Below are 60,948 nucleotides of genomic sequence, written 5' to 3'. Positions count from 1 at the left end.
CCGAGGCTGGATGCCCACAGCTCTAGACAGCTCCATTCTTTGACATCCAGGAAGAGGCAGCCTTGCCCAAGGACTCTGCTGGGCAGGGGTCTGGCCTCCATAGCTTTGGTAGCATTGCTCCTATGGCTTTGGGTGGCACCACTCACATGGCAATGGGCAAGAACTGGTCTGTTAAAACTGAAGTGATAGATTCCCACCTTTTGATACCAAGGAAGAAGGCTTAATGATCTCTAAATCGTCTTTGGGGTCTTCCTCCCTTGTCTTAAAGAATATCACATATCCATAGCTCAATAGCTCTACGAGCCCGTCCTATAAAGTCTAAGAAGTCTGACTGTTTTCCTTCATTCCTTCCTATCTCCTTCCCCGTTAGTTCAAATGGGCTGTTTTCCTTCTGGGTGGCAATAGTCATTATTCACACTGTTCAAAAAGTTTACATGTAGGGACTTCCCTGGTGGCGCAGTGGTTAAGTATCTGCCTGCCAATGCAGGGGACACGGGTTCGAGCTCTGGTCTGGGAAGATCCCACATGCCGCGGAGCAACTAAGCCCGTGCGCCACAACTACTGAGCCTGTGCTCCAGAGCCCATGAGCCACAACTACTGAAGCCCGCGCGCCTAGAACCCATGCTCTGCAACAAGAGAAGCCACCGCAATGAGAAGCCCACGCACCACAATGAAGAGTAGTCCCCACTCGCCGCAACTAGAGAAAGCCCGCATGCAGCAACGAAGACCTAACGCAGCCAAAAATAAATAAATACAATTAATTTATATTAAAAAAAAAGTTTATATGTAGTTCTGACACTGTATCAATTGTATTTGGAATGTAATTTGAGGCTTTTCCCAGAATATTTATTTAAACTGCCAGATGTAACTTTTTTCCTTCTAAACTTTGCCTGAAAATGTTATAATGAAAGATACTTATGTTGCACAAAGTTTGTGAATTAAAAACCAAAATGCCCATGCTATTTTGAAACAGAGGACTAAAGAAGGAGAACATACATACAAGACATCAAGATTTATAGAAAAGCAAATAGCAACCACTAAAGCCAGAGTATAATCAACAGATAAATGAATAAACACAATGTGGTATGTATTTTCCAACAATGCAATATTATTCAGCCTTAAAAAGAAATGAACTGCAGAAATTAACATAACATTGTAAATTAACTATACTTAAATTAAAAAAATTTAAAAAAAGAAATGAAATTCTGATACATATTTCAACATGGATTGAACCTTGAAGACATTATGCTAAGTCAAATAAGCCAGACATAAAAGAACAGATATTGCATAATTCTATTTACATGAGGTACATAAGACAGTCAAATTCATAAAGAAAGTAGTATGGTGATTACCAGGGGTGGGAGGAAGGGAAAATTAGGACTTACTGTTTAATGGTTACAAAGTTTTAGTTTGGGATAATGAAATGTTCTGGACATGAATAGTGGTGATGGTTGCACAAGAGTGTGAATGTACTTAATGCCACTGAATTGTACACTCAGAAATGGTTAAATGGTAAATCTTATGTTATTTATATTTTATCACAACTTTTAAAAAATGGATGGTATGGGTGCAAGGACGGACAACCAGGCCAATAGGAAAAGAAAGTGAGCACAGAAACAGACCCCCTGGGATGTTGGTATATGATATTAAACCTTAAAATCAGTGGGGAAAGAGTGGACTAGCCAATGAACAGTGCTGGACAACTGGTCCCTGATATGGTAAAAGATAAAATTCCATCCCTAGCTCATCACACATGAATTAAATTACAGTTGAATCACACTATCAAACTATGAAAGGCCAAATTTAAAGATTTCAGAAAAAAAATATAGATGGTGATATCTGTGAGACATGGGTAAAAAAAGATTTCTTGAACATAGTGTACAAAGCTGTATTAGCTTCCTCGGGCTGCTGAACCAAAGTGCCAAAGACTGGGTGGCTTTCAACAACAGAAATTTATTCTCTCACAGTTCTTGAGGCCAGGAGTCCAAAGTCAAGGTGTCAGTAGATTTCTGAGGCTCTGGGTAGAATCTTTTCTTGTCTCCTGAGCTTCTGACGAAGGCCGTCAATCCTTGGAGCTCCTTGCTTGCAACTCCCTCACTCCAATCTCTGCCTCTGTTGCCACATGGAGTTCTCCCTGTGGGTCTCTGTTTCTGTTTCCAAATTTCCTTCTTTAAATAATGAGGACACCAGTCACATTATACAATATTAAGGACCCAGCATATTCCACTATGACCTCATCTTTACTAATTATATCTGCAACAAACTTCTTTCCAAATAAGGTCACATTCTGTGGTACTGGGGAGGAGGACTTCTACATATCTTTTGTGGGGACACAATTCAACTTATAACAAAAGCATTAACTATAAAGGAAAGGACTGATATATTTTAATCACATTATATAAAAAGTGAGCAGTTTCTTTCTTTCTCCTGTAAGACATGTCAGATAAAGGATACCATGAAAAAGAGATTAGAAGTCCTTTTCCCCATCATTAGTAATCTTGCTACTATAAAACAGAAGTACGAGATACACAAAAACTACATATTTTAACATGTCATTTTTATTGAAAAAGAAACACATTTTAAAATTTTAGTATAAAAATATAGAGTCATAATTAATTCTTGCCCATCCCTAAGTTACGTTATCAAACAGTTCTTTTTTTTTTCCCACTTTCCCAGTTCTCCTGCTCACAAGGGGCCAAATTCCCGATTTCTGATTAGCTTATCATTCATTTTAGAGTCTTTTATCAAAAATATCTTCAGTGCTTTCGGTCAGCCTGACTTTTGGGAGTGAAAAGCACATGCCATTCAGAAATATCGGGATGGCCAAAAAGTTCGTTAGAGTGTTTACATACGATTACGTAAAAACCCAAACGAACTTTTTGGCCAACCGAAAATAGTTCCTTGTTCACTAAACATAACTTTAATTTGTTTAGTGAAATGATACGGTTTCGAATGGAATTTTCTTATTTCCAAGAGTACGAGGGTACAGGACAACTCCCACAAGGCCCCACACTGCACCAACTCCCCTGGCACACTGCATACCCTGACCGTGACCTTTCAGTGTTCTGGTATCTTCGCAAGAGTAGACGGTTAAGGCAGAAGATGTTAATTGCTACACAAATGTTTGTAAACTGAGAACCTTCTAGATTTCTGCTAGCAAGCTGATATCAGGTAGAGTCCCAGAAGGTCTTTTGTCAGTTTCTCTTTCTTGGAATAAGTTGGTCACTTTTCAGAGATACCAAAAAAGCTTGTGTTGTAGAATCTTGTGATTGAGGCTGCTCTGCTCAGGCTGCCTTATTTTGTCAGCTCTTTTGCAGTCTTTTCACAGTATATCACTCTGAAAAGTGAAAGGTCTCTCTGGGGGCACTGTTTTTTCTTTGCAGATCATTTAGCCAATTAAAAAGGCCCCGAAAAAACTGGCTTCTTGGTCCATGTCAATCAATTGCTCATTAGTTACAGAGACAAAAATTCGATCATTTTCCTTAAGCTCAAATATTCCACCTTGATAGATGGAATAGAGTCCATATTCTGAATCTTTAGACCAACAACTATTTCTAGCACTTTTCATCAGCAGTATGGGGTCAGGATAGCCTGTGCATTTGTAAATATATTGTACCATTTGTTTGTTTTTCTTTCTGTTCTCTTCTGTTGAAACTGTTCCCAAAACCGCCTCAGTTTCCTGAAATCGAAAGTATGTTTGGGAATAGATGTAATAAAACCCTGTTTGGTGGATAACCAGCTCTCCATTCCTCAAGTGCAAATTATTCAAGAATGAATGTCCTTTTCTTGACGACTCCCAGGAATTTATTTTCTGGCCCAAAGCTTTTTCATTCTTGGAGCCTGGGATGAAGTTTAGAGAAAAATAAAGTTAGCTTGTAGCAAAACAAGAAGTTTCCCAATAGCTGTGGCTAGCCAATGCTTTGGTTGGGATTGTAAAGAATTTTAATCTATTATAAAACTTCTTGCTCCTTCAATCTTCCAAGGATTCTAAATTCTAGTCATATAGAAATCTGGAGGCTCCCTTATCACTGTGATCTGTTGGAAGTCCCTTACTTTTTTGTATCTCATCTACTCTGAATAGTATCATGGGAATGGTTCACTAAGATGGCAATCTTTACTCCTGCGAAGAATTTCTGTCCAGAGCCCCTGCCTCCTTTCCTGTGCTGGTGAGCTCAGATCAACAATGTAGAAGGAAACCAAAAGAAACATATCTATTTCCTCAAGCTTAGAGCTCATAAATTCCTGCTATTCTTTTAGGTCTTTTTGGATTCCTCCTTGGTCTTTCTCTAACCCAGTGTCAAAAGCACCATCCAAGCAGAAGGCATTTCTAGTCCAATAAGACAGGGTACAAGGTTTGGCAAAAAGAGCCCAGATTTAAAGATCTTTGGACCTTTAAATCCCGAAGACTCTGAATGAAGGTGGGCCTTACTAAGATATGATATTCTTTTAAACTTTGGGCTCATCTCCATGATTGATGCAAAATTGAGTTTTTCAAGAGTTGAAAACAACTATCATATTAATTGATGAATAGTAAACAGGAATAGTGAAATAACGATCTCACTCATAGGCAGAACATGTCAACGATTTACAAAACATGAGTTCAGGAATACCATGAAGGCAACTGCCCAGAAAAAAACAAACAAAAACCAACCAACCAACAAAAAAACCCAACAACCTTTTCATTCATTAACTGATGCCTGAAATTTCTTTAACCTGGGACAAAACTTTTTACAATAATAAAAGCACTACTTATTGAGTACTTGCAATGCAACAGCATTTTGCATTAATCTTCACTGTTTTATGAGTTAAAGATTATCTCTACTTTGTATATGAAGAAAATGAAGCTTGATTGTATTAAGTAATTTGCTCAAAACAAAGAACTAGGTAAGGAGTAGCTGGGATTCCAATGTGGGTATTTAGATTGCAAGACCCATGCACTAACCACAGCAGTATATGGACACCTGTTCTACAGTTAATAATTAGGCTTAACCTATTTGGTTAAACCATATGAAATTGACATTTCTGTAAGTGCAAAGTGGTCAAATATTGGCCAACTTTTTATGGTTCAACCTAATACAAATGCCACTGGGAGGGCTTGGTGACTCATGGGGAAAGTAGATGACTGATTTAGAACCTTTGAAGAGGAGAAAGATTTGATGAAAGAGAGAGAAATTACTTTAAAAAAATAAAGAAGAAGAAAAACAAAAATGGGGGCATGGGAAACTCAAAGTTCTCCCACTTCCACTTCAGAATTTTCTTGAAGCCAGTTATGCCAGGGCAGTAACTAAGCTATTCATCTTGTAATCTTGCTTCTGAAAAGAGTCAATCTGAGACTTGATTACTACTGAGCATTTTGTAGATAGCCATATAAACATTTCCGATACAAGTTAAAAGAATAAATTATTTGGAACAAATTCTTCCATTCCCTTCTTTTAAACCATATATTCATTGTTTCTCTTACTTAGAGCTGAGAATGTGCTTCTCCGATTGGTCCCAGTTATGTGAGCAGCTACCCTCCGAGGACCTTTTTCTCTTTCTAGGTGAGGAATATTTTGTTGCTTTTCTAAAAGAGAAATGACAAAGAATCATCAGCACTTGTCAAACATGTCTCAGATACATTGCTGTTCACAGCTCTTATCAATCAAGCATTGTAGGCACACTGGGCTCCCAAAGTTGATTATATGGGTTTTCATAAAACCAATTTACATTTTAGTATTATAATCAGTCTACTTCCGCCTATGTTGAATTTGAAAAGTACTTTGGATGGGAAGGATAAGCAGTAACTTGGGCTAAAATTTATTGACATCTCAGGGGCAAGGTTCAACTAGAATATAACAAAGTGAAGATTCTGACCCTTTTCCTAAACTACAATAATAACAACAAAACTGTGGACTTATAATATCCCTGCTGAGGCATTTAAAGTGCACTAATAACCAGGTACTGGCAAATTTCCACTTTGAGTTATATATAGAAACAGAGTGATACCAATTTTTATCATCTCAATTATTTTTTCCTCCCTGCTAGATACTACCTACTCTAAAGGAGTAGCAGTGAAAACAATTGTCCAGAGCTGCTACAAACTGGTATCCAACAGTCATTTCCCTCACCACCCCAAGGGAATATGAAATGACATAATGGTCATGATAACCAGTATATGAGCATAAAAATCATTGATTCACTAGATCATAATAAATAACTTTTATTGACCACCATCCGAAGTGCTTTGGAGCAGATGGAAAGACTACAAATTCAACAAACTACTCTTTTAAAAAATCAGCTCAAACTTCCCAGGATGTTTACGCTGGTTGTTGAGATAAATTATACATTTTCATCAAGCAAATACGTCCAGGGACAAGGCAGTGCTCCACAGGGACTTCAAAGATGAATCACTGATTACACTGACTGAGCCCTCAAGGGACTTGCAGTTTTTAGGGAAGACACAAATTAGAAAGTGAAAATTAACCTATAAGAAATAGAAATGAAGGGTGATGGTTGTTCAGGGGAGGGAAAGATTCCTATCTGTTGGAGAGCTGAGGTAAGGGGAGGGTTTGGACTAAGGCCCTTTCATTCACTTACTCCAGCAAACCAAAGTGCCCATCACATCTATGCCTGACACTCTTCTAGGAAGTTGGAGAAAGAACTATAAACAAATGAATGCAAGAAAGCATTTGAGGGGCAGGACAGTTCTCTGAAATGGGTGGGGCTGGGGAGGCTTGGGACCCACAGCAATGGGAAAAGGGCATTCCCAGAGATCTAGAATAGTGTCCCCAAGGCAGGATGCACAAAGCATTCCTGGGACACAGGCGTCAGAGGAGTTCAGTTTCAGGCTTGAATGAGGATTTAAACTATAGAGGATTTGAATGTTAGACTAAGAGATTTGAAGTTTTACAGACATGGGAAGACTCTGGAAGGTTTTGATCAGGGAAGCAAAAAGATATGTGTTGTGCTTTAGGCTAAACTACCTCATAGTAAGGTTTGATGGGTAGAAGGTGAGAGGGCTGGAGATTGGCGAGTTAGCAGACGGCTGTAATTGATCAGGTCTGAGAGCAGGAAGCTTTAATCTAGGCTAGTAGTAGAAGAAACTGAAAGGAGGTGATAAAATTTCATAGGTGAGGAAGGAATGCTAACGAGTCTCTCCATCTATTTGGTGTTGTTACTTATTCAGGATAGGTGGGTGTGTGCACGATACTGAAGACCAAACACAGCACGGGGAAGTACAGTCAATTACATGTTAGTCTCAGAATGCTCAGTTTTCAAGGTTGATGTGTCCATTTACTTTTAACCACCACTGATAAATAATTCATAATGCCTTAACTGCCCCTAGACCGTAACACTTTATTTTAAAATATTCAGTAATGGAATCCAGTTACAAATATCTTGCATTTGAGGTCATTGCAAGGATATGGGAAAGCCTAACTTTAAAAGCAAATTCTGAAGAGAGGACATTTCCTACTGGCTATAGCAAACAGCTCCTGGAAAAGAAGTCTGTGAATATGTATATTTGGGTGTCATGGATACATCCTGGTATACTGAGGAGTATATGATTTCTATGCCCCACTGGGATGAATAAAAAAGAATATTTTTCTTCCAACACTGAAAATAGTACATGCATCTACGGTAGACCATGGATCTGGTGTTCCTCATTAGAAGAGAAGTAGTGTTCAACATTCCTACTACTGCTTTTGCCTTCGGGGAAATGACCAGAAAGAATGCTTAGACCCTGGGACCAGGTCTTGCCTTCGTATTTAATAAAGCCCATTTAATAAAGGATGGTGGGGATTGTCAAGTGATGAGGAAGCTTATTGTAATGGAAAAGGATAGCTGAAAATTAGGAAGACATCATTAATAAAATATCTATTAAAAAACTGATTCTTCTCTGCCAGGCTGGTGTACCCCAGGACTGTAAGTCTCTGGTACACGTATGCAGGCTGGTATGATTATTAACAGGGGAAAATGGGGCTATGGTGAGCCAAATGCAAAGCAGCGGTAAATTTAATTCATCAGTTGTATTTACTTATGTATTGATTTAAAAAATATGTATTAAGAACTTTCTGTGTGGAGAGGGATGGTGGCACAACAATGTGAATGTACTAACAGCCACCAAATTGTGCGCTTCAAAATGGTTAGTTGTATGTTATGTGAATTTCATCTCAGTCAAAATACACACACACACATGCACATGAACACACACACCGAAGGTGGTGCAGGTAAGGACCTGGGGGATAAGAGAGAATCTACTAGGCTTGAGGTGTACAGTTAAGTCTAGGAATAGAGAGGTGCGAGAAAGAGGCATGTTTTCTGTCTTTGTGGATCTTTAATCTAGTAGGGAATCAGACAGAACACAGAGAATATTTATATATTTTCCTTTGATTTATATATATATCAATCAAAGGAAATGAACAAGATAAGTGTGATAGAAAAAATAGGATGTGGGTGAACTTACTTAGAAAGTTGGTCAGGGAAGTTCCCTCTGAGAGGTGATGAGTAGGTGATGAGGATGGAGGGTGAGAAGGATGTGGTTACGTGAAAATCCAGAAATGGAAGAAGCCAGTTGGAGGACTAGAGAAACTGGCCTGGGCAATAACAATGAAGGCGGTTGTGGGTCCAGAGCAGGCTGGTGACCATCAGCGGAGAGAGCCAAGGTGTGGGGACTGCAGGATGAGGATTTCGGGTGGGTAGACGGATTGTTGGGAAAGAGATGATGGAGCAGGAGGCTTTGCATAAAGAAAGGCTTAGAGCCTAGGGGTGGTCAGAAGCAGAGAAGATGGGTAACTTTGGAGCCCTTTTTTTCCAGCTATGCTCCAGAAAGTTACCCACATTAGAAGGTAAAAATAAAGAATCGAAGAAGTTGAGGTGAAAGGAAAATCCACGTTGGAAGAATAAAATTCAGATGAAACGAAGTTCAGACCATAGGTGGGTCACAGATTTGCTTCTGAGCTTTCTAGCTGCCAATGCAAAGAGGGAAATAGAATCAAGCAGCTTGAGACACTGAGCAGTGGTCAGAGGTGGGATGTGTGGATGGGAGCAGAGAGAAAGAGTATGGAGAGCTATTCACCCTATCACAAGGTTGACAGTAGAAAATTAAAATAACAACAAAAAGAATACTACCTGGAATTGAAGGAATGGTTTCCTCATAGGTTCTCAAAATGATCTGCAAATAGTATTGAATAAAGCTTGTTAATTTCCCTAAACATTTAGACTGACTATAGAATGTCTGTGGCTCTTCTTGCTGATGTCTAACAGAAAATTTCCACCTAAGATATCAACCTAGGCATCTTTAAGTTGTCCAAGCGTAGAGTGTGTGGGGCAGGGTGGGAGCTGGGATGAATATGGAGGCAGCTGTCCCTACTGTTGATGGAAGGATGGTCCTCTGTCTGGGAGACTTGTGTTTCTGGATGAAGTCTTTGAAAGGCCACACCTGGAGCAGACAGGAGCAAGGAGTCATCCTTCTCCAAGTTAGGTCAGCCTAATGTTCCCCAGGTCTCCCTGTGGCTGACGGATGCGGTGGCCATGTCACCGCACTTTCTGAGTGTGTGTGTCTGATGCATGCGTGTGTATAAGTGCATTGTCTGTGTGTGTCTGCATGTATGCGTGTGTATAAGTGCATTGTCTGTGTGTGTCTGCATGCATGCATGTGTATAAGTGCATTGTCTGTGTGTGTCTGCATGTATGCGTGTATATAGTGCATTGTCTGTGTATGTCTGCATGCATGCAAGTGTATAGGTGCATTGTCTGTGTCTGCATGTATGTGTGTGTACAGTGCATTGTGTGTGTAGCTGCATGCATGCGTGTATAAAGGCACTGTGTCAGAGTCCAGGAGCTTTAAATTATCGGACATACCCAAGACTCAAGGTGTAAGGCACACTCCCTCTGTCTCACGGTGCCCACAGACGTGTGCAGCCCATCCAGTGGTGACCTGGTAGCACCATGTCACTCTCTCATTTCTGAGAATGTGGCTGAGACATTCTCAACATAAAGATATTTTACCAAATTCCCATATCTTACTAAACACTTCATATCACTTTCTTTGTGCTAACCAGTGGGGAAAACCAGTAATAAAGAACGAAATCTAGGGCTTCCCTGGTGGCGCAGTGGTTGAGAATCTGCCTGCCAATGCAGGGGACACGGGTTCGAGCCCTGGTCTGGGAAGATCCCACATGCCGCGGAGCAACTGGGCCCGTGAGCCACAATTACTGAGCCTGCGCGTCTGGAGCCTGTGCTCCGCAACAAGAGAGGCTGCGATAGTGAGAGGCCCGCGCACCGCGATGAAGAGTGGCCCCCGCTTGCCGCAACTAGAGAGAAAGTCCTCGCAAAGAAACGAAGACCCAACACAGCCAAAAATAAATAAATAAATTAATTAATTAATTAATTAATTAAAAAAAAAAAAAAAAAAAGAACGAAATCTAGCCTTTCTGTTAAATGAGCCGACCCTGACGTGACTCACCCATGGCTTTAAATGCCTCTCCACTCAGTTCTGTCACCCCTGGGGGCTTTGCCCATCCTTGCCCACCTTTCCCATCACTTGTTAATTACACAACTGTCAGAAACTCCCTTCCTCTGTACTCCCGCTCCAAATCAGAAGCCCTCTTCTTTTTCCTCTGTCAAAAGCTCTGACCCCGGATAATGGGGGGCTGCCTGTAGGGCAATGGGCACTGGTATGTGGGAAGGGAAGCAAGGGGTGGGCTCAGCACATTAGCTCTCTCACTCTTATTCTGGGCCAGAAAGGAAGGAAGGAAGGAAAAAGGAGGAGGAGGAAAGGGAAAAGGGTAAGTCCTACAGTGTGGTCCTTAACACGGTGTCACCAAGAAAAAAAAAAAAGATTATAGTACAGTCAGATGGCCTGGATTCAAATCTGTTCATTAGCAGCCCTGGGAAACTTTACTCAAGTTACTTAACTGATACGAACTACTTTAATTTCTTCATCTATTTTCTTTTTAAAAAGAAGATAATAATGATTCCTTCCTCACAGAGCTGTTTGAGGATTAAGGGAGATAATATACATAATGGGCATAGGATATTTATGGGAAATTGTCTGTTCACTTCACGGTGCCTGGAAAAATGGGGAACTCTTTTCCCCTCCTACACTCTCATCCACCGCTGTGTGCCCTCTCTTCTCTAGTCAGTGGCAGGATGTGAGAATGGGAGGGAGGGGGGAAGAGCAGGAAAGGGACCTGTAAAACCCACCCATACGGCTTCTCTCATCTCCCCACTCCCAGGCCCAGCATCCAGCACCCCCTCCTCGGTCTCCAGATTTCTACTCTAGTTCTGAGTTTCTCTCATCTGCCACCAGTGGGTTTGCCACCCTCCCTCTAATCCTAGGAACCGTGGGGTCCCATTCCTCAGGTTCCTCAGGACACTCCCCCAACGCTGGGTCTTTCCTGGTGTTTTTCACTTGGGGCAATGGAGTCCCAGCTGCTGCAGGACAGCTTGTGCGCGGCAGGTGTCCTGCCCACGATTCCAGGGCAGCCGTGGAGTAGATGTGTTTCTAGGACAACCAGGTGGACGTCTGATTTCATTTCTCATAGAAATAGCATCACAGGTGATGCTGGGCTTTACCGCGAGGACTGCTTAGGGTTATAAATCAGAGCCTAACCACCGACGTAACACTGTTTCTATGGAAGGGCACACTGAGTACCAGACAATAGACTTACAATCTTTTCTTTAAAACACATCCTCCTCCTACCCTGGGAATGTCCCCAGTAATTTTTTTAAACAATGAAGTTTACAATTTTCATGTTTGTGTTCACAGCTGGCCTTTCCGCATACGCAGAAGGTAAATGTTATTAATGCCATCTTACAAATAAGGAAGCAGCCTGAGAGAAGAAACTATATTTGACATGTCCTGTCACTGAAAGTATAATTAAGTAATCATATTTAGTGAAATAAACTGTTAGCTAACATAAAGTTTCTGCTGGAGATCCTATTTAAGCAACTTTCACAAACAGAAAATAATATTTTGTAACGTGTCATTTATTAACTATGAATTGAGATATCATCACCTTCAATTTCTCAAAGTATCTCTTTCTTTCCTCTTCCTTTCCTCTTTCTTCATCTCTATATGCATACAAAAATAAATAAAGACTTAATTCCAGAGAACGACAATGTGGCGACACAAGGGTTCGTAAGCAAAAGAAAACAAAAACCAAAGAAAAAAACAACAGAGAACAACAATGTGGGAAGAATATAAAACACCATTATTTGGTTTCTTTTGTCTTCTGAATAAAAAAAGAAATCACACACATCCTTTATTGTTGTGTGACCTTGAACACATGGCTCTGTCCGTGCCTCAGTTTCCACAAGGTGAGATAAAAAGTTTAGACTAGATGTAGGAGCTCTCTGGAGGAGAGGAATAAACTCTAGACCAGGAGTCGATCAGGACCCACTGTTTGTGCTGTCCCATCTTTTCCTAGTTCAGTGAATTTGGGGACAATCACTTAAACACTCTGTTTCCTCCCTTACAAAATAAGGACTCTAGACTTGATCTAAAATATTCCTTCTCCTCTGACCTTCTATGCCTGCTGGTAAAGGGACCCCGTGGTTCACTTACCTTTCTAACAAACTGACGGAGTTGCCACTTTACATGCCAGCAGGGGTTGATCATACTCTCGTCATCACTGGCATCCCAAGAACTGTCATCGTCCTTTAAGAAGCAGGCTATGCCACTTTTGGAGTACTTGTCCTGCATCTGGGTTGAGATGAATGTAACACAATATTATGCACAAGTGCTTTTTCTTTTTGTTCATTCACAAGTTAGAACAACAGAAGCTGATGACAGGTTCAGAGAAGTCTTAGCACCTTGGAAAAGCTCATTGCCTGAAGTAAGAGTAAGCATGTTGTCCTTTGTCCTTTGAATAAAGGTAAGCAGTTGGTTGTGGTGGAAAGGAAACAGGCATGGGCCAGGCATCCAGGGTCACAATGCCCTTTGCTGCCCCTGCCCTTGAGCAGTCCTATGTCCCTCAACAAATTGCTTCTACTCTTCGACATCTCTTCTTCATCCGCATTTTGAGCTGGGTCACTGTGGTGATCTTTGAGGTTCCTTCCAGCTCTGACATAGTGTGATTCCCATCCTACAGCTAGAAAGCCACCAGGTACAAAGTAGGCAGTGGAGTTTGTTTACATTCCAGGATCCTAAATAAAAAATTAGCCAAAGCCTTTAGGGTGCAGGTAATATTCTGTTTCTTGATCTGAGCTTTGATTGTCTTAGTAGATTCTAGTTATTGTTGGATTTCTACTCCTCTGGATGGCAGAATCCAGACTACATTGCCACTAGACGTTTGAATGTCCACACCAGCTAGGGATCTACCTGCAGAGACTCGAAACACCATTTGAAGGTTTGCTCCCTTCTTCTGATTGAGGGTAAACCTTTACAATGGCTAGATCATTGCCAACAAAGTCTGTGCTTGATGTTACACACACACACACACACACACACCCCAAACCATCCAGAGCACTCCAGAATGACAACTGATTAATCTTACGAAGAAAAACAGGATGTTCATGCAAGGTCAGATTTTTTTTCTTTTTCCTGTTTTCATTTTTAACAACTGGGATTCAGGAGATGTTATTTCTCTGTACAAATCCATTGAATTGCCTTTCTCTGGGGAAATAAATGGGAAAATAGCCATTTTAATCTGTTAGTTGAACTTAGGGGACTTCAAAGGTTGAAGGAAAGATCAAACTTAACGATGATCTGCTCTCTCCTATAGAAAGATGATCTCATTCCAAATCAAAATAACTTAAATATTTACGAGAGCTTTCAGCCAGAATCATGCAGGTCTGTACTGTCGGCCATGTGTTCCTTGGACATTTGATCAGGTCTCTCAAGCATAAAAGTGACAAACCTGAGTTAATTAATTCCTTCCCCACACTCTGGCATAGAACATTCATTTACTTTTAAGTAAATGTTTATTTTCTTTCTTCCTTTTTAAAATGCCAAGAGTAAAACATTCGCCTAGTAGATGTAGTGGGGGTGACAGCTGGGACCACCTGAGTTATGACTGGCGATGAAATTAGACACCATTCCTTTGATCCTACCCACCTCCATGTTCTTCTACTGTAGACATTAATTTTCATCTGCAATTTATGTGAGCTTAAAAAGCCTTTCCAAGGAAGGAACTCAATTTAGAAATAGAAGAGCATGTCTAGCAAACTGAGGGGAGGATCAGGGAAGAAGAGCTGGATTCACCAACAAGGCCTAAGGGTAGTTCCAGGAAGAACAGTTTTATTAGCCATGGCCCAGCCCAGCAGGACTGAGTATGCCTTGGCCAGGCGTTGACTTGATGAAACTGAATAAACAGGCTTAACTAATTTCCGTAACCTGTTGGGACAAAACAATGTGCATGACACAGAAGGGAGGGAGCAACTTGTCATCTTACTTCACAGCAGTTGGAAGCTGTCTCAGCATGAAAGGGCTGAGTGTCCGGGAGGCTGAGGCTAGGGGCAGGACAGGGCAGAGTTGAGAGGTGCTGGGATCAGGCAGTCAGGGTAGCTGACAGCCCCTGTGAAGTCAAGTGGAGTTTGAGAGAGTTGAAGAGAGCAGGGGCCAGCCCAGGTCACGACCAACTGCTGGCCTCTGGAGACCCTCTGGAGATTTTCCAGAAACACTTTCAGGAGGTGGGGAGGGAGAACCTTGAAAACTAAGGTCCTAAGTAGATGTGGGAGGGAGTCGGACAAGCTAGTGAGACTCCACTGTTAACCCAGATTGAACGAAGCCTAAAGATGCTGAGGATACACAGGCAGCCTGGAAAATATAGAAAATTATAGAATACTTTTCTAAAAGTAAAACAAATAAAACCCTCTGATCCACCCTCATTCCACCTTCTAGTTAACCTTTGGATGATCTCTTTTTTTACAGGGTTGAGATCAGACTGGGTGTGGGCAATTTTGCAGGTGGTTGTTTTCTCTTAAGACTGTACAAAAATGCCATGCTCTTTAGATCTGTATGAAAATCATATGGCTAGCATAGATATTTTTACAACATTAGCTGTAGAAAATTGATAAAATATAGAAAAATTAAAAAGAAGCACCCATAATTCTACCCTCTAAAGATCTCAACTTATTTCTCCTTCTAGATATTTTTATGCTTATATTGGGTTGGCCAAAAAGTTCATTTGGGGTTTTCAACGGCAAACCCTGAACGAAATTTTTGGCCAACCCATATTGACTTCTGAACAACAGAAAGCCCCCAGCCACCCTGCATCCCACCCCCACATGTTTCATATTTAGTAGTTTCCTCTACGGACCTGGGCCAACACAGGTAACTGACACATGGGCAAGGTGGTGCTATGGTTATTCCAAGAATGATTAATGATGATTAATATGATGTCACTCTCCCCCTTTCCTTTTCACATCCTTTCACACTTTGAGGTTGAATTTCCTACAGCACTTCTCGGGCTGGGGCTGTTCTCTTGGTAACCACATCTGGGTGTTGGGGGCAGGGGGACGAGTGTGCTATTTTTATCTGGACACCTTTAGAAGGAGAGAGGTGGTTATTGCCCTTGGGTCTGAGAAGTGGATTCCACTCAACTGCTGCTGTTGCCGTCACAAACAGTGTGACTGTCTGGGCCAGGGCCAACCAGTCCTTGGCAGGGCTTGAAGTCAGCAGGGAGGAGTCCTTTGCTAGCTGGCTGGCTCAGAGACTTCAAGGTGGCAGCACTGACCCTCTCTGCTGCCCAGACATTAGTCCCTGACAATCAGTTTCTGCAAACCACAAATAGCATAAAGGATCATTTATGGACATCAGCGGATAAGGGTCTCCTTCTCCTTTGTCTTCCCCATCTATAATGCCACAGCAATAGGTAGTCCCCTTGTCATAAAACTTTCTCAGAGACATAGACTTTAGAGGCTAAGCCCATATTTATTGTTCATGCTCACAGGTCTACAGGCTTAATTGTGAGGGTCCAATCCAACATCCCTCAGCCCGGCTCAACCCACGCTCCCTATAATCCTTGCCCACTGTATCTTCTGCAAATTTTTGCTTGCCAAAGTGAAACCTGTGATCTGATTTAGGAAATTAATACTTGTGTTGAATATGCTTTTCCAAACTCTACACAGTCACCCAAAGAGATTCAGATTCATTTTCCCTTGTATAAATTCCTAATGAAGAGGGTGACAAACTCCAAGAGACTTCTCAATGCTGATTACAATGGTTACCATTTACTGAGTCCCTATTTAATGCCTGGGTTCAAAATTGGGCTTCACCTTTTACCTAACTTCCCTGAGTCTTAGTTTGTTCATCTATAAAATGGGATAATTATATTTACTTTATAGAATTGTTATGAGGATTAAATAGGGCAGTATTTTGAAAGTTTCTGGAACAGTTTTTGCTCAATATCTCTTAATTCTCTTCTTTCTGATACTATTAATATATTCTTCTGCATGTCTATACAGAAGTGTGAACATATAAACATGCAATCAGGAAAAATGTGTGCAAGTGGGGAGATGTTAAGCTTTGAAATTTCCATTTTTATAGAATTCAAAGGAACTTGATCATATACACAGACAATTGCATAACTCAGATCAGTAAAGAACGAATTGATTCAGTCTTAAAATGAGGCCAACTTGTAATGTTAGCAAATTTAGGGAACCTCTTGTATATGGAGACACAGACTCACTATTTATACTGCAAAGTTAACAAAACTTAGGACATGCTGGCTCCAAACTGGGAAACACAGCAGCATTCCAGTCTCTCGGGCAGACATAGAACTAAAAGGCATGATTATAATCACGTTGATTTTTTTTCTTACAAATACAAGCTCTTTGAAATTGTCCTATAACAAAGCTGACTTTACTGGCCATCGAATGGTAGTGATCATTTGTATAGTTACTTGTTGACTCTTGTTTTCTTCACTTCATTTCCAAAGGAAATTCCCAACCAGTTGAGAGCCAAGTTTATACTCCACAGGATGTACAAACTGCATTTATTTCCTTAACAGATAAACACTATTTTATATTTGTCCAAGACCCTTAGCCTTGCATTTCCTGCCCAGCTGACAGATTTGATGTTGCATTGCCACCATGCAGCAGGGTGCTGTTCAGCACAAGGGGGAGATAGGTTAACCCTACTGACACCCTGCTGTGATGGGAGGAGCATTCCCCATGAGCAGAGCTGGGTCCAGCTCTGCTTCCAAATTTCTGCCTGAGCTCGGATAAGTCATTTCTCTGGCAGTCTCTGGTCTCATCTATACAATGAGGGGTGTCCAAACTTCCTTCCAGCTCAAAGTTCCCTACTATACAATATACAATTAGTCAAAATATACACAGAAACTCCTATACTGTTGGTGGGAATGTAAATTGATATAGCCACTATGGAGAACAGTATGGATGTTCCTTAAAAAATTGAAAATAGAGCTACCATATGATCCAGCAATCCCACTCCTGGGCATATATCTGGAGAAAACCATAATTTGAAAGGATACATGCACCCCAATGTTCATTGCAGCACTATTTACAATAGCCAGGACATGCAAGCAACCTAAATGTCCATCGATGGAGGAACAGATAAAGAAGATGTGGTACTGTATACAATGGAATATTACTCAGCCATAAAAACTAACAAAATAACGCCATTTGCAGTGACATGGATGGACCTAGAGATTGTCTTACTGAGTGAAGTAAGTCAGACAGAGAAAGACAAATATCATATGATATTGCTTATATGTACAATCTAAAGAAATGGTACAAATGAACCTATTTACAAAACAGAAGTTGAGTCACAGATGTAGAAAACAAGTCGGGGGGAGTGGGGGGGAGGGATAAATTGGGAGACTGGGATTGACATATACACACTACTGTATATAAAATAGATAACTAATAAGAACCTGCTGAATAGCACAGGGAACTCTATTCTATACTCTATAATGACCTATATGGGAATAGAAATCTAAAAAAGAGTGGATAGAGACTTCCCTGGTGGTCCACTGATTAAGACTTTGCCTTCCAATGCAGGGGGTGAGGGTTCAATCCCTGGTCAGGGGGCTAAGATCCCACATGCCTTGTGGCCAAAAAACCAAAACATAAAACAGAAGCAATATTGTAACAAGTTCAATAAAGACTTTAAAAATGGTCCATATCAAAAAAATCTTTTAAAAAAAATAAAAATTAAAAACAATTTTAAGAGTGGATATCATTCTATTTGAGTAGAACCAGTTTTGCTATCTTTTAAAGAGTCATTAAAGAAAGATTTGTGAACCCTAAAAAAAAAAAAAGAGTGGATATATGTCTATGTGTAACTGACTCACTTTGCCATACAGCAGAAACGAACACAACATTGTAAATCAACTATGCTCCAATAAAAAAAATTAAATTAAAAAAAATATATACACAGAAAGCCAAAAGCTGGGGTTGGCTTATTTTCAGTAATTTTGCATTCAAAATCCACTGGAATTAGCCACATTTGGAACACAAAAGAGCATTATTACAAGTGGTTTAGAGCCTGGCTTTGGGTTAAGCCTCAACTCTGCCCTACTCCCTGTGTCCTGGCAGTACAGTGGTGAAGGTTGGTTATTCTTTCAACAAGTGTTTAATGAACACCTACTAGGTGGGAGCTCTGTGCCAGCAGCTAGAGGTGTCACAGAAAGCAAAAGCAGACACAGTCCTGCCCTGATGCAGCTCCTCTCACTCCCAAGAATTTGAGCCAAGAACTATAAAGCATTAAGCAGAAAGCACTCAATGAACGGCAGCTGTTAATATTATAACATTCTGTTGAAGACAAAACTACCTCAGGAGTTTTGCTGCCCGCATCTGCTAGTAACTGGTGGAGCCAGTTCTGTAACTGCACTTTGTGCACATCGTCCCTTCAATTCACTTTTGCAAAGTCCTCAGTAATGATGTGCATTCGCAGTTAGGGTCCCCAGGCAGAGAAAGAGAGGATTCTCTTCCTCTGTAAAGTCTTCCCAGAGGAGCCAATAAAGGCAGTTAACCGGAGGGTTGCCAAGAGCCTCTGTCAGAGAGCGTGTGCATTGTACTGACCTGCTTCAGCTCGTTGGTGAAGTACACGTAAGTCACGGCCACACAGAGGGCCTGCAGGAGCACCGTGAAGATGAGGATCAGTGCGCAGGTCTGCCCAGGGCTGGGGCCCCCTGGAGCCTGCATCAGGGCCATGGTCCTGTCAGAGTCTAACTGCCACAGAGTGAACGAGGCAGCAGCTTATGGTTGGCGTGAGAGGAGAAGTGGGTGGGGCGTGGAGTCTGAGTTTTGCTTACTGGAAAAAAGAATCAAAATGAAACTGAAACTTAAGACAAACAGGGAAAACAAAACATATGAGGGTTATACAACTGCAAGCCTAGGAATCCCAAACCACTAGAAGCTAGCAAGAGGCAAGGAGGGTCCAAACTACAGGCTTCAGGGAGTGCAAGGCCCTGCCGACTCCTTGGTTTTTGACTGCTAGCCTCCAGAACTGCAAGACAACACATTTCTATTTGTGCTGCTTCATTGTGGCAGCCCTAGGAAATGAATACAGCTTCTATATGATTAGAAAGGTGAAAAAAATCTAAGTGTTGCAATCACAATAGCTACAATCCATTAATCAAAATAAGATCTTGGGGACCTGCCTGGTGGCACAGTGGTTAAGAATCCACCTGCCAATGCAGGGGACACGGGTTCGATCCCTGATCCGGGAAGATCCCACATGCTGTGGAGCAACTAAGCCTGTGCGCCACAACTACTGAGCCTGTGCTCTGGAGCCCGCAAGGCGCAACTACTGAGACCGCGTGCCTAGAGCCCGTGCTCCGCAACAAGAGAAGCCACCGCAATGAGAAGCCCACGCACTGCAACGAAGAGTAGCCCCTGCTCACCACAACTAGAGAAAGCCTGCAACCAGCAACAAAGACCCAACGCAGCCAAACATAAATAAATAAATAAATAAATTTATTTAAAAAAAAAAAGGCTGAGATCTCCATTTAAAAAAATAAAATCGCTTTGAAATGGCCACTGTCAACAAGGTCATCAGCTCATCAGAAGTGAGTCCATGTTTCTATGAACTGTCCCATTCATTCACTATCTAGGCTAGAGGGCTATCTAGGTCACCAGGTTTTACAAGTATGTGTCTTTCCATCATTTTCTAATTGAACAGTCTTCATGTTCTTAGTTTACGTCTTATTTGTTCTGACTAGGTAGTTATTGGGCTGCACCCCACAGGTCTGCAAGCCTCGTAGTTGCCCAGCCTCCAAACTGAAGAAAGAGGCTGGATACAGCAACAAGGACATCAGTGGTTTATTGGACAGGGGATCCTACACGTGTGAAGCAAAAGGTCCTGGAGTGACATCCCACCATGTGCAGCAGACGGCTGGCAGGACATGACAGGAGACTTTGCTACTCAGGGGAGAAGGAGGCTATCATTTATGGGGGAGGGGGAATTGATGTCAGGTGGGCTCATCAGTTGCCAGGGAAACCAGGGGCTTGGGCAGGGGGCAAGCACGCAGGCAGTTACTGATGAAGCCCAGTAATTAAGAGGATTGGATAGTCATATGAGTGAAGCAAGGCCTGGTCGAGCAGGGGATGGGCGGAGAGCAAGAGAACAGCCATCTTGAGTGGCCTGACCGTACCCTCCACCCCTACAGACCCTGCACCACCCTTACAATCTTGGTCCACCTCTCTTCCATGATACCCCTGGGGTCAGGTACAGAGAGGGCACTGCAACCAAATATCACAAACGCGATACAGGCAATAGCAGCTAAGGAGTATCAGGAGTAAGTCAGGCCCTTATCAGATTAATTTTTCATGAAAGTCCAGAGGACAACAATGGCATATTGCTATAGACCCAGCACTCAGACTCCAGCGAGGCCACCACTGTCACCCAGTTCATGAACAGATTCCCTCCACTCAGATTAGGGACAAAATGTGAGATATTCGTAACAGGCACAGTGCGGGGAAGATCACGACCATTAAACAAAATACAAGCAGTAACAGCATCCTGAGATGGTGCCATGCCTGCCTGTGGCTCCTGTCCTGGGGGGCAGTACCATCCCACCTCTCTACCCTCAGTCCCTACAGCCAGTGCCGAGTCCTGGAGGGGCCCACGGGGTGAATACGCTGGTGCCTTCCTTCAGTCAGGGCCTGGATTAATTACCTCAGTGGTCTAAGGTGGGGCCGGGCAGGAGACAGGTGAGATCTGTAAATCCCTTTCTAATCCTATTCCCCACGAGGCAGCAAACCCAAACCCCCGGGGACTTACCTGCCAGTCTCAGGGCCAGTTGTATAATGTGTTCCCTGGGGGTAGATGCCGTGGCCAGGGCGAAAGCGACTTATCGTCCTGGCCGATAGCTGGCAACACCCCTTGGTGGTCAACAGCTGAACTCGGATGTCGCGGCCTCGCGGCCTCTGGGTTCACGTGGCGTGGGCACTGGGCCCATGGCTCCTGGGGTGTGTCCGCACGTCGAGAGCGGGTTTCCCGTCTCACCTGTTGCTGACGCAGCTCACTCATCCTCTGCATTAGCCCGGCAGCAGTGGGCCTGTACGGCACGTGGAAATGCCAGCACGTTTCATCTGCATCGGCCCTTTCCTGAACTTCACGGCCAGTAACGTGGGTTCCTTGGTCACTATCGACGTCCGTGGGTCCCGTAGGTCACACACACAGCTGTTCTAGACCCCGAAGAGTGGTGTTTCGCATTGCTCCCTGACTCGGGTAGGCCTTTTGGTATCGCCCTCCGCCTGTTGTGCGGCATTGTAGACACATGTCGCTGCTGTTCCATCACACTGTATCAGGGCTCTGCCTCCTTCCTCAGGTGGGACCAGAAGCCCAAGGGCACCCTTATGATTACGCCGTTGCCACGGGCCCAGCCAGACCCTCCGGGTAACTGGCCACCCCAGTTCCCAATCCTGTCCCTCAGTTAACATCCCTAAAGCCTGTGCCTGTAGTCGTTGGGCGGGGGTGGCTCGGGGGTATGCTGGCATTTTGTAGATAACCCAGGTCCTTGTGTTCTGTCTGCATTCACCCGCCATCCCCGTGCAGTTAGATGAGCCACGAGCGCGGGGCTGCTACTTTTAAGGTGGAAAGAGACGCTGAGGTTAACAGGATACCGTCACTGTAATGGAAGAGAAAGACATCTGTCGTGGTAGACAGCTGCCACAGGGCCTCACAGGCTGGTGGGCTGCCACCCCAGGATCACGTCTGCAATTTTCTGTCCCCTGTCCTCATTTCTTCACATCTCTGCACTCACGAGAGTTTCCTTGGCCTCCTGGCTGGCTCATCCGTTGCTGGGCTGCACCCTGCAGGCCTCAAAGCCTGGTAGTTGTCCAGCCTTGAGACCAAAGAAAGAACCAGGCGACAGTGATAGAGACAACAACAGTTTATTGGACAGGGGATCTTACGTGTCTGAAGCAAAAAGTCCTGGAGCGACATCCCCTCTGTGTACAGCCGACAGCAGGCAGGTCATGGCAATATTCTCTGCTACTGATGGGGAGAAAAAAGCTACCATTTATAGGGGAATTGATGTCAGATGGGCTCCTCAGTTACCTGGGACTAATTAAGCCCTATAATTAAGAGGATTGGGTAGTCATGTGAGTGAAGCAGGGCCTGGTGGAACAGGGGATGGACAGAGAGCGAGAGAACAGCCATCTTGAATGGCCTGACCATACAGTAGTACATATACATAGTAATGGGATACAAAGTATTTCACCCTCACCTGTCCATGAATCATCCTGTTCTCCACTCCAAAGACAACCATTACGAACAGTTTTTTATGTATGTTTCCACTGATTCCATGCATTTATAAAAATATTATGTGTATATATATATATATATCATGTATATGATAGATGTAAATGGTAGCATACTCTATATATCAGTGGTCCCCAACCTTTTTGGCACCAGGGATCAGTTTAGTGGAAGACAATTTTTCCACAGACCGGGGGCAGGTGGGGGGATGGTTTTGGGATGATTCAAACACATTGCATTTATTGTGTGCTTTATTTCTATTATTATTACATTGTAATATATAATGAAGTAATTATACAACTCACCATAATGCTGACGGGAGGTGGAGCTCAGGTGATAATGTGACCGAAGGGGACCGGCTGTAAATACAGATGAAGCTTTGCTCACTCGCCCGCTGCTTACCTCCTGCTGTGTGGCCCGGTTCCTAACAAGCCACGGAGCAGTGCCGGTCTGTGGCCTGGGGGTTGGGGACCCCTGCTATATATCATTCTGCACCTTGTTTTTATCACTTCATATATCTTAGGAGTTCATTTTGTATTTGTAGGACTTTTTTTGTTTGCTATATAGTATTCTACTATATAGATGCATCATAAAATATTTAACCAGTCTCCTATAGACAGATATCTAGGTTGCTGCCAATATTTATCTGTATCACAATTGATGCTCTAATGGCTATATTTTTATTGTCTCTTCATCCAGCCCTTTCTTTGCCATCCTATGTATAACTGCAGTCTGCTGTTCCCTGCCCTGGCAGTCCCCATCTTGCCCCCATGCTTTACTTTTCCTCACAGCACTTTAAGTTTTCTGTCATTCTATATATTTTACTCATTGATTGCTTGTCTTCACCAACTAGAGTTTAGGCTCTATGAAGACACATATTTTTGTCTCTTTATTTTGCAGCTGAACCCCTAGTACCTGAGTGCCTTGTGCATAGCTAGTGCTCAGGAAGTATTTATTGAGTAACTGAATGCTTTAATTAAATCCCACAAAGGAAAAGCATACATGGTAACTAAAAGGTACATATCTTCTCTTCAAAACAAAATAAGTCATAGTGTAACAGAGCAGGACCCTATGGGGCCTTCCCAGAACAGACCTCTCCACCCACATGTCCTCCGTCTGCCTTTTGTCCGTAGAAAAACTTTGGTCAAAGAATAAATTTAATCAGAAAAGTGAGAAAATGCAGAAAGAAAAACAGTCAAGCAAGACAAAATAATAATACTTTAGCCATTAAACAAAGTCAAGGACGTTTAGTTGCTTTTCAAGGGCTATAGATAATATTCTGAGCCAGGTCCTTTGAGCTGTTTTGCAGATACTGAAAAACCCACCAGGAGGAAGAAGTTAACTGTATGCTGCCCACAAGCACCTAGACCCCAGACTGGTTGGAAGCAGAAGGTTGATGATGTTGACTTCCAATTCCCTCACCACCAACAAACCAGAAGAATGTCCATGAGCGGATCACACACCTCACAACCCTCCCTCCCTCACCCTGTCTTTAAAAACCTTTCCCTGAAAGCCTTGGTGGGGGTGGGTTGGGGGGGAGGTTCAGGCCTTTTAAGCACTAGCTGCCTGGACTCCTTGCTTGGTGCCCTGCATTAAATGCTGCACTTTCTTTCACCACAAGCTGGTGTCAGTAGATTGGCTTTACTGCATGTAGAGTAAGTGGACCCAAGTTTGGTTCAGTAACAGTAGTTCCCAGACTGATCAGTCATTTGTCCTCTTTGTCTTGTATTAATCTTTTACACTGTGTCAAATGAGATTGCTTTAGTTTGATCTGGAGTTGATATACTCTGTGAACCCAGGAATTTCTCAATTAAATTCAGCCTATTTGACCAGTGATAATGTTTCCTGGTCTTTCTGAATTATTAAGCCGAATAATGGGTACTTAATTGAGTCTCTGCATTCTTGTATATTGTGGCCCTCCTGCACTGATAATATCATATATTAACATGCAGTTTCTTCTACAGCTGTGCATTTTCAATTACCAGAAGACTGAGTCACTGTAGTATTATTTCTGGTAATTGTAAAGGGTGCAGAAATCTCAAGTTATCTTGAGAAAGTCAATCCATGTTTAATTTGTCCCAATTACCTTCATAAGGAGTTAAGATGTGGTAACTTGCATTCTTCTCTTGCGGAGGGATTGGTCTGCATTTCAATCAGTGTTTCAATTAAACACTCGTTTCAAAGTAAAGTGTCATTGACAAATTGTTCACTGGGAAGGGGATACTCTACAGAAAAATAAAGAAAAAGAGTCTGAAACAACATGCTGCGTTGGCCAGAGAAGCACTAGTGAAATTCCTGGAGGTTCTCTCCAGTCTACAGCAATGTCAGGGACCAAGGAGGTGAACACACCTCAAAAAATTCTTCAATATCGAAAGGGCTATGTGAGGCTTACGTCAAACAGCCCCTTCCCCAACACTCAGGGCCTTTTGGGTCCTGCAGATGGGCCTTTGCCCAGTGGCGGTGCGAATTCCTAGGCTCTCACGTCGTATCTCACCCCAGCAGCCTGTTGCAGGGAACATACCACAGCTCTGACCACTGTCTGAGGCCACACTGGTCCAGAGATGCCCACTGCATCGGAAAATCATCTTCTGTCATCTCTGCAAGGGTCACACCCTGGCCCCCATGCGCCAGCTCAGCAGCCTGCCCGGGGTCACTGGTTGGGAGGCCATCTGGTGTGGGGATTAAGCAAACAACCTCAGGGGCTCCCACTGTTTGGGATCAGATCTTTGCCCTGCTGCTTCCTGATGTGTCACTCTGGCTGGTGACACGTCAGGGCTCTATTCTGGCTTCAGCATCTGGGAAGTGGGAATGATAAGGACACCTATTTCACAGGTCATTGGGAGGATGACTGGCTTCCTGGGTGCAATTAATAAATACGTGCTGGGCTTCCCTGGTGGCGCAGTGGTTGAGAATCTGCCTGCCAATGCAGGGGACACGGGTTCGGGCCCTGGTCTGGGAAGATCCCACATGCCGTGGAGCAACAAGGCCCGTGAGCCACAACTACTGAGCCTGCGCGTCTGGAGCCTGTGCTCCGCAGCAAGAGAGGCCGCGATAGTGAGAGGCCCGCGCACCGCGATGAAGAGTGGCCCCCACTTGCCGCAACTAGAGGAAGCCCTCGCACAGAAACGAAGACTCAACACAGCCAAAAATAAATAAATAAATTTAAATAGCACTTTATATTTAAAAAAATAAAAAATAAATAAATAAATAAATACGTGCTGTAACCTTTCTAGCCATAGGCAGTGGGCAAGAAGGTGGAACCACAGCCTGCTCACCCACTTAAAAATTAAATCCTAGTTAGTCCTAAGTAAGATTTTATTGACAGTGATAGATATGGAATTCCAGAATATGTCACCCAGAAAGACTAAGGAAATGCACCTGAGTGGTTTAGACAAACTACACTCATACCCAAGGATTAATGAGATAAGAAATGTAAAGCATTCAGCACGTCCCTGACATGTAGAAACCCCCCAGAATGGCAGCAATTGCTAAGGTCAGGAAAAAATAACAGGAAGTGGGTGAAATTAATTTTAATTATATATGTATATTAGCTTCATCTTCTTTGTTTATTTAGGTTATCATTTACATACATAAAAATTCATCAATTCTAAATGAACAGTTTGATTGACTTTGGTAATTGTATACAATGTGTAACCATCACCATCATGATACAGAATGGTTACTGTGCCTTAAAAGTTTTCCATCGCCTTTGCCTGAGTTCTTTTTTTTTTTGGATGTTTAGGACTATTATTCTCTCCTTAAATGTTTATTTAGCACCTGCTTTATGGCAGGCAGGGTTCAGGGTGTTATGCGAGACATCACTGAACAAACCAGACAAAAATCCCTGCCCTCCTGGAGCTTACCTTCTAGGGAGAGGGGGCAGGCAATAAACATAATACAATGTCATCAACACCCCCATCCCAATTCTATAGGTGAAGATTCTGGCTTACAGGGAGGGGAAGGGACTTAGCCAAGGTCACACAGATAATGAAAGTTCAGTAACACAAAAACGGGGGACAGCTGGGGGCTGTAGTGGACTGAGCATGCATGTGTCAGCCAAAAAGGGATCACTCCCTCTCAGCCCTGGACATTTATTGCCAGAACTCTGCAGAGGAAACTAAAGCACACCTAGAGTCAGCTTGTGGGCCATCAGTTGGGGACCCCTGGAAGAATGGTGAGGGTTATAAAACAGCACTGTAACTTTAATGCATTTAGACACACTTGAATATCATATTTATATTTTTAAAAAGGAATTCTTCTCTCTCCATCAGCCCCCATTTTTGGTTCCAAGGAAAAAATTTGATTACTGTGTTTTTCTTTCTTTTCATGTACCTTGGAAGATCCAGGCCATGAATGGTCCTTTTCCTGAGTTCTGTTTGGAGACACTTGATTGCCTTTCATGGCCTCTCAAACATTGACTCTCTGGGTGATTTTAGGAAAGTCACTTTACTTCTCTGGATGTGTTTCTGTTCTTGTAGATGAAGAATACTGGAACAGATTTGTTTCTAGGGGCTCTTCCAATACTTCAGAAAATGAGGCAGTGTGGTGTGGGCAGGAATATCAGCCTTGAGTCCCCATTCTTTCTTTTTTTTTAAAATTAATTAGTTAATTTATTTTTGGCTGTGTTGGGTCTTTGTTGCTGTGCATGGGCTTTCTCTAGTTGTGGTGAGCGGGGGCTACTCTTCGTTGCGGTGCGTGGGCTTCTCATTGCGGTGGCTTCTCGTGTTGCCGAGCACGGGCTCTAGGCGCGTGGGCTTTAGTAGTTGTGGTGCACGGGCTTAGTTGCTCCGCGGCATGTGGGGTCTTCCTGCGCCAGGGATCGAACCCGAATCCCCTGCATTGGCAGTTGGATTCTTAACCACTGCGCCACCAGGAAAGCCCTGAGTCCCCATTCTTGATGTAGCACGTGAATGTGGCAGACCCTAGTGGGTAAGAGCCTGTGGTCACATCGGACAGACTTAGGTTTCCAGCTCCTCTCTTGAAAATGTGTAACATTTTCTATGCATTAGTTTCCTCATCTGCAATATCAGGCTTATTTTTTTAAAACTGAGATATAATTGACATATAACACGGTATTTGTTTTAGGTATTTAACATGATGATTCAATATTTGTACATCTTGCGAAATGATCACTGCAATAAGTCTAGTTAACGTCCATACGACACATAGTTACAGAACATTTAAGATCTACTCTCTTAGCAACTTTCAAATATACAATACAGCATCGTTACCTATAATCACCATGCTGTACATTGTCTACCCAGGACTATTTACCTTATAACTAGAAGGTTGTTTCTTTTGACCACTTTCAACTGTTTCACACCCTCCTCCCCTACTTCCGACTTCTGGCAACCACCAGTCTGTTCTCTGTATCTGTGAGTTTGGGTTTTTTTAAAAATATTCACATATAAGTGAGATCATACAGTATTTGTCTTTATCTGGCTGACTCATTTCACTTAGCATAATGCCCTTGAGGTCCATCCATGTTGTTGCAAATGGCAGAATTTCCTTCCTTTTTATGGTTGAATAATACTCCATTGTGTATATACACCACATTTTCTTTATCCATTCATCTGCTGATGGATACTTATGTGTTTCCATGTCTTGGCTATTGTAAATAATGCTGCAATAAACATGAGGGTGCAGATATCTTTTCAAGACAGTCATTTTGTTCCTTTGGATAAATACCCAGATGTAGAATTGCTGGATCATGTGGTAGTTCTATTTTAAACTTTTTGAGGAAACTCCATACTTTTTTCCATAGTAGCTGCACCAATTTACAGGTCTATTAGCAGTGCACAGGGATTCCCTTATCTCCACATTCTCACTAACACATGTTATCTCTTGTCTTTTTGATAATAGCCATTCTAACAGGTGTGAGGTGATACCTCATTGTGGTTTTGATTTGCATTACCCTGATGATTAGTGATGCTGAGCATCTTTTCATGTACCTGTTGGACACTTGGCATGTCTCCTTTGGAAAAATGTCTAATTATTTCTTTTGCTTATTTTTAAATTGCACTGCTTTTTTCTTTAATTGAGTCGTATGAGTATAAATTTTGGATATTAACCCTTATTAGATATATAATTTGCAAATATTTTCTCCCGTCCCATAGGTTGCCTTTTCATTTTTTTAAATTGAAGTATAACTGGTTTACAATGCTGTGCCAATCTCTGCTGTACAGCAAAGTGACTCAGTCGTACACACATACACATTCTTTTTTTAATATCCTTTTCCATTATGGTTTATCCCAGGAGACTGGATATAGTTCCGTGTGCTCTACAGTAGGAACTTGTTGTTTATCCATTCTAAATGTAAATAGTTTGCATCTAACAACCCCAAATTCCCAGTCCATCCCTCTCCCTTCCCCACTCCCCCTTGGCAACCACAAGTTTGATCTCTATGTCTGTGTGTCTGTTTCTGTTTTGTAGGTAGCTTCTGTTTTATAGATAGGTTCTGTAGGTAGGTGCCATATTTTAGATTCCACATATAAGTGATATATGGTATTTGTCCTTCTCTTTCTGACTTACTTCACTTAGTGTGATAATCTCTAGTTGCATCCATGTTGCTGCAAACGGCATTATTTTGTTCTTTTTTATGGCTGAGTAGTATTCCATCGCATATATGTACCACATCTTCTTTATCCATTCATTTGTTGATGGACATTTAGGTTGTTTCCATGTTTGGGCTATCGTGAATAGTGCTGCTATGAACATAGGGGTGCATGTATCTTTTTGAATTATGGTTTTGTCCGGATATATGCCCAGGAGTGGGATTGCTGGATCATATGGTAATTCTATTTTTAGTTTTCTGAGGAACCTCCATACTGTTTTCCATAGTTGCTGCACCAACTTACTTGCCCACCAACAGTGTAGGAGGGTTTGCTTTTCTCCACACCCTCTCCAGAATTTGTTATTTATAGACTTTTTAACGATGGCCATTCTGACCGGTGTGAGGTGGTACCTCATTATAGTGTTGATTTGCATTTCTCTAATAATTAGTGATGTTAAGCATCTTTTCATGTGCCTACTGGCCATCTGTATGTCTTCTTTGGAGAAATGTCTGTTAAGGTCTTCTGCCCATTTTTCGATTGGGTTGTTTGTTTTTTTGTTGTTGAGTTGTATGAGGTGTTTGTGTATTTTGGAGATTAAGCCCTTGTCGGTCACATCATTTACAAATATTTTCTCCCATTCCGTAGGTTGTCGCCTTTTCATTTTTTGATGGCTTCCTTTGCTGTGCACGAGGTGTGCGTGTATGTTAGCTACTCCTCCAGAAGTTTTGTCATCCTAATATAATGAAAGCAAGGCTCAGACCAATCTCTCCCACACATGAAGATATTACTAAAGAAACATTTATTAGCAAACAGAAATAACCATATTACCTGTTCTGCAGCTTGATGAAGCCCTGCTCTTTGTTCCTCTTGAGAAAAGTCCTCTCAGCCTTATCTGCCCATTGAAATCACCTGAGGAGATTTAAAGACTACTGATCTCTGGGTCCCAACCCAGAGTTTCTGATGTAATTGCTTTGGGTGTGGGAGGTTTTTATCTCCTCTGATGATTCCAATGTACAACAAAAATTGAGAACAACCGACCTCTAAAAGTTTTAGATTCACAGACTGTCACCCTACAGGAAAGGTTTTTTGAAGGCAGCAGTGACTATATTTTATTGGCTGGATTCTGTTATCTTTTTACTTGGCACCAGGCAATCACAGCTAGACATAGAACATAGAGTTAGGAATTTAGCTTAGGATGTTGTCCTTAAGGATGTAGTCTAGAACATGGGTTGGCAAACTACTGCCTGCCAGTCAAGTCTGACCCAGTGCTTCTTTCTGTATGACCCACACGTTTAGAATGATTTTACTTTTTTTTGTTGTTAACTTTTACATTTTTTAATGGTTGAAAAGAAATCAAAAGATGAATATTCTTTTGTGACACATGACAATGATAAAAACCCAAGTAGCTTTGCTCATTTGTTTGTGTATTGCTTAGGGCTGTTTTGCATTATGGGAATGAGCATCACACCGAAACCAGGGGACAGAATCGTTGGTCCAAGACAGTACATGGTGCTTTCATGGTTTCCCCCTGCTGCTCGGCACACTACACATCTCTGTGGTGCAGCCATAACTCGATTTTCTTGTTGCCCCACAAAGCCTAAAAGATTTATTATCCAGAACTTTACAGAAAGAGTGCTAACCCCTGGCCTAGATGCTTCACTAGATTCTTATACTTTCTTCGTGGGAGCAAGGTGAATGCTTCTAAAATATGTTACCCCATTTACATACTTTAAATATCACTCATTCCAACAAAGAGACACCATTTCTAACATTCACTATTAAAAAGTCACTACTTTTCCCAATGAAGACCAACCTCTGGCCTCCATTCTATAGAGAGCAGAGCCTATGTTGTGCGTGTGGCATGGAGAAGAGAAAGTTGGTAGCTCCATGTCTGGCGGGCAAGCTCTCTAATGAGGACGCCAGAGGCCACCGGTGGCTGTCAATTTGTAGTTAGGGTAGCAGGACCTAGGAGAGAATTTAACTAGTACACACTCTGTCTACGATTTTCAATTCTGGCTGCATAGTGGAATCATCTAGAAGGTTTTAAAAACATCAGTGCCTAGGTCCCACCCCCACACCCTTTGAATCAGAAGTTCCAGAGATAGGACCCAGGTATTTTTTTAAAAGTCCCCCCAGGTGACTTATGTGTAAGGGTTGAAACCCGCTATTCTGTGATGAAGCCCTCTGAAGTAAATTACTGACATCATAACAGGTAGATAAGCTAATATTAGACATGAAAATAAAGTAAAATGGAGTAGATGGTACAATCAATGCTAATCTTTTAACATTTTATTAAAATTTGAGAGCCAAGTGGTCCCTACTCATTCTAAGAATGTGTACATTTACAAATAAAAAAAGAGCAAGATTTGCAAAAACACAAGATTTGAAGGACACACCCGGTCCTGACTAAACTTTACCCTTTATCAAGCCCTGATTAATTTAATCTAACTCTGGGAATTTTCCACGGCAAACTTGTTCCCCCAAATTACCTGAGCTCTTTTACCCTAGAACAGGGGTTGGTAAAAGTCTGTAAAGGACTGGATGGTAAATATTTTAAACTTCGTGATCTCTGTTGCAATGACTCAACTCCACCATGGCGGCACAAAAGCAACCACAGATGAAACAACAACAAACAAATGTGGCTGTGTACCAATAAAACTGTATTTCCCCAAACAGGAAGTGGGCCAGACTTGTGCTGAGGGCCTAGTTGGCTGATCTCTATAATCTAGAGCCGTAACTCCCAGCAGGATCCGTGTCACCTGGGAGCTTGCTAGAAATGCACATTCTCAGGCCCCCCGCCCCAGTCCTCCTAAATCAGAAACTCCAGGGAAAGGCCCAGCAAGCCCTCCGGGTGACGCTGATGCACGCCGAAATCTGAGGCCCGCTGCGCCACAGTAATCCTTCTGTGTGAGCAGGAACGTCCTGCGTAGCTGTTAGAAGCATACCTCTGGGCCTCCTTATTCAGTGCCGAGGTCTCTCTGCTTTTAAGAATTACAGCAGAATTCTTAGATAAAGGGACTCATAACAGCCCCACCCTAGCACCAGACATGTGATACAGATTACTTTTCCTCATACCAACCCTGTGAAGGGAGACTGTGTAATAAGGCCCATTTTACCCACTAAAACGCTGAGGCTTAGAGGAGTTAGGTAAAATTGCCAACATCACACAGTTAGTAAGGGCAGATCCAGGATTCTAACCCCACTCATTCTGACTCCAGAGGAGTCAGCTACTTTAAGAAAGTGCTTTTGGTGAATTGGCTCATCTCACTTTGATTTGTGGGGAAAGCCACTTTATTAGAGAGAGACCACGCACCTCTTCGGTAGTCATTTTAGCTAAAACCTTCACCTAGTTTCCTTTCCCAGGCTCCTGGAACCTTAACTAGAGCGCTGCTTTTCTACTCTCGGCTGCAACTTGGCCACAACAACGAAAGTTTCCAGAGGAGAGCTCCTTACGACCTATAGAGTATTTTCATTTGTATGCTGATGTGACAAATGAACCCACACTATGCTCGGGTGTTCTGAGGAATATGAACTTCTTTATTTTGCCTCTATTTAACCTGTTTGTTCTCATGAGGGCTTCATGTGAAGAAGCAGGGCGGGGGAACCTAAATGTTCACTCTGTTTAATTCTTAGTCCAGTGGTTCTCAACCGAATGCACATTAAAACCACCGGGAAGTCTATTGAAAAGTGTTGCTGCCTGGGCAGCATTAATTAATTAATCAGGTCTTCGTCTGTTGTCTCAGTTACTGGAATTGTGGGGAGGGGTTATTGGAAATTGAGGGGGACACAAGGTGCCCTTGGCATTTATGCAGCCCCTTCTCCTCACTCACCAAAGTCCTTCTTGTTCTCTCTCTTTTCTATCATTCTATCATCCCCTCAGCCAAAGAAGGGTGGGACTTTTATTTTCCCTACCAGAACCTCATTCTACAATAGAACTCCAAGCCTCATGGCCCAGCTGCCATAGGCAGAAGGGCTATTTTCTAAATGATAAGAGAACTTTTGAGGCTTGAAACTTCCGTACTCGATTTTTCTTATCCTACCTTGAGGTGTGGGGAGAGAATGGGGTGGGAGTGGAGAAAGGAAAGTAGAAATACTCTCTCATAGCTATTGTCTTGCTGCATAATCTTATTTTGAATGTCAGCGTCTGAATATAAATTCCTTTGTTCTTTCTGCTTTCTGGAACAAATAATAATCTCCTCCCCTCCTGCCCCTATCCCCACTCCTATTCCACCTCCACCAAGGAGATTAGATATAGATATAGATAGATATAGACATATAGATATAGACACTTGGGTCAGTCCAGAGAGGTAAGGAGTAATTAACACTCAGAAATGCAGAAGAGAAAAACATAGATGTTTTCCAAAATATTAACCCCATCACATTCTATGTCTCATGGTTCCTATGCTTCCTTTACAGACTAGGAAATAGGGGCTCAGGGAAGTTAATTTGCCCTGCTGAGGTCACACAGTTAATTACCCTCAGAATCAGGATCCAGCCCAAGATCCTGGCTATTAAGAGTCATACATTTACCCAGCTATATGTGGGGTCCCTATATCTCGTTCGGCATTTCCTGACTATTCCAGATCCACTGAATTAGAGTTTCTGGCAGTAGGCTTAGGAATCTGCCTTTTTAGCAAGCACAGATCCCCCGGAACCTAAAGTTGGGATGCCTGCTCTTGGGTGAACCCCAGCTACTGCCCTCAGGTCAGTCACCACCAAACCATCACTTCCTACCTGGCCTTCTAGCTGTAGAGGAATCAACCACCTACATTTAAGAGAATATTTTTCAAATCTTAATTTTGCCTCTGTCAAAATGACAGATTTTAAACTGTAAGCTTCTTTTGGACACAGGTGAATTGCCAAGGTAGCATTTTTTTCCCCCTAAAACTTTTAGACATTACGTGAATCTGACACTTTTTAAACATGCTTACAAACTCGAGGTCCTGGAGTGAATGAGTTTTTAGAATCAGGAGAAAGATGAGTGGGATAACTAAAATGGACAGGACAAAGCCAGGCAGGGAAGAGAGAGAAGAGACGGGAGACAGCAAAGAAAGAGGTGAGGCATTCAAAGAAAAACTGTGTTAACAACTTTGGTACAAACCAGGAATAGAATTATGGTTATGATACATGTTAAAGGCAGGATATACCAACAAAGTGAGGTTAAACGTGCTGGAAGTCAGCATCTATATCTTGGGGGCAAGAGAAACATAGGATGAGAGGCCCAGTGAGGTCAGGTCAGGAGAGAAGGTAAGGGGTGGAGGTGTTTAGAGGGTTACAAGAGGCAGGGGAGGTTCAGCCCCTCTATCTTTTGAGGCTCCAAATTGTACTCAAATATGAAGAAAAGGCTAAATAGGGTTTCACAAATTATGGTATATTTTATTTTATTTTTATTTATTTATTTTTAAACATCTTTATTGGAGTATAATTGCTTTACAATGTTGTGTTAGTTTCTGCTTTATAACAAAGTGAATCAGTTATACATATACATATATCCCCATATCCCCTCCCTCTTGCATCTCCCTCCCTCCCACCCTCCCTATCCCACCCCTCTAGGTGGTCACAAAGCACTGAGCTGATCTCCCTGTGCTATGCAGCTGCTTCCCACTAGCTATCTATTTTACATTTGGTAGTGTATATATTTTAAATGATAATTTTAGTAAGTTAATGCTTTTACCATGGAAGAGAATTGATGGATTGCATGTCTAAGTTTATAGGAACATAACCTCGAACTTTCCACTGGAACTTCTCTGTGAATGTGAAGTGCAAGGCAAACAGCTCTCCGGGCCACACAGCCACACGGGCCTGGGAAGGAGGAATCCTGTTCCCCAGTGCTAGGGAGAGCTGGACAAGCCCAAAGTGGATATGAATAAGACCGTGACCCTCCCCTGCTTAAAACGCACCAAAATCTTCCCCTTGCCTCAAATTCTCAGTCCTTTACCACAGTCTATATTGCCTTACCTGCCCATCTGGGGAATTTCTTTAAAAGGTCCATTGTTTCCCACACATAATTTTTTTTTTAAACATCATTATTGGGGTATAATTGCTTTACAATGGTGTGTCAGTTGCTGCTGTATAACAAAGTGAATCAGCTATACGTATACATATATCCCCATATCTCCTCCCTCTTGCGTCTCCCTCCCACCCTCCCTATCCCACCCCTCTAGGTGGTCACAAAGCACCGAGCTGATCTCCCTGTGCTATGCAGCTGCTTCCCACTAGCTATCTATTTTACATTTGGTAGTGTATATATGTCCATGACACTCTCACTTAATTTTGCAAAGCGTTGGCTCTGTACAATTTTAATTAGGAAGGAAAAACAGAAGCTGTTGCTACTGCGAGTGTGCTGTGAAGATATGTAAAGATTTTAAAAAATTTCTCTCTCACATAGGATTTTATTATAAGAGCTATAATTTCCAACTCATTTGTAAGTAGGGCACAGACACCTTGTGTTGCTCAAGAGGACTCACCTGGCAGAATTCTGCCACATCAGTTCGGGTCCTCAGCTGTCCTGACACCTATAAGATTTCTAACCTGAATCAGCAGCACTTTGAGTGGTGGCGTGTAGGCGGTTGGACAGAGGTGTCCAAAAACACATATCCAATCTTATATCTGGTATGATATGGAGGGAGGAATAAATGATTTGAGGAATACAGAAAACTTTCTGCCCCAATATAATGTAAGTAAAATAGCTAAGGGTCAGAGGCATGTATCTGGGAGTCAATCAATGTGCATTCTATTGTTATATTGATGTATATCTATAATATATTGATTATATTCATTCTTCTGCCATTTTCAAGCTGTACAACCTTGACCAAGTCACTCACACTTTGGTCCTTTAGTTTCCTTATCAGTCAAGCAATAGGACTTACTAAGGGGCATTAACCAAGAATTCCAAGAATGGAAAAACGGTTGAGGCAAAAAAGAAACACAAAGGGTTTATCTGGGAATTGTTAGGTCTGCAGCTCTGGAAACACAGATCCCAGAAAGCACTTGAATTGTGTTCAGCTGGACTACAAAATGGGGGAGGTTTATAAAGGCAGAACCCCACAGGGTTACATACATTGTTTGTCTAGAATTAGGATTAGAGCTGGCAAGAAGTAAGGGTGCTCGGTAAGCAAGGATTAGTTGCGCTGGTGGGGCAGAGGGGTGTGTGGGTGTGGCTGTGTGCATCTGCCAGCAGATATTGTTTTGAAAATGGCTGGTGGTGTCCTTGAGTTTGATACTGTTCAGAAAATTCAAGTTCTCAGTGATGCAGGAATGTGTCTGAAACCACATCCACGATGGCCACCCAGCTCCATTTTAGATGCCTGAACCATAGTTACTCCATTCTGACTTTTAAATGATCTTAAATATGTCATCAGGGGCCTTTAAGATCCCTAACAACCTGATCCTTTTATGATTCTCTCATTGCCTCATCATGCAGACGTAACAGAGATTCATTTCTTTACCTGAAGGCAGTGTGTCTAAGACCTCTTCTGACAAAACTTCAACAGCTATAAAGCAGAAACTATTAAGCCACCACCAGCCAATAGCTAACACTTTGGTTTGGGGGCGGGGGGAGGGGGGAGTAGGGATGGGGTGTAGGTTGATGTAGATTTCATTATTGTTCCCAATTCCTTATTCCACCCTCTATTCATGCCCTATTGCCGTGTGCTTTGCAGTTCATTTCAGTAGAGACTATACTTCCCTGCTTTATTGATGTTGGGCTTGGTTGTGGACCTTGACCACTGGGATATTAGTAGACCTAACATGAGAAGACTTGAATTAGAGTTGCACAGTTGGTCTTGCCATCTTGACCACTGTCACTTCCATAAGATGACAAGCCCTGGGTAGTCCAAGGAGAACAAGAGATGTATGGAGCTGAGCTAGACTCAATCTACATTTTGGAGTTAAGGTCAGCTGAACACAGCCTAGATCAGTTGATTCTCAGGCAACTCACAGACAAATGAGCAAGAATAAATAATTGTTGTTTTAATCCACTGAGTTGTTGGCCACAGAGCATTGTAGCAATAGATAATTAATAGAATATAGGACTGGGCATCATTTATCAATAGAATACTTTTAACTGCAATTAATAGAGAATGCTACTTACAAGAGCTTCACCAAAATTTCAGTTGGGGTTTTAGTGCCAAGCAACTGAAGCCAATTGAGACAAGCTGAAATAGAAAAAGCAGTTTATTAAAAGGATATTGGGTAGCTAGAATCCTGGTGGAGGTGGGGTAGCCAGAAATAGATTTGGAGATGTCACAGGATCACCAAAATCTAACCACACAGCCCTTCCGGTTGCAGTGTAACTGCTGCTGCCACAGGATACATACACCACAGATGCCACGTGCACTAGACATCAGATGCCAGTGATACTGCTGTTTCTGGAAATTGAACGCAGTGGCCACTGATCAAAACCTACAGAACAGAAATGCTCAGCCTCTGCTTTAGCTCCGTGCAACTCCGTGATTCACCATTAGATTCTGATTCTTGTGTGTGTTTGTGCATCTGTTTAGTGCATGTTACACCCTAACTTCAAGGGAGAATAACAAGGTGAGTATCTGATATTTATAGCTTCTCTGGTGAGAGGTGGGCTGTTCATAAAGTGGGAAACTCCTAACATAGGAAAGAGGAGGTGGCACGCTGGGCAGCCAATGTAAAAGATAAACGTCCACTTCAAACAACAGAAGTTATCAGCTCATCTAACAGTACATCTAAGATGTAGGGCACATTTCCCCAATGCTTGGCCCTGGAAATCCACAGTGTCACTCAGACTCAGTTTCTTTTCTCCTCACATTCTTCCATAGTCTGGCTTCACCCTAAGGCTGCTCCCTTCAAAGTTATGCCTATGGTCTGAATATTTGTTTCCCTCCCTACACCCTCCAATTTATATGTTGAAATCCTAGCCCCCAAAGATGATGGTATTTGAAGATAAGGTCTTTGGGAGGGGATTAGGTCACGAGGGTGGAGCCCTAATGAATGGGATTAGTGCTCTCATAAAGGAGACCCCACAGAGCTCCCTAGCCCCTTCTACCATGTGAGGACACAGAGAGAAATTGCCAGCTCTGAACCAGGAAGAGGGTCTTTACCAAAATATGACCATGCTGGCGTTTTGATCTTGGACTTCCCTGACTCCGGAACTGTGACCAGTACATTTCTGTTGTGGATAAGCTACCCAGTGTGTGGCATTTTGTTATAGGAGCCCAAATGGGCTAGGACAGTTATATAATGGATGCCACAGAAATTGGAGCTTGTTAACCAAAATTTTAGACACAGAGAACTGATTGAAATGAAAAGGTGTTTATTTGGGATTTGTTAGGACTGCAGCCCGAGAGACATAGATTCAAGAAGCATCTGAATTGTGTTCCACTGGACTACAAAATGGGGGAGGCTTATAAAGGCAAAAACTTCAAGGTTACAGTTAGTTACATGAGCTGTTTATTAAGAATTATAATTGGAGCTGACAAAAAGTAAGAGTGCTTGTTAAGTAAGGATTGGTTGGGTCCGTAATGGTTGCATAGTTACAAGGGGAGACCTTGAGACTAGAAGTTTGCAGCTGGCAGGTGTTGTTCTGAATATGGCTGGTGGCATTCTTGGGTGTCAGACAGCTCAAAGAAAGTTCAAGTTTCAATGGTGCAGAGCTCTGTCTGAGACCAGATCCTCAATGGCCACCAGACTTCATTTTTGTATACCCGAACTGTGATGACGCCATTATAATTTCAATTTGTCATCAGGCTATATGCTATTTTGTTCATCTCTAAAAGTGAGAAAGACATGCTTTTCCTGCACACTCTGAATATTCCCTGATCTTTTTTCAATTATAATAAAATGTGTAGATTTTCAGTATAAGATTTGTATTTGTCAGGGTTCTCTGGAGAAACAGAATCAATAGGATGTGTATATATATTTATTTTAAGGAATTGGCTTTCATGTGATTATGGAGGAAGTCCAGCAAGTCCAAAGTCTGCAGGGTGGGCTGGCAGGCTGGAGACCCAGGAAAGAGCTGTTGTTGCAGTTTGAGTCTGAAGGCCATCAACTGGCAGAATTCCTTCTTGCTTAGGGAGGTCAGTCTTTGTTCTATTAAGGACTTCAACTGATTGGATGAGGCCCACCCACATTATGGAGGGCAATCTGCTTTACTCAAAATCCACCAATTTAAATGTTAATTTCATCCCCAAAACACCTTGACAGAAACATCTAGAATAATGTTTGACCAAATATCTGGGCACTGTGGCCCAGCCAAATTGACACACAAAGGACAATGAGTTTGGCATATGAAATTTTGTAACCATCACTCCAATCAAGATATAAACCAATGTGATAGCCCCAGAAAATTATCCTGTATCCTTTTCCAGTCACTCTTTACCCCACCCCATAGCAGCTATTTCTGAATTCTATCACCACACATTAATTTCCAGCTTGAATCATACAATATGTATTCTTTTCGTGTCTGGCTTGTTTTAGACAGCAAAATGAACAGAATGTGTGTGTGTGTGTGTGCATGTGCTTGTGTGTATGGTGTAATTAACATTAAAATAAACGCACAGATCCAGATGTTCAGTTAGGTAAGTTTTGAAAGATTTGTATACATCTGTGTAACCACTACTCCAAACAATGGAATATTTTCATTGCTCCAGAAAGTCCCTTTATACACTTTTCCAGTTAAACCCCACCCACCCAAGGCAGCCGCTTTCTGGGTTTTTTTCTAAATATAATGTTTTTAAGATTTATCCTGTTTTGCATGTGTTAGTAGTTCCTTTTTATTGATGAGCATTATTCCATAATTTGCTTATCCTTTCTCCTGTTGATGGCCATTAGGACTGTTTTCAGTTTTGGGTAATTATGAATAAAGCTGCTTTGAATGTTTTCATATAAGCCTTTTTGCGCAAAAGCTTTTCCTTGGGTAAGTGCCTAAGAATATAATTTCCAGTCACAGCATATGTGTTTAATTTTTTAAGAAACAGTCAGAAGCTTTCCCAAGTGGTTGTAGCATTTCTCACTCTAATAAGCAATGTATGAGAGTTTCAGTTGCCCCATATCTTCACCTACATTTGATATTGCCAGTTTTTATGATTATAGCCACTGAAGTGGATGTGAAGTGGTGTCTCATTATGGTTTTATTTTGTATTTCCCTAATGGCTAATGATGTTGAGCATCTTTTTATGTTGACCTTTGTGTGTGTATGTATATATATATTTGTGTGTGTATGTATTTATTATTTTGGCCACATGTTCTTTCCTCAAGATTCTGAGATTTCTTATAACAAAAAGCATTAATTAACAATGAGAAATAACTCCTGCCATCAAGAGTGGGATTAGCCTCTTCTGAGGAAGGGAACTGCATGGAGCATGGAGAATAAGGATAGATAAATGAACAAAATCAGAATTTTGTTAGGAAGAAAAAGAGAAGATATTTCATAGAGAGGAGAGGTAATAGAAGACAAGAGGGCCAAACTGGTGGTTCTCAACACAAACTGCACATCAAAAGCATCCTTTTTTTTTTTTTTTTCCCAAATCATCCTTTTAAAAATACCAATTAAAATCCAGTATCTTCTGGCTCTACTGGGGCAGAGCTTGGGCTGCCAAGGCTCTGGGTGGCCCTGATCCCATGGCTGTGAATGGTCCTGTCCCTGAGGATCTCTGTGCCTGGGTGGTGTGCCTGAAGCTCCCATTGCAGTGTTGGTGCCTCTACCTGTTTGGGGTCACAGGAGTGACACTACTTCCATAACTCTGCTGAGTATTGCCCTAACAGGGGGCTCTCTGTGTGGCCCCCCTCTTGGGGAGAGAGTTCTTTTGAGCCTCTTTTATAAAAATGCTAATTCCATTCATGAGGACTCTGCGTTCATGACCTAATGGCCTCTCAAAGGCACACCTAATACCATGACATTAGGTACTAGGCTTCAACATATGAATTTGTGAGTCACACAAACATTCAGACCATAGCACCAGGGAACGTGTTTAAAATGAAAATTCCTGGTCTCAATTTTAGTAATCCAGATTCAGTAGGTCTAGTATGAATTCTAGGAATCTACTTTTTTTTTTTTTTAAACTGATTTACCAGGTGGCTCTGAGGCAGAATCTTTTTAAATAGGAGGAGCCATTTTTAACCATTCACAAAATTTCCCCTGCACACATATACACCCAAAGACCCCTTGCTACTCTGTTACCCTCCAGGACCTGCAGCCTTCACGTTGGGGACCACTAGCGGAGTCTTCATTGCTGAAGGGGTATTCATAGGTCCACATGCAACTCTAGAAGGACCCACAGGAATATCCACATGGGATAATGGATGGGTACAAAGTGGCAACCACATGAGACAAAAGGAAAACACTGGTTCAATTGGACACTGAAGAGGCACATGGAATTGTTCACAGGAGACATTAGTGGAACACAGAATGACACCCATGTGGGTAATGGACAGGCACACAGGCCCATGTAGGACATGGAAGGACCACACAGGAATGTCCCCATGAGACACTGAAAGGTGTGTGGGTTCTTGTGGGACACTGAGGGAGAAAGGCTTGGCAGCCAAGTGGGTGAGAGAATACCACAGAGACACTGAGTAACTGGGGCTGAGGCACCAAGAAGGAAAGAAAGGTTGGGGTGAGCCATCAATGACAATACCCGCTCAGAGGTCCCTGTACATGCTAGAGATCAGGTTCTTGAGTTTGTGAGATCCCAGGAGGGAGAAAACTTGTTTTATGTATCATTGCATCATTAGGATCTATTACAGTGATCATATTACATACTCAATACATAGGGTGACCAAATAATTTATCTACCAAACTGGGTTGTTTTGGGTGGTAAAAGATGGTACCATTTATAACTATGCTGGGACCAAAAGCATAAACCAGGACCATTCTGGGCAACCTGGGAGCTACAGTTTTCCTAGCGATGAATCTTGGGTAAGTAGCTGGGTGGATGGATAAGGCGGCTTCTTTTTAAGTGGAAATAATAAACGAACATCGCCAACTGGTATATCAAACAGAAAGAAAGGCCTTCTCAGATAGAAGGGGGCTACTGCCAATAGAGGGTTAGGGTATGGCTCGGTCCTCCAGGTAGCCCTCATGAGCTGTGCTGGGTGATGCGAGGACTTCCAGCGCCTCTGCAAAAAGCAGAAGTGGAGATGAACTCAGATAGGAGAGGGCATTAGGGAGCAGGAAGCACAGCGACTCTCCCTGAGCACAGCATCCAGAAGTGGCCCCTTCACACTGATTTTAAAGAAACGTGCTGCTTGTTAAATAGTAATGTATGTTTAAAGAGATACAATCAGAAACAGTGTGAAAGTGAAACCATCAGGACCTGAGGAAGTAGTTCTGTGCTTGCCCTTCCCTACCCACACAGCGTGCAGGCCCCAGCCCTAGACGCTACGCTCTCACTCCTGTCGGAAAGTTGAACCTGGCCGCCATGCCCCTGCTCCCCTGGCGGCAGCTGTCTTCTTTCCCCATTTCAGAGCAGAAGAGCCACAGACTGGAGAGTAGGAAAAGATCAAGTAGCCCTGTAAGACTGTTGAGGGGTGTTTGGTCATGCATTTCAGAAGGAGATCTGTGTGCTCTTGGGCAGGCCAGTTAACCTCTCTGATTGAAATTTCTCCCTGTAAAGCTGGGGTTCTAACAGTTGTGTGGTATTCAGGGTAGGCCCGAGGATGCAAATGAGATACGAGTGGCTTCTTCTCCTTCCTCCGGGCTTTTTGCCATTAGCCCTGCTGCTCAGAAGACTGACAGGGTCAGTTAAGTTTAATCCTGAGAGGCTGATAAACAAGGACCAGGAAGTTTACTTGTTGGAAGAGGGAAAAGGCCATGCAAGTGTAAACTCCTGGGGGAACAGTTCTTTTTTTTTAACTCTTTATTTTACATTGGAATATAGGTGCTTAACAGGGTTGTGTTAATTTCAGGTGTACAGCAAAGTGATTCAGTTATACATATACATGTATCTGGTTTTTTTCTAATTCTTTTCCCATTTAGGTTGTTACAGAATATTGAGCAGAGTTCCCTGTGCTATATAGTAGGTCCTTGTTGGTTATCTATTTTAAATATAGCAGCTTGTACATGTCAATCCCAAACTCCTTGACTATCCTTCCCTGCTCCCACCCCCGCCCTGTAACCATAAGTTTGTTCTCTAAGTCTGTGAGTCTGTTTCTGTTTTGTAATTAAGTTCATTGCATCTTTTTTTTTTAGATTCCGCATATAAGCGATATTATACATATTTGTCTTTCTCTGCCTGACTTACTTCACTCAGTATGACAATCTGTAGGTCCATCCATGTTGCTGTAAATGGCATTATTTCATTCTTTTTAATGGCTGAGTAATATTCCATTATATGTGTGTGTGTGTGTGTGTGTATATATATATATATATATATATACACACACACATATATACCACATCTTCTTTATCCATTCATCTGTCACTGGACATTTAGGTTGCTTCCATGTCTTGGCTATTGTGAACAGGGCTGCATGAACATTGAGGAGCATGTATCCTTTCAGGTCATGTTTTTCTCCAGTTATATGCCCAGGAGTGGGATTGCAGGATCATATGGTAGCTCTGTTTTTAGCTTTTTAAGGAACCTCCATACTGCTGGGGGAACAGTTTTCTATCCTCCTCCCCATACTTGTAGAATATACACTTCCTTGCTTTGTTCTTTGTCCCTTTGTTTTCAAGGAACCTGTGACGCTTTATTGCATTTAAAATTTATTATGGGTTGGACTCCCTCACAATGTTGTCTGCTTGTCAGAGGCCCATCCTGGTGTCTTTGGTTCCCAGTGCTATGAGTTCTTAGCACGTAGTAAGTAAGCAGTACATGTTTGTATGAAGGGATGAAAAGAAAGAGAGAGAGAGACAAAGGGACTGGCAGGAGCCCCATGCTGTGGCATTGGTGCTGGAAGGAAGTGGGCATGTGTGGATGCTTAGAGGGCTTCCTGGAGGAGGTGTGCCTAATTGGCAGGCCCTGGCCCTGGAGGGCAGGCCTAAAAGGTCGATCAGGCACAGCAAATGGTTCTGGAGAGGGTGAGGGGTTTCCATAATGTATCACATATGACAGTTCAGCCTACACCAGGTCCCAGATACCACAACTGGGCAGTGTCCCAGGCAAAGCTGGTGGAGAATCTAAGGCCAGGAAGTCTGTTTTTAAGCAGGCGATAAGCATATATATATGGGAAAGGAGGTCTGGGGCTAGCTTGGTTTCTCAATAAGTTAGTCCCTGCCCCTTTTCTGTTCTGTCATGGGAAGGCAGAACCAAGCCTCAGACAGCTGCCAGACAGGCTGTGAGACGCTTGAGGGCAGAGACCTTTGGTGCTGATCTCAGCATTAAGCTGGCACTGAGTATAAAGCTGGCACTGTTTATAACGTTTTTCACATTCACCAAGGCTCTTGCTGTGTTTCAGTGGGTTTTGCAAACTTTCTTCTTTCTCCAGGAAAGAACATTTGGTCATCTGTGGGGAATTACCCTGTCCCAATTTTTTCTTGTCTTCACAGACATTCACAGATAGAATTTTAACTAAAAACTAATATTTTACCTTAAAAAGTAACCAAATTATAAGTCCTGTTTGACTTTCAAACTCACAAAGCTATGGAAATGAAAATACAGAGTCCACCATAGAAAGAGTCCCACCCACAATGTATTCTGCCTAGTGGACTACATCCATTGTTGTCTGAAAGAGGAAATTCCACTGCAAATGCCAGTAAGGAAATAGGCTTCCTCTTTGCATTCAAGAGTCTAGATAAACAATCTTTGCCGGTCTGTAAAACGGCAGCCTTTGGCTGTAGGATATTTTCTCCACAGAGAATAGAATACATTTTGAAGGGCTGTTGTATCCAGACACCTTGTTGACTGGTGCCTCAAAGGCTTTTAGGTCACTTCTACTGAACAGAGGAAAATAGGGCTGTGTAATTGGCCAGGAAATAAAGGCGCATGATCTGTTTGCACCTCCATTATCTAACTAATGGAGGTCACTATGTCCGATTGGGACCAAGGTTAATCATTCTGTCAGATGTACCTGTGGAGACTCAGGCTGAGTTATTTTGCTTGCCCCTTGACTGAAATGGATCATGGTCTCATTTCCTTTGGGTTATGGAAGCCAATTTATTATGTCCTAATAGGTTTCTTTTCTTTCCTTTTTCCTGGACACCACTCTGATGTTTCCTGCCAGGTAGCTCTACAGCTCTGCACAGGGATCTGTTTCTCTTCTTGACCTGGATCACTTCGCAAAAAATGAGGCAGAGAACTTCCATGGGGGGATGGGAAGAGGGATATCTGGAATCTGATGACTACACATTGAAAATGTCTTTTGTTTTCCAAAGTGAATTTAATTTAGGATGCCTGAGGAGAATTTATTCGTAGGATAGTAACAATTCTAAGATTATTTTAAAATCCAGCAACTCTAGGCTTTGTCTCTCAAGGAAGACTTCTGGTGTGTGAAAAGCCAGGTTGATCGCATTTGAATCATATCCAGTATCTGAATCACTGGTTGTCAGTCTGTGTTTTGTTATTGCAGGGTTTTATAACTGGTGAAGAAGTTGGCATAGAGGTTGATCTCAGAAGTGAAGAAACAGCCTATTTTGTGCCTCACTATTGGTCTAGCCAGGTCACTCTCTGGGTTAGTAAACTATTGAGCTTTCAATCCCTGGAAGGTCCTCTGGTGTAGTGATAAAGGCCTTGGGCTTCCTAAAAAGGAGGGCCTGGATTTGATTCAGGGCACTGTGGTTACTTCCTCTGGGACTTCTTTAGGCTGTGGTTTTCTCATCTGTAAAGTGGGAATAGCACTAACATTTATGTCATATGATTTGTGTGGAGGTTAAATAAGACAAAGCATGTAACTGAGTTAACACCATGCCTGCACTTACAAGGACTGGCTGCTTTTAGCAGGGCTGACTTAGCTACCAATCACAGCAGGCACAGTGCCTAAGGACCACAAAACTTTTAGGGGCCCAGGAAAATGTATTAACTTTAATTTCTTCTAGAATCAGAAGGAAAAATATGAATGTAATAATAATGAATCCAACCTGGCTTATAATTGTCTTTTTACCAATGTAGTCATAAACCATAATATTTTTTTAATAGAATAAGGAGCCTGGGAAAGCAAAAGTACCTGGGGCCCAGGAAAGTCATAATGCAAGTCAGGCGGTTAGCAGTCATATTTGTGATAGTAACAGGAGGCTCCACAGTAAAGCAGAGGTAAAACAAAATGGCAAGGTTGTGTCTGAGTCCTTTCCAGACCGAGGTGTATTGGGTTGGCCAAAAAAGTTCCTTCTGTTTTCAAGTAAAAATAAAAGACACATTTTTCATTTTCACCAAGAACTTTATTGAACAATGTATTTACTGTTTTGTTCCACTACCTTCTGCCTTTTTTCAGGCAACTTCATAATTCCATCTTCCCAAAACTTTTTATCTTTTTGAGCAAAGAACTTTTCCAGGTGCCTTTTACAGTCTTCCAGGGAACTGAAATTTTTTCCATTAAGAGAATTTTGTAAAGACCGAAATAAATGGAAACCCGAAGGGGCAATGTCTGGTGAATACAGTGGATGAATCAGAACTTCCCAGCCAAGCTGTAACAGTTTTTGCCTGGTCATCAAAGAAACATGTGGTCTTGCATTATCCTGATGGAAGAGTCTGCATTTTCTGTTGATTAATTCTGGACGCTTTTCGTCGAGTGCTGCTTTCAGTTGGTCTAATTGGGAGCAGTACTTCTTGGAATTCATTGTTTGGTTTTCCGGAGAAAGCTCATAATAGGGGACTCCCTTCCAATCCCACCGTATTCACAACATCACCTTCTTTGGATGAAGACCAGTGTTTGGTGTGGTTGTTGGTGGTCCATTTCACTTGCCCCACGATCTCTTCTGTGCCACATTATTGTACAGTATCGACTTCTCATTACCCGTCACAATTTGTTTTAAAAACGCAACATTTTCATTACGTTTAAGTAGAGAATCTCATGTAGAAATATGGTCAAGAAGGTTTTTTGCGCTTAACTTATGTGGAACACAAACATCAAAGCGATTCACATAACCAAGCTGGTGCAAATGATTTTCAACGCTTGATTTGGATGTTTTGAGTATGTCAGCTTTTTCCCACTTCCTCTCAATTAATGTCTCAATTTGATCGCTATCAACTTCAACTGGTCTACCTGACCGTGGAGCATCGATTTCCAGTGAGAAATCTCCAGCATGAAACTTCGCAAACCACTTTTGACACATGTGATCAGTCACAGCACCTTCTCCATATACTGCACAAATCTTTTTTTGTGTTTCAGTTGCATTTTTACCTTTCCCGAAATAATAAAGCATAATATGCCAAAAGTGTTGCTTTTTTCCTTCCATCTTCAATATTAAAATGGCTATACAAAAATTCACCAATTTTGATAAGTTTTTAAAAATTGCATGCTGATATGACAGCTGTCACAATACAATCTAACAAAATTGGTTCAAATGAAGTTAAAGACAGCTAAGCGCTACTAGAGCTAGCTTATGGAGAAAAACCGAATGAACTTTGTGGCCAAACCAATAGTTAATCTCTCAATGAAAGAAATTGGAGTAAATTTCCATAATAGCTAAGTGTGATTTTTATTACTTTTCAGTCATCTCCTTTTAATAATAGATGAATGAGTTCCTTTAAAAAGAAGTATATTGATTTCCAATACTGCTGGAATATGATGAACATATCACCCAAGCACATAATACAGTGATTGTAAAATCAAAAAGTTTCTAAGTATAGTAGTAAAATAGCTCTAAAGACAGGAAAAATCCATTTCTTTTGGCAATATCAAGACTATGCCATTACTGAAGAATGCACTGTCTGGAAAGACAGTATGTGGCTGAACCACACTGACTCTGTTACTGGCCCTCTTGGATCATGTGGACCCCAGCTGGGTCCTTCCCTTGCCTGGAGTAGCTCATGCCAGTTAAACGAGACCAGCTTCAACAAAGCGGAGCGGAAAATTTATTCATTGATCAAGGATGGAGAAGGGAGAGCTTGTGCTCTAAAGACAGCTTAGACATCTTCTCCCCGAAGGGAGGGAAGTGGGGGACTTCTAAGGGTTGAGAGGCACATGCATCATCCGAAACTGAGGAAAAGGGCAGAGGTTTCCATAAACAGCTGGGGGCATCTCAGTCCCTCAGGCTCCCTTGCACCCAGCACTCATTGTGCCTAGAAAAGCACAAGTCCCCACTTTGGTCAGAGATCTTAGCATGATAATGAAGCAAGGGCCCCTTGAGGAGACTTGTAGGTTTCCTCTGCATAGGAGCTGCTCTTTCAGTTAGGTTGGAACCATTCAGGGCAGTTGACTCTTGAGTTTCCTTTGAGGTGTAACTGATAAACATCTTTGACACACATCAGGTGTTTTGGAACAAGACTAGAAATAGGTTAAAGCAGAGACCTTTCAGCTCCCTGGGATATGTATGGGTGACAACCCCATTTTGTTAGCTCCACATTAGGCCCAAAGTCCTACCCCCTCCCTCTTTGCATGACAGCTTTAGCCTAGTCACAAGGAATGCGCCCACAGGGAAGTTGCCTATCAACTTTTACCCTTGCTTTCATCTGATATGAAAACTGGAAAAATACCTATAGCTGACGCAGATGATTAATGGTTATGAGACAGCCCAGGGTGGGAGGAAAAACCCCCATTTCATGTTGGTGCTTCTGACTCTCACTGGTAGTTAGATTCTATCTTTAGCTTTGGCCCCTTTGAATCCCCCCGTATCCCTTTCAGCGGCATGGAGTGCAGTTTCGAATGCCTCTGGATCATCTTCTACCTGATCCTGCCTGTATGTAAGTTACCCACAATAAACTTCATAATTGCACTTTATGTAGTTGCCCGCTTCATTTTTCAGCCTCAAAGTCCCTTCTCAGTTCAGAGGAGATTATTCAATATTCTCGCCTTCATACAGACAGAAATGGTCAATTTACCCTACATGTTTAGTGGAAGAAAATCATGTTCTATACAAACTGTATCAAGGAGTAAAATATACCAAGGTATTACTATATTTTGTTTCACTTATGAATGCATAAATGCTAATTTCTTTTAAAAACAACATAAAAGGTCTATATTTTATCCACATTATTTTTAGAATTGATCAGTCCACTTTAATAAATTTCCATTTTAATTAAAATTGAATGTCATATATAGAAAGAAAAATACTGTATGATCTCACATATATGCGGAATCTTAAAAAAAAAAAAAAAAGCTCATAGAGAATTGAGATCAGATTTGTGGTTACCAGAGGAGGAGGGTGTGGGGAGGGGGAATTGGGAGAAGGTAGTTAAAAAGTATAAACTTCCAGTTATAGGATAAATAAGTACTAGGGAAGAAATGTGCAACATGATGACTACAGCTAACACTGCTGTATGATAAATAGGAAAATTGTCAAGAGAGTAAATTCTAAGAGTTCTCATCACAAGGAGAAAATTTTTTTCCTTTTTTCTTTTTCCCTTTCTTTTCTTTTCTTTGTATCTATATGACAAGATGTATGTTAGCAGAACCTATTACGGTAATCATTTTACAGTATATGTAAGTCAAACCATCATGCTGTATGCCTTAAATTTATACAGTGAAGTATGTCAATTATTTCTTAATAAAGCTGAAAAAATTGGATGTCATAAAACTACGTTTTATGAAACAAAAATAATTCCTGCTAAACAAGAAATGGGACACACGTTTGTTTTTGTTGGAAAGTGTATTTATAACTGAGCTAATCAGCTTGTTTCTCCATTCTTCAAAGACAAGGGTTATTGGTGGTGTTAAGGTTCTTTCCAAACTTACTGAATGTAATCTTATATGTTGACCAAATAAGAAACGAAGGAGTATAAAGGAAAGGAATGAACCAAGACCATGTCAGCTTTGCCCTCAGCAATGAGAGAGAGAGAGCAACATTGCGGAAGGGTGTTAGGAAAAAAGAGCAACTTGGTATTAATAATTTTTCTCACTTGCATTTCTCCACAAAATACCTTTAGTTTATGATTCCATTTAATATAATGTTTTAACTTCAAAATCATTTCTATTAAAAAAGTGTTTGTCAATTTGGATTTGATCAGTAGTTTTAAACAATTGGATGGATTCCCAGTCTTAGTTGTTTTCCCAGAAATGTTGTCTTTTCTCCCATTGTGCAGATAGTTTGTAGAAAGATGTAGGAGACTATTTCTCATATAAGTAAGTCTTCTGGGTATTAAGCATTTTTCTATAAATTACCTTGTCTAGTAACTTGGACACTCCCTGTGTACTCTCATTGCTCCCAGAGAAAAGAACTATCTTGACTTTTGTGAGCCTTAGTTTCTTGCTTTAAAAAATATATAGTTTTACTGCCTGAATTCTATGTACATGGGATCATATAGTAAATGTTCTTTTGTGACTTGCTTCTTTCACTCAATCTTATTATGTTTAAGATTCATTCATGGTGATATATGAAGCTGCAGTTTGTTAAAATTCTCATTGCTTTTAAATATTCCATTATATAAATATTCCACAATTTATCCACTTAACTGTTAAAAGGCTTTTGGGTGGTTTCTTACTTTTTTGATAGTGCTGCCATGAACATTCTTATACATGTGCCCTAATGCACATACCCACTTACCTGGATTGTAGGTTATGTTCATGTCACTTTGATAAGGAAAGTTTCCAAATGTTAGTACCAATTGGTAATTCTATCTGCAGTAAAAGAGTTCCTGCCAAACTGCTTGTTCACCAACACTTGGTATTGTAGAAGATTTTATCAGTCTGTTTGGTGTATAATGGGAAGCTATTGTGGCATAATTTGCATTTCCTTATAATAACACTTAGGATCTCTTGATATGTTATTGTTCATTTAGCGATCCATCTTCTATGCAGTAACTGTTCAAATTTTTTTAACATTCTTTTTCTATTGGATTATTTTACTCTTAACAGTTCATGAAAAATCTTCGTGTATTCAGGATTCATGTCTTTTGTTGTTTGTATATGTTGCAGATATCTTCTGGTATTTGTTGTGGATTTTCTTTGCACTCTCTAAATGATGTATTTTGATAAGCAGATAGTCAATTTTTATATAGTAAAATTTATTAATCTATTCCATTATGGCTTGTGCTTTATGTCTTGTTTAAGAAATCCTTTCCTACTCCAAGTTATGAATATGGTATAAAACTCCATTTAGGGGGCTTCCCTGGTGGCGCAGTGGTTGAGAATACGCCTGCCAATGCAGGGGACGCGAGTTCGAGCCCTGGTCCGGGAAGATCCCACATGCCGCAGAGCTACTAGGCCTGTGAGCCACAACTACTGAGCCTGCGCGTCTGGAGCCTGTGCTCCTCAACAAGAGAGGCCACGACAGTGAGAGGCCCGCACACCGCGATGAAGAGTAGCCCCGCTTGCCACAACTAGAGAAAGCCCTCGCACAGAAACGAAGACCCAACACAGCCAAAAATTAAAAAAAAAAAAAAAGCCATTAAAGGTAATTAAAAAAAAAAAAACAACTCCATTTATTTAGGTCTTAACACTTATGCTTTCAATCACCTGGAATTGATTTTTTTTTCTTTATTTTGGTATGGAGTGTGGTAGTATATCCCAGTCCCTTCCATATGGATAGCCAACTGTCCCACAATCTTTTATTGATAAATCCACCCTTTTCCTGTCCATCTTAAATACTAACTCTGTCACATATTGAGCATCTATATATGCATAGGTCTTTTTTGAGTTCCCAGTTTTGTTCATTGATCTATTTGCCTATTGCCATGGGAATGCTACACTGTCTTCTATAAAAAGCCCTCTCACCTTCTTCAACAGAGTCTTGGATACTCTTGTCTTTTCTTTGGTTTTTTTAACTTCAAAATTAAGAGTTGGTACTAGATCATCCCTATGGTTCTCTCTAGATCTAAAAGATTTATTATATTCTATATCACAGTACGCTGTATAATAACATGGTTGCTTTTCTTCATGATACCATTGGATTTAGCAATTATTTTGCCAAACTATATTAATTTTTAAAAATAATTTTACATGGTTCTGAGGGTTATTAAATTAACACCTGTCCTTCTTTTGAGGATTTTAATGCTCTTAGCCTCTACCACCATTTTAGAATAATGGCACTGTTGATATACAAGTATTTATAGAGTATTACATGTGCCCAGCAGTTGCCTGGGGCTTAAGGGAAATGTAAAGAAGCATGCATTACTGTCTCTGATGGAAATAGCACATATTTTAGCTGGGGAGACATGGCAATGACCTAGTACTATCTTTGACTATATCTGGATTTGGTCAGCAAATTTTCAGGACATCAGGTTTTTGTGTTTTTGTCCTTTATAAAAAATGAAGGCCCTTTTTAGGTTCTAATATTTGATGAATTGCCATACAACACCTCTCTCTATACCCTGCCCATAAGAAGGCTGTCAAAACACAGATAACCTCCTGAAACTTATAAATATAATATTATATATCAACTATGCCTCAATTTTTAAAAAAGCATGCCAACCTACACATAATAGGGATTCCAGAAGGAGAAGAGAAAAGGGGATCAAAAATGTATTTGAAGAAATTATGGCTGAAAACTTCTCAAATCTAAAGAAGGAAACAGATACCCAGGTACAGGAAGCACAGAGGGTCCCAAACAAGATGAACCCAAACAGATCTACACCAAGATATATTATAATTAAAATGTCAAAAGTTAAAGATATAAAGAGGATGCTAAAGGCAGCAAGAGGAAAACAGTTAATTACAAGGGAACTCCCATAAGGCTATCAGCTGATTTCTCTACAGAAACACTGAAGGCCAGAAGGGAGTGGCAATATATAGTCAAAGTACTGAAAGGGAAAAACATGCAACCTAGGACACTTTACCCAGCAAGATTATCATTTAGAATAGAAAAAGAGAGAAAGAATTTCTCGGACAAGCAAAAACTAAAAGAATACAGCAATATTAAACCTAAACTAAAAGAAATATTGAAAGATCCCCTCTAAATAGAAAAGAAGCAAGACTCTATAGGAAAGGGCAAATCACAATAGGAAAGGCAAATATACAAAAGGATTGAAGATCACTTAAATAAGCTAGTACACAGATTAAAAAACAATTAAATTTTTTTCTGAAAGCAATTATAACTACAATGAACAGCAAAAGGATAAACATGAAGATACAAAATAGGACATCAAAATCACAAAATGTGGTGGAGGAGAGTGAGAAAATGTAGATCTCTGAGAATGTGCTTGAACTTATACGACTATCAGTCTAAAGCAAGTAGATATAGTTATGGGTTCACATACTTGAAAACCAGGGTAACCACAAATCAAAAACATACAATAGATTCACAAAAATCAAAAAGAAAGGAACTCGGGCTTCCCTGGTGGCGCAGTGGTTAAGAATCCGCCTGCCAACGCAGGGGACCCGGGTTCGAGCCCTGGTCTGGGAAGATCCCACATGCTGTGGAGCAACTGGGCCCGTGAGCCACAACTACTGAGCCCGCATGCCACAACTACTAAGCCCGTGCAGCAAAGAAGACTCAATGCAGCCAAAAATTAATTAATTAAATAAATAAATTAAAAAAAAAAGAAACTCAAGCATAATACAAAAGAAAACCATCAAACCACAAAAGGAAAAACACAAAGAAGAAAGCAACAAAGGACTATAAAATCAACTGGAAAACAAGGTTTAAAATGGTAATAAGTACATACTTATCAATAATTACTTGAAATGTCAATGGACTAAATGCTCTGATCAAAAGACAGAGTGGCAGATTGGATACTAAAACAAGAACCTACACTATGCTGCCTACAAGAGACCCTCTTTAGGGCGAAAGACACACATAGATTGAAAGTGAGAGGATGGAAAAATATGTTTCATGCAAATGGAAATGACAAGAAAGCAGGGGTAGCAATACTTGTATCAGACAAAATAGACTTTAAAACAAAGGCCATAAAGAAAGATAAAGAAGGATACCATATAATGATAAAGGGGTCAATATAAGAAGAGGATATTATACTCGCTAACATATATGCACCAAATATAGGAGTACCTAATTGCATAAAACAAATACTACCAGACATAAAGGGAGAAATTGACATGAATACAATAATAGTAGGAGGAGACTTTAATATCCCGCTGACATCAATGGACAGAACTTCCAGACAGAAAATCAATAAGGCAACAGAGATCCTAAATGAAAAATAGAACAGTTGGACTTAATTGATATCTACAGGACACTACATCCAAAAAACTCAGAATACACATTCTTTTCAAGCACACATAGAACATTCTCTAGGATAGACCACATACTAGGACACAAAACAAGCCTCAACAAATTTGAGAGGATAGAAATTATATCAAGCATCTTTTCTGACCACAACAGTGTGAAACTAGAAATCCACCACAGAAAGAAAAATGAAAAAAAAAAAATTACATGGAGACTAAACAACATGCTACTAAAAAACCAATGGGTCAATGAGGAAATCAGAAGACACCTCAAAACAAACGACAATGAAAACACAACCATACAAAATCTATGGGATGCAGTAAAAGCAGTCCTAAGAGGGGTTTTCCTAGCCACACAGGCCTTCCTCAAAAAATAAGAAAAATCTTAAATGAACAGCAAAGGAAACCATAAACAAAATGAAAAGAAAATCTACGGAACAAGAGAAAATATTTGCAAATGATGCAAACAACAAGGGCTTAATTTCCAAAATATACAAACAGCTCATACAACTTAACGTCAAAAAAACCAAACAACCCAATTAAAAAATGGGCAGAAGAGCTAAATAGATACTTCTCCAAAGAAGACACACAGATGGCCAACAGGCACATTAAAAGATGCTCAACATTGCTAATTATTAGATAAATGCAAATCAAAACTACAGTGAGGTGCCACCTCACACCAGTCAGAATGACCATCATTAAACAGTCTACAAATAACGAATCCTGGAGAGGGTGTGGAGAAAAGGGAACCCTCCTACACTGTTGGTGGGAAAGTAAATTGGTGCAGCCCCTATAGAGAACAATATGGAGGTTCCTTAAAAAACTAAAAAGAGTTACCATATGATCCAGCAATCTCACCCCTGGGCATATATCCAGAAAAGATGAACACTCTAATTTGAAAAGATACATGCATGCCAATGTTCATTGCACCACTACTCACAATAGCCAAGACATGGAAGCCACCTAAGTGTCCATCAACAGAAGAATGGTTAAAGAAGATGTGGTACATATACACAATGGAATATTACTCAGCCATAAAAAAAGAACGAAATAATGCCATTTTCGGCAACATGGATGGACCTAGAGATTATCATACTAAGTGAAATAAGTCAGACAGAGAAAGACAAATATTGTGTGATATCACTTATATGTGGAATCTAAAAAATTTTACAAGTGAATATACAAAACAGAAACAGACTCACAAATGTAGAAAACAAACTTGTGGCTACCAAAGGGGAAAGAGGTGGGGAGGGATAAATTAGGAGTATGGGATTAACAGATGCACACCACTATATACAAAATAGATATACAACAAGGATTTACTGTATAGTACAGGGAACTATATTCAATATCTTATAATAATGTATAATGGAAAAGAATCAGAAAAAATATATATGTATTGATATAACTGAATCACTTTGCTGTACACCTGAAACACAATATTGTAAATCAACTATATTTCAACCAAAAAAAGGAAGAGACATGAGAAAGATGATCTTTCTCTGTACTATGTGAGGACACAGCAAGAGGATGTCTGTCTGCAAACCAGGAAGAACACCCTCACCAGACACCAGTCAGCCAGGCCCTTGATCTTGGACTTCCCAGCCTCCAGAACTGTGAGAAATCAATGTTCATTGTTTAAGATTAAAAAAACAAAAAGACAAAAGAAAAAAAGCCCACCACCACCACCACCAACAAAAACCCCCAGATAATCTGCAAAGTGACTCGTTCAGGGAAAAAAACAAAACAAAACAAAACAAAACTTGGAAGAGATACTCTCTTCTTTAAAGAAACATTTAGTTAGGAAGTGGAAAAATAACCCACAACATTTGTGCCAATTAAAAAAAAAAAATCTTTGTGTTCTCTTCTTCTCTCCCTTGAAATCAGAGTCTATATTAAGTTGTTTATCTTGTTTAATGAGAGACTCTGGACTCTTGCCAAAGTGATCGGTTTGCTACTTTGTATGCCATCCAAATGTTAGCTATGATGACAAAAGAACTGCATGAAAACAGTAATGCACAAATGATCTTTGACATATTTTGAACCTAAGCAAAAAAGGTTGAAAGGGAACCTCTTTCCCAAGTGAATGCTGCAGGGTGAATTTGCCTTGTCCTAAAGAGGCGAGGTAATTTTCCTTAGATTATCCAACTAGATAGAGGTAAAACCATGATTAGAATTCTGATTTCCAGACTCCAGATCGGCTCTTCCTCCACATAGAAATGTATAAATCTGATCCTTATAGCATTTTGGGGCAGGCTTTGTGAGAGAGGAGATGCACTCTCTCCTAAATGATTATTCCAAAGGCAGATAGCATTTTCCTTGGAGTGCAGAGAGGGAAATCATGCCTTGCAGTACACCACGGAAGTAAATATTCATAGTCTGAGTTCAAGGTTAATAAATATTTTTCAGGAGAGAGAATTTTTGGCAGTATGTCAAAAAATACATTTGATCTAAATTAATACCTGTTATGGAGTGAATTGTGTTCCCACCAAAATCGTATGTTGAAACCTAATCTCCAGTACCTTAGAAAGTGACTATTTTGGAGATGGGAGCTTTAAGGAGGTAATTAAAGTTAAATGAAGCTTATAAGAATGGAGCCCTAATCCAATATGCCTGGTGTCCTTAAAAGAAAAGGAAGAAACCCCAGGGATGGGCACACACAGAGAAAAGGCCATGTGAAGACACAATGAGAAGGCAACCATCTGCAAGCCAAGGAGAGAGGCCTCAGGAGACACCAAGCCTGCTAATATCTTGGATGTCTAGCCTCCAGAACTATGAGAATACAAATTTACATATAAATATAAAATTCTGTTGTTTAAGCCACCCAGTCTGGGATGTTTTGTTATGGCAGCCTTAAGAAATGAATACAATATATATTGAATCTCCTTTTTTAAAAATTACTCATTATTCTTCTAAATGTTTTATTGTCTTAATTCTGTAAAAATATTCTGTCTGAGGTGTCCTTTCTCTACTAAACAAAGCACAAGCACCTTGACCTGACTGTTTTTGGCTCTGGCTAACTGCTTTTCCCGAGGTTGAATCTTGGGCCAAACCCTTCTGTCTGACAGTGGTACGTCCTCATTCCCTCTGGGATTCCTCTCAGTTCAAGAGGTGCTGTAAAAGTAGGGTCACCCAGACCTGAGATGCAGGAGGACTGCAGTTTTTCAAGTCAACACATAAAATGTTATTAAGTAAACAGATGTCAAGAGTATTTTTGCCAGAATATCATGTGGTCAAGGAGGAAAACTGATGTTGATTTGGAAAATATTAGCAAGGCAGATGAAAATTTTCTTAGAATTAAAATAATGATTCTCTCTCTTTTTTTTTTTTTTTTAACGCAGAGATCTCTGGATTGTCAATAGGGATATTTGCCCGAAGTCATCTTGCTTAACTGTTTACCCAGTTCAGATTCCTTAGATAATACTCTCCACTTGGTGATGAGTAAGCATGGTTCAATTTCACCAAATCAGCATTTTGTAAAATGCAACTCATGGATTTTCTCTGGGTCATATATAAAAAGAAAAAGGTTTCTGTGGTCAAGAATAGTAAACAGCCCTCTCTCTTGCCCCTGCAACCCAAGGCACTTATTTTTATTTATTTACTTGTTATGACTGATTGAAGATTACTTTGTGCCTGGCACTTTTATGCATTCTATCATTTAATTCTTGCAATGCAGTTATGAGTCACATGCTAATCAATTTTATGTGTAAGAAACTTGGAATCAGAAAAGTTAAGTGATGATCCTAACTAATGATTAGTGGCTGAATTAGGATTTGAACACAAATCTGCCATTTAACACAAAATCTTTTACCAATTTTTTTCTTTCTTGAGTGGCAAATTATCCTGAGAAACTTGTTTTCCAAGAAGCACACCCTGGAAAAATTTTAAAATGGAGAAAATATGATGCAAATATACCAGTTTTAATTGGTGACAAGCATCTTTTTCTAGAAGTACAATTAAAGTGCCACCTGAGACATCCAATTCTTTGTAATAAGAAAGTCTTTTTAAAGTAATGTTTAATGGTGACTGTTTGGGGTCACCCTAGAAGAAGAGCTTGAGATGGGGATTCTTGGGCAAGGGATTTATTGAGGGTGTGTTCCCGGGGTTGGGGCAGGGAGGTTGCCCTGACCATGCAGGATAGAACAGGAGAGGAAAGCTAGGCAAGGATGAGGCCTCAGCAGGGGCCTAGCTTTGAGCTGATCCCAAGAGGAGCTCTGGAACATGAATTTCACCACATCGTTTATCTCACACTAAGACAAGGGGACTGCCTTTTTGTACTGTGTGTTGGTCAGCCACTGGTTTCACACTGCTCCTATGGAGAGGAGGGGTGGGAGGGCATAGCTTCTTGAGGCAGCTCCTATTGGCTAAAGAAAATGCTCTGAAGATTGAGCAGCCAATAAGGCAGCTGGCGCACCAGCTCCACAGAGGGGCTCTGAATGAGACGTCAATAGCACCCACTCTGTCCTCCCCACTTATTGGTTAAATCCACTTGATCCTTATATTAAGTTCACTCTGTCCAGGCATAGATTCTTCAGGACCCTCACTGATCACAATTCCTGGGGAAATTTACAAAAAGATTTGGTGGGACGGACTATAGTACCCACTGTTGCGGTTGGTCCCAGAGCAGTAACTGATGCTCAATTACCTTCCTCCCCCACTGATTTTAGATTACCATCCCTGTCTATTAGTACTTAGGCTGGTCTGGTTAAGTGTCCCAGACCATCATCTCTGGGGTGATCTGAGCCACTGGTGACTATGGCCAAAACAAGATGTGGCTGCTGACCTTGCCCACATACAGTTAAAACTGGGCATGGAATGCTCACATATGCCCCAGTGGAACACCTGAGAGCCAGATATATTCCCATTATGTAGTATAAACTCTGCCTCCGGGCTTCCCTGGTGGCGCACTGGTTGAGAATCCGCCTGTCAGTGCAGGGGACATGGGTTCGAGCCCTGGTCTGGGAAGATGCCACATGCCGCGGAGCAACGAAGCCCGTGCGCCACGACTACCGAGCCTGCGCGTCTGGAGCCTGTGCTCCGCAACAAGAGAGGCCGCGATAGTGAAGAGGCCCGCGCACCGCGATAAAGAGTGGCCCCCGCTTGCCACAACTAGAGAAAGCCCTCGCACAGAAACGAAGACCCAGCACAGCCAAAAATACACAGTCAAAAATAAATAAATAAATAACAAGGCTTCCGCCGCCTCCTCAGGAGTATCAGTCACTTACTCCTGCCAGCGTGCTAACTCTTTTTGTGCCAGCTGCTCCATTGGTGAAAGAAGCCTAAAATGACCAGGGCACAGCTGTAGCTTTAAATTTAGTGGTACTCTTACTATGTGAATGGTATAATTGACCTCCTTTTGGGAATCAGGACATTCAGACCCACAGAGACTAAAGTTTCAGGAATAGGAAGTATAAATTTCCCAAGTGAGTCTGGAAGTGATGTTAAGTGGGACCTTTCCTACTTCTACCTCTTGTTTTCCAGACTAGTGTATTCTACTTGTTGAGTTCAGCATCACATACTGGCCATTGATTTAGGGTATATATTGCACCTTGAAGTTTAGTGCCTCGTCATTGTGGGGGGTGTCACCTCCAAGTTGATGGCTCAAGAAGCCATCCTACCACCCTGTTAGTGGTCAGCATCTTCTGGACGGGGCATTATGTGGTAGGGTCACCCAATTCACCCCCTGTGCTATAACGGGGATCTTTGGTCTGAGGTGATATTATATGGGATCCCGTGTTGGTGGATTAGTCCTTGAGTGGTGCTGCTGATTGAAATATCATAAGCAAAAATGATGTGATCAACTTGCCACCAAGTGACTGGTGGTCCCCTTCAAGGAATGGTGCCAGGTCAGGGGCTCAGCATTCATCTCTGTGTTAACAGGATGGATATTCAGCAGTGGTCTGTTTGATGAAAGAGAGTCCATGCATTTGGGCACATGCATAACTCCCTCTCTGCCATCAAGGCTACTCCCTTCATGAGCCCATTGCACAGCTGGGGTGGCTGAGACAGTTGCTGGCTGACATTTACTGGCTCAGTCACCTTGTCCACTTGTTTGTTTAGTGCTTCTTCTGTGGTGGATGCTCTCTAGTGGACATTAACCCATGGCACAAAAACCCTCATCCTCCCACAGATCCATCCACGTGCTTCTTCTCTGGACTTCATTCTTGACTTTACATTCTTGCTTCTTCCAGGTTCCTAACAACTAGCTAAGCCATTTGATATTCCCAGTCAGTTTGTGTATATTCTTAATCCACATCATTTTTCTCTTCACACAACGTTTGTGACCAGGTGCAAGGGTTCTGGATCCCTGCCCATCAGGAGGATGTTCCCCCTCCACTCTCTTTCTAATACTCTGATGATCCAACCACCAGATCCTTGTGTATCTTTTTCATACCTTCTTAAGTCAGACAATATTATTTTACAAAAGCAAAAGCTACGGTCTGTGTTCATCATGATCACGGTTCACAATGGACGGTTGATATTTTGTCTGCCCACTATCCAAACACCCTTCTTATTTGAGGGGGCTGTCAACAATAGTGAGAGCTCAGGCTTCAACTCCGGCTACAGAAGGCTGGCCCTGGCAGCTAGAGCAGCTGAGCAGACGCCTCTACCAGTTCT

General features: G+C 41.5%; 1 protein-coding gene and 1 long non-coding RNA gene across 3 annotated transcripts; one reads left to right on the top strand and one right to left on the bottom strand.

Annotated features, from left to right (window-relative positions):
• Positions 1-997: 997 nt before the first annotated feature.
• On the bottom strand, positions 998-19,162 carry TNFSF10 (TNF superfamily member 10). Of its 2 annotated transcripts, XM_082394231.1 has the most exons (6): positions 18,970-19,162; positions 12,548-12,685; positions 9,109-9,151; positions 5,462-5,563; positions 3,617-3,840; positions 998-2,168 (listed from the first exon to the last, which is right to left on the bottom strand). In XM_082394231.1, exons 1-6 carry the CDS (start codon positions 19,099-19,101, stop codon positions 1,962-1,964), a joined length of 846 nt encoding a protein of 281 aa, XP_082250357.1. In that variant the 5' UTR covers positions 19,102-19,162; the 3' UTR covers positions 998-1,961. The 2 variants fall into 2 exon arrangements, with proteins under 2 accessions (XP_082250357.1, XP_082250356.1); XM_082394230.1 differs by lacking the exon at positions 998-2,168 and having other exon boundaries at positions 2,537-3,840; positions 18,970-19,157.
• A 24,411-nt stretch (positions 19,163-43,573) lies between these two features.
• On the top strand, positions 43,574-55,407 carry LOC309629811. The gene is made up of 2 exons (XR_014245232.1): positions 43,574-48,956; positions 51,311-55,407. It is a non-coding gene; the product is annotated as an uncharacterized lncRNA (long non-coding RNA).
• The last annotated feature ends 5,541 nt before the right edge of the window (positions 55,408-60,948 follow it).

This window comes from Balaenoptera borealis (genome assembly GCF_965194805.1).
Source record: "Balaenoptera borealis genome assembly, chromosome: 5".
NCBI classification, from domain to species: domain Eukaryota; kingdom Metazoa; phylum Chordata; class Mammalia; order Artiodactyla; family Balaenopteridae; genus Balaenoptera; species Balaenoptera borealis.
Note: the sequence above shows the minus strand (reverse complement) of the source record. Positions and strands in the feature narration are given on the sequence as shown.

Bases quoted from the DNA above. Each gene is read 5' to 3' on its own strand.
- TNFSF10 (XM_082394230.1), bottom strand. From the start codon at position 19,101: ATGGCCCTGATGCAGGCTCCAGGGGGCCCCAGCCCTGGGCAGACCTGC. The intron at 12,686-18,969 runs GTCAGTACAATG...ATCTCAACCCAG, and splicing joins TCACCAACGAGCTGAAGCAG to ATGCAGGACAAGTACTCCAA. The intron at 3,841-5,461 runs GTAAGAGAAACA...ACTTCATCCCAG, and splicing joins AAGCACATTCTCAGCTCTAA to GCTCCAAGAATGAAAAAGCT.